We start from the raw sequence: 71420 nt of genomic DNA, 5'->3' as shown, positions 1-71420 counted from the left end.
AAACAGGTACCCTAGAGTCCATTCCTTAGGAGCAAGGTGTTCTCTGCTCTGCCATGATACTCAAGCTACTGCTGATACCAGGATCTGCAGTCAGTGTCCAACAAAGGAAATTTGAAAGTAAAGAAGAAAGGCATTCTCCAGACAGGTGTAAAGGAAGTGGTAGCATCTTAGGAAAAGTTTAAAGTCCCTTCATCAATCAATCAAATGTTTATTAAGCACCTGCTTATTAAGTATTCCATGTTCAACAGTCTCTACTCCCATAAGGCAATCAGTCTTTGGAAGACCAAAGACCAAGTGGTCTAAAGATGCCCCGGATATAAACAAGCACAGTGCTTTTTGGCCTCTCTTAGAAACATGTTCTTTGGACAGATACATTGAAATGCCCATGGCACTCCAATTGGAGAACATGAACTCAGAGAGCTCTCCTTCACTTATGACACAAACTACATCCACAGCACAGCTTGGACACAATGGTGCCCATTCTTTTTTTCTTTTTTTTTAATACTTTAAGTTCTAGGGTACATGTGCACAATGTGCAGGGTTGCTACATATGTATACATGTGCCATGTTGGTATGCTGCACCTGTTAACTCGTCATTTACATTAGGTATATCTCCTAATGCTATCCCCCCCCCCACCAACCCCACGACAGGCCCCGGTGTGTGAAGTTCCCCACCCTGTGTCCAAGTGTTCTCATTGTTCAATTCCTACCTGTGAGTGAGAACATGCGGTGTTTGGTTTTCTGTCCTTGCGATAGTTTGCTCAGAATGATGGTTTCCAGCTTCATCCATGTCCCTACAAAGAACATGAACTTATCCTTTTTTATGGCTGCATAGTATTCCATAGTGTATATGTGTCACATTTTCTTAATCCAGTCTATCATTGATGGACATTTGGGTTGGTTCCAAGTCTTTGCTCTTGTGAATAGTGCCGCAATAAACATATGTGTGTATGTGTCTTTACAGCAGCATGATTTATAATCCTTTGGGTATATACCCAGTAATGGGATGGCTGGGCCAAATGGTATTTCTAGTTCTAGATCCTTGAGGAATCACCACACTGTCTTCCACAATGGTTGAACTAGTTTATAGTCCCACCAACAATGTAAAAGTGTTCCTATTTCTCCACATCCTCTCCAGCAACAATGGTGCCCATTCTAATGACACCCTTGGCATCCATCAGGGGCTTCCTTTCTAGAATTCTTGCATTGACCTTTAAGAATCTCCAGAGTGAAAAAGAGAGCAATCTCAAGGAGCTGGCTTCAGGTTTCTTGCTAGGCGTGCTACACATGCTCTTAACAATAATGTGAGGCAGAATCTCCTGGGATAGAGAAGACAGCCCATGAAACCCAGACTTATTGAACTATGCCAAATTATATTTTAAAATCTAGTTTTAAAATCAGCACTATTCAAGGCAATGCAAAGACTACCAAAAAGAACTACATGGTACAATAATGTTTTCAAGAAGTACAAAGTCTATTCTAGAATAGAAAATAGTTCACATGCCCTTAATGTAAATGTCAATTTGGGTGTCCCTGAAGTTAAGTGTTCTGAGAGTTCAGAGGACAACGTGTGGTGTAGGTAGGGCCTGCCTGGGCCTCGAAGGATGGGTAGGATTTGGAAAGTGATACTGGGCTCCTCCTATACTATCCCTCTCATAAAGAGCAGATTTGTAGTGAATCGTCACTAACTGCATGCTAACGTGCAGAGGGGAAGCTCACAATCAGTACTGAGAAATGCTAGGGATTCCCCATTATCTCACTCAGGGAACCAGCCAAGAAACTGAAACTGGAGTCTCCCGAGACCAAGTATGCAATGTCCACGCAGCTAGAATTGGAGGGTCGGAGGACAGTCAAGGGAGGAATCAGGTCTGGGCTGGACAACACCACTTAGCATCAGACACAGGCTGCTGAGGAAATCAGAACCAAGGAGTGGCCCTTTTTCCCCCTGACAACCTGGCACATTTGCCACAAACTCTCCAGTTCTAGTCTGTTCATAAACTCTTCTTCCTCTGGGACCTTCTGTCGGGGGGTCTATGCTAGCTAAAGAACCAAGAAAATTCTCATGGATAACAAAGATTATCCTGAGAAAGAAGCCTGTAACTTGTAGGGTCAGATCCTATTGCTTTTCAGATAGGCATCCAAGAACCAGAGAGAAGTGACTTGCCCAAGGTCATCTACAAGTTAAAGGAGAGGCAGGACTAAAATACAGACAGGTCTGGCTTTACGCTCATTTTTATTTTTATTTTTATTCTTTTAGACAGGGTCTCACTCTGTCACCCAAGCTGGAGTGTACTGGCACCATCATAGCTCACTGCAGCCCCAAACTCCTGGGTTCAAACAATCCTCCCACCTCAGCCTCCCAAGTAGCTAGGACTGTAGGTGCTCACCACCACATTGAGCTATTTTTTTCTATTTTTTAGTAGAGACAGGGTCTCATTCTGTTGCCCAGGTTGGTCTCAAACTCCCAGCCTCAAATGATCTTCCCTTCTCGGCCTCCCAAAGTGCTAGGATTAGAGGTGTGAGTCCCCAGCTTAAACTCATTTTTGAAGGTGCATCTGGCACATGGAAAAGGACTCCAGCAGAAAGCTTCTGAAATAGTTCCAAACTGAAGTTGTCCCGACATTTCTTACCAATACACCTGCCAGTGAATAACTTCTTAGAGTCCTTCCACCTAGTTCCAGAGATTGCTGATATCCCTAAAAGTGAATCCGCTCCAAAAGCCGGTGATAAGGGCAACCAAAACCTTTGGGCTGAAGCAAAATTTTGGCAAGGATTTCTCATGCCTTCATTTCGGGAATTTGGAATAATGGAGAATGACTAAGCAAGGGGCAGGGTGCCAGGGGAAGGTCCCAGACTTCAGTCTCAGGAGGCAAAAGCTTAGGTCTTTCTAGGCTGTCTAATCACCTCACTTTACACTTGAGGACAATGAAGCCTAGAGAGAGCAAGCAACTTACCCAAAACTACACGGGCACCTGGTGAAGAGCTAGGCTCATGCGTTACACCCCAGTGGAATGTTTTTTATAAGTTTAGAAAGAACAAAAGCTATTCTACCTGCTTGTCCATCTTGCTGTCAGCCCCAAGCAATCTTGGGTTTCCTTCCCTTGTTTGAGGTAGAGTACCACATCAGACTTGCTCTTGACCATAATAACTGTAGACAACAGGGGTATGATCTAATCTTAACTTCTTTTATACCTTAAACTCCTTGAAGACAGTAATCACCTTGTATCAATCAGAGTCAAAGCAAACAAGAGCCACTCTAGGTATTCCAAACAGAAGAAATTTAATATAGAGAACCAGTTATACAGGTGAAGGAAGAGCTGAAGCCAAACAAGGAAGGGCAAGGTCACCTAGAGATTAATAGCAGCAAGAAGTTGCCCCACCCCTAGAGCTGGAGGGACACAGGGAGAAGGTTATGTTACCAAAACCCAGAAAGTGCGGCAGGAGCTGGAACCATGATGGGGGTTACTTAACAAGAGCTGCTACCACAGTGGTAGGAGTTGGCTGATGGACTCTGGAATCAAAGACTTGTAGCTGCTGCTGGGATGCCAATGAAAGCAGAGAGAAAAGAAACATTGCAAAAATGGAAAAAGGTATACCATCCAAAAAGTAGTAGTATGTATATTGGATACGTTGTTCAAAAATGCTAGACTAATATCAAACAAAATAGACTTTCAGACAAAATTTGTTTATAAAGACAAAGAAGGACATTTTATAATGATAAATGGGTCAATCCAAGCTGGATGTGGTGGCTCATTCCTGTAATCTCAGCATTTTTGGAAGCTGAAACAGGAAGATCACTTGAGGTGAGGCGTTTGAGACCAGCCTGGGCAACATAGCAAGACCTCATCTCTACACACATACACACACAAAAAACTGTTTAAATAAATTAGCCAACCATGGTGTCATGTACCTGTAGTCCCAGCTACTCATGAGGCTGAGGTTGGAGGGCTGCTTGAGGCCAGGTGTTTGGGGTTGCAGTGAACCATGATTGTGCCACTGCACTCCAGTCTGTGTGACAGAACAAGACCCTGTCTCTAAGACAAAGGATGAAAAATTTTTAAAAAGAGTCAACCCATCAGTAAGACATAACAACTATAAATATGCATGCACCTAAATAACAGAGCCTAAAAATATATGAAACAAACATTGACAGAATTGTCAAAGAAATAAGAGAAACACATAAAGCAAGAAATAAAAGAAACACATAATTCAACAATAATAGAAATTTCAATATCCTCCTTTCAATAATAGATACAACAACTAGGCAGTTGATCAACAAGAAAACAGAAGATTTGACCACCACTATGAACCAACTAGACCTAACACCTATCTATAAAACACCACCCAACAACAGCAGAATACATATTCTTCTCAGATATACATAGAACATTCTCCAGGATAGGCCATCTGTTAGGACATAAAACAAGTCTCAAGAAATTTAAAGGAATTGAGATCAGACAAAGTATGTTCTCTGACCACAACCAGTAACGGAAGAAAATTTGAAGAATTCATAAATATGTGGAAATGAATCAAAGAACTCAAGGGAAATTAGAAAATACTTTGAAATGAATGAAAATGAAAACACAGCATACCAAAACTTATGAGATGCAGCTAAAATAGTGTTTACAGAGAAATTAATAGCTGTTAATGCCTATATTTTTTAAAAGAAGAAAGATACCAAAAAAAAAAAACTTTTCACTTTAAGAAAAAGAATAGCAAACCAAGCCCAAATCAAGCAGAATGAAGGAAATAATAAAGATTAGAATGGAAAAAATTAAATATGGAATTGGAAAAACTAGAGAAAAAATAACAAACCCAAAAGTTGTTATATCAAAAAGATTGATAAGTTTGATAAACATTTCACTAGACTTACCCTAATATCAAAGCCACATATAGATATCACAAGAAAAGTACAGACCAATATCTCTTATATTTATAAGATGCATATAAGATAGATGTACAATGTCTTAACAAAATATTAACATGAAAAATCCACAAACATTACAAAAAAGATTGTATACCATGACCAAGTGATTTATCCCAGGAATTCAAGGTTGGTTTAATATACAAAAATCAATTCATATAATACACCGTATTTAATAGAATAAAGGGCAAAAACACTCAGTTGTCTCAGTGGACACAGGAAAGGCCTCCAGCTCCGTCCATGTCCCTCCAAAGGACATTATCTCATTCTTTTTTATGGCTGCATAATATTCCATGCTGTATATGTACCACATTTTCTTTAACCAATCTATCATTGATGGACATTTAGGTTGATTCCATGTCTTTGCTATTGTGAGTAGTGCTGCAGTAAACATACACGTGCATGTGTCTTTATAATAGAACAATTTATATTACTTTGGGTGTATACCCAAGAAAGGGATTGCTGGATCAAATGGTATTTCTGTCTCTAGGTCTTTGAGGAATCTCCACACTATCTTCCACAATGGTTGGACTAATTTACACTTCCACCAACAATGTAAAAGCATTCCTTTTTCTCCACAACCTCACCAGCATCTGTTATTTTTTGAATTTTTGATAATAGCAATTCTGACTGGTGTGAGATGGTCTCTCACTGTGGTTTTGATTTGCATTTCTCTAATGATCAGTGTGTTAAGCTTTTTAAAATACGATTCTGGGCCACATGTATGTCTTCTTTTGTGAAGTGTCTGTTCACTATCCTTTGCCCACTGTTTAATGTTTTTCTTCTTGTAAATTTGTTTAAGTTTTTATAGATGCCACGTATTAGACTTTTGTCAAATGCATGGTTTGCAAAACTTTTTTCCCACTCTATAGGTTGTCGGTTTACTCTGTTGATAGTTTCTTTTGCTGTACTTAAGCTCCTTAGTTTAAGTAGATCCCATTTGTCAATTTTTGTTTTTGTCACAACTGCTTTTGGCATCTTTGTCATGAAATCTTTGCCTGTGCCTTGGTCCTGAATGATATTGCCTAGGTTTTCTTCTAGGGCTTTTATAGTTTTTAGTTTTACATTTAAGTCTTTAACCCATCTTGAGTTGATTTTTGTATATGGTGTAAGGAAGGGGTCCAGTTTCAATTTTCTACATATGGCTAGCCAGTTATCCCAGCACCATTTATTAAATAAGGAATCCTTTCCCTATTGCTTGTTTTTGTCACATTTGTTGAAGATCACATAGTTGTAGGTGTGCAGTCTTATTTCTGGATTCTCTATTCTGTTCCATTGATCTGTCTGTTCTTGTACCAGTACCATGCTGTTTTAGTTCCTGTAGCCGTGTAGTATAGTTTGAAGTCAGGTAGCATGAGACCTCCAGCTTTGCTCTTTTTGCTTAGGATTGGTTTGGCTATGTGGGCTCTTTTTTGGTTCCATGTGAATTTTTAAATAGTTTTTTATAGTTCTGTGAGGAATGTCAATGGTAGTTTAATGGGAATAGCATTGAATCTATAAATTGCTTTGGGCAGTATTGTCCACAATACTGATTCTTCCTATCTATCAGTATAGAATGTTTTTCCATTTGTTTCCATCATTTCTAATTTCTTTGAGCAGTGGTTTGTAGTTCTCCTTGTAGATGTCCTTCACTTCCCTTGTTAGTTGTATTCCTAGGTATTTTATTCTTTTTGTGGCAATTGTGAACTGGAGTTCATTCGTGCTTTGGCTCTCGGCTTACCTGTTGTTGGTGTATAGGAATGCTAGCAATTTTTGCACATTGGTTTTGTATCCTGAGAATGTGTTGAATTTGCTTATCAGCTGAAGAAGTTTTTGGGCTGAGACAGTGGGGTTTTCTAGATATATGATCATGTCATCTACAAACAGGGATAGTTTGACTTTCTCTCTTCCTATTTGAGTATGCTTTATTTCTTTCTCTTCCCTGAATATGATTGCCCTGGCCAGAACTTCCAATATTTTGTTGAATAGGAGTGATGAGAGAAAGCATCCTTGTCTTGTCCTGATTTTCAAGGGGCTTACTTCCAGCTTTTGCCCATTCAGTATAATATTGGCTGTGAGTTTGTCATATATGACTCTTATTATTTTGAGGTATATTCTTTCAATACCTACTTTATTGAGAGATTTTAACATGAAGGGATATTGAATTTTATCAAAGGCCTTTTCTGCATCTATGGAGATAATCATGTGGTTTTTATCTTTAGTTCTGTTTATGTGATGAATCACACTAATTGATTTGCATATGTTGAACCAACCTTGCATCCCAGGGGATGATGAAGCCAAATTTGATCGTGGTGGATAAGTTTTTTGATGTGCTGCTGGATTCGGTTTGCCAGTATTTTGTTGAGGATTTTTGCATCAATGTTCATCAAGGATAATGGCCTGAAGTTTTCTTTTTTTATTATATTTCTGCCAGGTTTTGGTATCAGGATGATGCTGGCCTCACAGAATGAGTTAGGAAGGAGTCTCTCCTTTTCAATTTTTTTGAATAGTTTCAGTAGGAATAGTACTCTTTTCTGTACATCTGGTGGAATTCAGCTGTGAATCTGTCTGGCCCTGGGCTTTTTTTGGTTGGTAGGCTGTTTATTACTGCCTCAATTTCAGAACTCATTTATGGTCTGTTCAGGGATTCAATTCTTCTTGGTTTGGTCTTGGGAGGGTGTATGTGTCCAGAAACTTATCCATTTCTTCTAGATTTTCTATGCATATAGAGGTGTTTATGATATTCTCTGATGGTTGTTGTATTTCTGTGAGGAGAGTGGTAATATCTCCCTTATCATTTCTGATTGTATTTATTTGAGTCATCTCTCCTTCTTTATTAGTCTAACTAGCAGTCTATCTATTTTATTAACTGTTTTGAAAAACTAGCTCCTGGATTCATTGATCTTTTGAATGGTTTTTTATGTCTCTATCTCCTTTGGTTCAGCTCTGATTTTGGTTATTTCTTGTCTCCTGCTAGCTTTGGGACTTCTTTGCCCTTGGTTCTCTACTTCTTTTAGCTGTGATGCTGTTAACTTGAGATCGTTCTAGCTTTTTGATGTGGGCATTTAGTGCTATAAGTTTCCTCCTTAACACTGCCTTAGCTGTGTCCCAGAAATTCTGGTATGTTGTATCTTTGTTCTCATTAGTTTCAAAGAACTCCTTGATTTCTCCCTTAATTTCATTATTTACCCAAAAGTCATTCAGGAGCAGGTTGCAATTTCCATGTGGTTGTATTGCTTTGAGTGAATTTCTTAGTTTTGAGTTCTAATTTGATTGTGCTATTGCCCAAGAGACTGTTATTATTTCAGTTCTTCTGTATTTGCTGAGGAGTATTTTACTTCCAATCATGTGATCAATTTTAGAGTAAGTGCCATGTGGTGATTAGAAGAATGTATATTCTGCTGTTTGGGGGTGGAGAGTTCTGTGGAGATCTATCAGGTCCATTTATTCCAGAGCTGAGTTCAGGTCCTGAATATCTTTGTTAATTTTCTGTCTCAATGATCTGTCTAATGGGGTGTTAAAATCTCCCGCTATCACTGAGTGTGAGTCCAAGTCTATTTAAAGGTCTCTTTGAGCCTATGTCTGTCTTTGCATGTGAGATGGGTCTCTTGCAGATAGCATATCAATGGATCTTGGTTTTTTATCCAGCTTGCCTCTCTCTGTTTTTAATTGTGGCATTTAGCCCATTTACACTTAAGATTAGTATTGTTATGTGTGGACTTAATCCTTTCATCATGATGCTAGCTGGTTATTTTGCAGACTTGTTTATGTGGTTGCTTCATAGTGTCACTGGTCTGTGTACTTCAGTGTATTCTTGTAGTGGCTGATAACAGTTTTTCCTTTCCATATTTAGTGCTTCCTTCAGGACCTCTTGTAAGGCAGGTCTGGTGGTAATGAATTCCCCCAACATTTGCTTGTCCTGAAAGGATATTATTTCTCCTTCACTTATGAAGCTTAGTTTGGCTGGATATGAAATTCTGCATTGGAATTTCTTTTCTTTAAGAATGTTGAATACTGGCCCCCAATCTCTTCTGGTTTGTAGGGTTTCCACTGAGAGGTCTGCCATTAGTCTGATGGGCTTCCCTTTACAGGTGACCTAGCCTTTCTCTCTGGCTGTCCTTAATATTTTTTCTTTCATTTCTACCTTGGAGAATCTGATGATCATATGTCCCGGGAATGATCTTCTCATGGAGTATCTTACTGAGGTTCTCTGCAGTTCCTGAATTTGAATGTTGGCCTGTCTAGCTAGGTTGGGGAAGTTCTCCTGGAAAATATCCTGAAATAAGTTTTCCAAATTGGTTCCATTCTCCCCATCTCTTTCAGGTACCCCAATCAGTCATAGATTCAGTCTCTTTACATAATCCCATATTTCTTGGAGGTTTTGTTCATTCCTTTTCATTCTTTTTCTCTATTCTTGTCTGCCTGTATTATTTCAGAAAGACAGTCTTCAAGTTCTGAGATTCTTTCAGAGGAAGAATCTTTCAGAAGACCAAGCAGAGCTTGGCCTATTCTTCTATGAATACTTCTGATTGCATTGTGAAGTTCTTGTAGTGTGTTTTTCAGCTTGATCAGATCAGTTATGTCCTTCTCTATAATAGGTATTTTGGCTGTCAGCTCCTGCATTGTTTTATGATGATTTTTAGCTCCCTTACATTGGGTTACAACTTGCCTCTTCAGCTCAGTGAAGTTCATTTTTATCCACATTCTGAAGTCTAATTCTTTCATTGCAGTGATCCCAGCCTTACCCCAGTTCCAAACCCTTGCTGGAGAGATGCTGCAGTCATTTGGAAGGAAGGAGGCACTTTGGCTTTTCAGCCCCCTCAATTCAGCCTTCTTCCTAGATGTCCTGCCTTGCCTGAGTTGCAGTCACCTTTGCTGGGGTCCCGGAGCCTGAGTATATAAAGCTCCTGGGTCTCTGTGCATGCCTGAGTGGCTGCTCTGCTGATACCCCAGTGCAGCTCTGTGTGTAAGACCCAAAGCCCTGGTGGAGTGGGTTCACAGGGGATCTCCTGATCCAAAGGTTGCAAAGATTGGTGGGAGAAGCATCTTTTCCCAGGTTTGCATATTCACCCACTGCTTCCCTGGTTGGGGGAGGGGAGGGTTTCCTTTGAGTCTGTGTTTTCCTATGTGGGCCACTGCCCTGCCCTGCTTTTCTCTCTCCTCTGTGGGTCGAGCTGATTCCTTAATCAGTACCAGTGCAAGTATCTGCATGTTTCAGATAAAGGTGTTGTATGTACTCACCCCTTTTGTTCCTCTCTGAGAGAGCCATGCCCCATACCTGCTTCTAGTTGGCCATTTTTGAAAATAAAATTAAGAAAACGATTTCATTTACAAGCACATCAAAAAGAGTAAAATACTTAAGAATAAATTTAACAAAGAAGTTAAAGACTTGCAGTCTAAAAAATGCAAAGAAATTAAGGAAGACCTAAATAAATAAATAAATAATCCCACATTCATGGACCAAAAGACTTCGTTAGAATGGCAATACTCCCTAAATTGATCTACAGATTCAATGCAATCCCTATCAGAATCCTAGCTGGTTTCATTGCAGAAATTGATAAGCTGACCCTAAAACTCATATGGAAAAGAAAGAGACGCAGATTAGCCAAACAACCTTTAAAAAGACAGATGAAGTTGGAGCAATCACACCTCCCAATTTCAAAATTTACTATAAAGCTACAGTAATCAAGACAATGTGGTACTATCATAGGACAGACACAGAGATTGATAAAATAGAATTGATAGTCCAGAAATAAACCATTACATTTATGATCAATTGATTTCCAACAGAGGTGCTAAGACAGTTTTATGGCAGAAAGAATAGTCTTTTCAACAAATGATGCTGGGAAAACTAGATATCCACATAAAAAATAAAGTTGGATCCCAACCTCACACTATATACAACAATTAGCTCAAAATGGATCAGATCTAAATGTTGCAGCTAAAACTATAAGTCTTAAAAGAACATATAAGAATAAATCTTTGTATACTTGAATTAGGCAATGGTTTCTTAGATATGGCACCAAAGACACAATTGACAAAAGAAAAATCAATTGAACCTTCACGTTTAAAATTTTGTGCTTCTTTTGCCAGAGATTCAGGTTTTAAAAAACAAAACACCTTTGTGCTTCAAAGGACACTATCAAGAAAGTGAAAAGATGATCCGTAGAGTGGGAGAAAATATTCACAGATATGTATCAGATAAGTGATTGTATCCAGAATATATAAAGAAGTATTACAACTCAACAATAAAAAATAAATAACCCAATTTTTTTTTAAATTTATTTATAAATAACCCAATTTTTTAAATGGGCAAAAGATTTGAATAGATATTTCTCAAAAAAAAAAATACAAATGGTCAATAAGCACATGAAAAGATGCTCAACATCAGTAGTCATTACAAAAACGCATATCAAAACCACAACTAGGCTGGGCATGGTGGCTCACACATGTAATCCCAGGACTTTGGGAGGCTGAGGCTGGTGGATCACCTGAAGTCAGGAGTTTGAGACGAGACTGGCCAACATGGTGAAACCCCATCTCTTCTAAAAATACAAAAATTAGTTGGGCATGGTGGCACGTACTTGTAGTCCCAGATACTTAGGAGGCTGAGGCAGGAGAATCTCTTGAACCCAGGAGGTGGAGACTGTAGTAAGCCAAGATTATGCCACTGCACTTCAGCCTGGGCAACAGAATGAGACTCCATCTCCAAAAAAAAAAAAAACACAATGAGATACCACTTTATAGGCACTAAGATGGCTAGAATCAAAAAAAATGGACAATAGTAAGTTTTGTTGACAATGTGGAATCCTCACCCATTGTTGATGGGAACATAAAATGGTGTAGTCACTTTGGAAAACAGTTTCATAGATCGTCAAAATGTTAAATATGTAATTACCACATGACTCAACAATTTCACTTCTAGGTATATACCCAAGAGAAATAAAGCATATGTCCACAAAAACACTTGTACATAAATATTTATAGCAGCATCATTCATAACAGCTAAAAGGGGAAACAGCCCAAAGTCCAACTGATGACAGATAAACAAAATGTGGCATATCCATACAATGGAATGTTATTCAGTCATAAAAAGGAATGGCGAACGGATCCATATCACCACAGGGATAACCTTGAAAACAGGCTAACTGAAAGAAGCCAGATGTGAACGTCACATACTGAATACTTCTATTTATGTGAAATGTTCAGAATAGGAAAATCTATAGAGCCAGAAAGTAGATTGTGGTTGCCAGGGGCTTTTGACGACAGGAGGGGAGGGAAGCGGTCATTGCTAATAATTACAGGGTTCTTGAGTGGGAGTGAGAAAAAAATGTTCTAAAATGTATTGTAGTGATGGTTTCATAACTCTGTGAACTTACAACAACCATGGAATTCTATACTTTAAAAGGGTAAATTTTACGGGATGTGGATTATAGCTCAATAAAGCTGTCATTAAGAAAGGAAAAGGAAGGGGAGGGGAGAAGAGGGAAGGGGGGAAGGGAGGGAAGGAGAGGGGAAGAGGGGAGAAAAAAGATACATTGTGGTATATATCTTCCCTTTTGCCTGTCATTATGTGTCAGTGCCTCCCATTGGCCTAAACTACCCAGAAGCCAGAGGGAAAGCCATTTGGGACTATATTCTATTGTGACTCTGAGCAGAGCAAGGGAAGGATGGGGACACTTCTTTCACACATCTCTGACTCCCCAACATCTAACCCATGGCCTGGCATGTGATATTCACGCTATAAATATTTGTTGAATCAATATATGGCCCCTCATCTAGATTCTGCCAGGCAGCACAGGGGGCTTTTTGAATGTAAATGACCTGATGATTCAGGATCCTATGACCAGCGACTGTCACCCTCTGTCACCTTTCTTCTGCCCCTTTATCTCTGAAGGCACTGAAGGGACCCTGCGTGAGTCAGGGAGGGCTCGGGGGAGGAGCAAGAGTGGGAGGGGCAGGGAGGAGGGTGGCTTTCTGACAACTTAAAAGGGGCTCGAACCACTTCCTCCCCAGACAGGGGTAGCGCGAGGCCGGGCACAGCCTTCCTGTGTGGTTTTACCGCCCAGAGAGCGTCATGGACCTGGGTGAGTGAGCCTCTTCATGTGAGAAGGAACAGTACCAGGGTCTCGGACACCCAGACTGACCCTGTGGAATGGGGGTGGAGGATGCGGGTAGAGCGCATAGGGGTGCTTCCTGGAGAAATCAGTTCTGATTTGGTGGGCATTGGAAGCTACTTCCAGAGAATGCCCCCTGCTGCCCCAGGAGGGGTGCACCTGCCCTTTCAAACCTGGGGAAGGGGTCAGCCTTTTGTGCCAGTGGGGACAGGGGAGGGGCCGAGATCATGTCTTTCTAAAATAGCAGGGACATAAGAGAGTGGCGGAGCTGGGCTTGGTGGTCTGGCAGAACCTGTTCTCATCATGAGGGTGATAGGTTAGGCCCTCTGGGACCTCTGGGGACAGGTTTCAACAGAGAAATTCTCCCTAGAGAGCTTAGGACCTTCTACCCACTCTCTCATTCCCACCTTTCTCCGCTGCCGAATATTCGTATACCTGTCCACTTGGGGTCAGGAGGAGATGCAAATGAAAGGTGACTGGGTTGTGAGAATGGTGCAGTGCATTGCAAATGCAAGCTCTGGTTGCTTTCTCTCTGCTGCACATCCCACCAGCTTTGCTCTGGCTTTGCTGTTACCTCTTGCAAGTTAAGGAGTGGACAGGCAACATGGAATGGGATGGCAAGGGGCACTCAGCTTGGAGAAATCATAGCCAGGCCTTCAGCACAGCCCGTGCCCCTGAGCAAACCTCACACACTCTGCACCGGCAGACAACTCTACTCTTCAGAAAGCCCTTTCTTGGGTCTAACCTCCGTCTTGACTAGAAGGGGTCCAGGGGAAGTGCTGAGGGTGTTCTGAGTGGTTCATCCAGCTCCAGACACCTCCTTTATAAATCTCAGCTGTGGAGTCAGACCAGGCTGAGGCTAAGAAGACCAGGTTCCTAGATGGCTTGTCTCACCAGCAAGCAATGCACCACGGCGGCCTCAAAGCCGCAAGGGGTTGGCTTTAAAAAGTGAAGGTTCCCTGGTGCTGTCCTCACACCCCTCCTCGCCACACCACAGCCTCCTTGATTTCATCTCTTCCTTCCCCGCCTGCCCCAAACCCTGGGTCTGGACCCAGCAAACAGCTGTGAAAGGGTTAAAGTGGTCACCCCCACCCACTGACTGTGAACTCCCGAAAGGCAGGTTCAGATGCTTTGAAGATGTGAGGAGAAAATGTCTGTGGAATGAATGAATACATTGTATCAAGAACTCAGTAGAGTTTAGTTTTTCAAAATCTCTTCCAAATGCCTCATTTCCCAGCCCATCTACCCTTAAATCCCAGTCCCCAGCACTCCGGCCCCTCCATCACAATCCCAGAATACAGACGTCATCCACAGAAGACCCTGCTCCAGCCTTTCATATTGGCCTCCAGGAAGGAAACCAAGCAGTGCCCAGTGGTGTGCTGCTGGGCGTTTGAAAAGCAGCTCCCCGGGATGGAGCACTGGTAGCTGCCTCCAGGGTGGAGGGAAAGTCCTGAATTTGTAGTGCTTGCCGACTTCCATGGTGTAAATTCTCCCCCCCTGGCTGGTTGATTTCAAGCCGTCCACATGACTGAACAGGGGGTTGGGAAGATGTGCGCAGTGGCTTGCCCCAGACTAGGTTTGGGGGTGCTAGACTCCTAGGCTTTGATGCAGGGAGAGAGGGTAATCTCTGGTCCAGGAGGAAGGGATGTTCTTGCCACTTCACTCAACTTGAGACAGCCCCAACGGTCAAACCCGAAATACTGGTAGGAGGGGAAGCCACTGACAAGCTTTGCTCAAAACGGGCTCTGGGCCGTTGATGGGGTGGGTGGGCCTCGGAGGATCTGTTGTTCTTTCTGCTCTTCATCTGCCCAGCAAGGAGCAAGAGGTGGGTGAGGAGGCAGGGTTTCTGTTACACAAAATGAAAACTCCAAAGCGGGGCTGAGCTGGCCTTTTTCACGGTTTGAATGAGCAGCTCCGAGGCACCCTCCCCACCTTCGAGCAATGAGACCAAAGATCTTTCATAGTTCTCAAAAGCAAAGCAAGGGAAAAATGAACCCATGAGAGACATGTGCCTCACAGCTCAGACACAAATGCTGGCAAAGGGGGATGCTGAAGCTAATTCAAGGCCAGTTTCCCGCCTGCCAGAAACTTGGCTGGGGAGGAGAGGAACGTTGCAGCCTGGGGTCGCTGTTGGAAAAATCTCTCCGCTTTGCTTGGGACATTCCATCAACTCTTATTGTTTGAGGGATTCAGGGATGACCAGTCTGGTGGGGAGAGTGACACATATGTCACGAAGCCACTGCAACAGAGTGAGATACAGCATTGACCGGGGCAAGGGCAAGACAAGAAGGGAATAGTGAACCTGGGTCAGAGAGGTATTTAAGGTGGGTTTTGAAGGGTGTATAGGAGTTGTCAAACAAACGAGGAGCCACAAGGGGCCAAGGATGTGGCAGGAATGGCAAACTCCATTGCCATCAGAGGCTGACAGCGTAAAAGAGGGAAGGGGCATAAGGTGCAGGAAGTGGAGGGGAGTAGAGTAACCCAGAGGGTGAGTGCCCCACCTAAAGGCATTCAAATCCATTATTTCAAAAACTCCACGCTGCCAAGGAGAGTGTCCTGGGGACTAAGGCTGCAGCCATGTAGATGGTCAGCTGAGACAACAGTAACAGAGACAAGAAAGAAGCACGCGGAGGGGAGAGTGGAGTAGCTGGCCATGCCAAGGAGGAAGATGGGGAGGAAGGACACAGGCACAGGAGACCCAATCCTTAAAACGTGGTACAGCATGCCTAAGGAATTCGGACTTTATCCTGAAAACAATGGGGAACCATCAAAGATTTTTATTTTTCAAGTAGGTGAGTTAAAGGATGAGATTTGTGTTTTGGAAGGAGTTCTGTGGCAGCAAAGAAGCGGCAAAGCCCTGTGTCAGAACAGAGGTGGGGCCGGCTCTGTTGGGGGCTGGGATGTTGGGGGATGGAAGCAGGAAGCACTGGTGGCCAGTGGGGCATGGGGAGCAAAGATTCCCTTCATGCTCCGTGGAGCGTCCTAGACACAGCAGACTCATCAGAAACGCAGCCTGATGCAGTAGCAAGAGCCCAAACCTTGCTGTCCCGTTCAAATCTCAGGTCCCTCTCTTAGCAGCTGTGTGACCCCAGGCATTTGGCTTAATCTCTCTGGGCCTCTATTTTCTGGAATCTAGGATGAGGATCACCAGGGTAGCTCATGAGATGTTATGAGGGAGAGACATACAGACCCAGTGACAGCAGAGAAGGATGGTTAGGAGTGTGGTTTCTGGAGTTGGAGAGTTTCAAAGCCTGCTCGCCTGCTGGCCATTGTGTGACTCTGAGAAAGTTACTTGCTGTGTTTCAGTTTCCTCATTGGTAAACGGGGTTAATAGTAGCACCTACCTCATGGGGCTTTTGAGAGGATGAAATGAGACCATACGTGCAGGCAGTCTGGCGCGCAGTGAGACCTCAGTGAATATGAATTATCTCATTAGATACAGCAGTTGATAACATAGAAACTGCAAGATCTATCCGGCTCTCACCCATCCCTACCTACTGTCTGAAAGTGGATTCCCCAGATCTCTAGACCTCTAACTACCTCCCTGCTTCTCCTCTCTCTCCCCTATCCAAAAGAGAGAGAGAGAGAGAGAGAGAGAGAAGGTGTGTTGGCAGGTGAGGAAGTTCAGAGAGGAAAAAGCTTGGGGTGACTCTTAGGGAGAGCTGATTGGGCAACTGTGATTTCCTGGGCAGTCTGGAGGACCTGGAAAAATGTGGGGATGGAAGTTCATGGTTTAGAGGTGGGGGCAGCCAGCCAATAATTATCTTTCCTAGACGGGGAGTCTCTCATGTTGGGGGCTTAGGTTGGAGTTCTAGGGAATTTTCATGATGATCATTAGTGAAAACTCAAGAACTCAGAAAACACCCAACATCTAGGTCAACCACTCCTTAGCCCCAGAGATTCCCAACTTCACTGGTCTCCCCCAAGCTGCTGCCCCAGACCAGTTGCTTTATGACTTTGTAACAGGCAGGGATGATTTGACTCATGGCCACTGACCAGGCTCCCTTTTGCCACAGACGAGAGTTCCCCTAAGTTTCCCTGTGATGTTTCTTGAAAACCACCTGTTATGGACCTACAAGATCCTTGTTCATCCACCTCCTCCAAAGCACCTGGAACAAGAACTCACGGGCACACACGCCAGCACTCCCCCAATTCCCCTGCCCTGACAGGAACAGCAGAAGTGGGACAGTGCCCAGGAGAGGGGTTATCAACGGAGTAAAACAGAAACAAAGTTCTTGCTACTCAGATCTCACCCGTTGTGACTTACCAAACTTTGAGGTTTCTCGTTTCTCCCTGACAGTCAGAGCGGGCTTTCTCTAGAGTAACTGAAAGACATTTACGTGTTTAAAGAAACCTCGAGACTTGACCTCTGGATGAGTCAGTGGAGGATGGGCAGAGCGTTGAACCCTGAAGAGTGTGGTTGGGTATAAACATGTGGACTTAAACTCAGGAGCTCAGGGGTAATTCAGTGAGAAAGGAGAATGAGGGGTGCGGTGGGGAGCTCTGTTGTCACAGGGTCCAATCCCAGCGGGACTGCAAATGCCTGAGCCCAGGCTGGGAACGAGGGGACAGTGGCTGCTTGTCCCCAGAACAGAAAATGCAGCTAGGAAGCCCGCTTTGAGTGGACAGTGGAGGACTGGACTGCCAGGCCAAGCATTAAGGGCTTCATCCTCAGGCATGGTTAGAGCCCCTGAGGATTGAGGAGGAAGGTGAGGTGGGGACTGGCATCAGAGCTAAGCTTTAGGAAGATATGTCTAGCAGTAGTGTGCAGGATAATTTGCTCAAGGCGGGAGAAATACCTATTTATTTATGTAGCCCAATGCAGTCTCTCCTTCCCGGAGGAACTCCCAAGCCCAGAATCCTCGGCTTTACACACTTTCCGGGGAACACATTAACAACTGCAACCTGGATGCCATGCAGGGAGGCCTCCAGCAGGTGGTGCTGTGGCCAAGGACACAGAAGTGCCAGGCTCTCACTGCTTCCCCAGCCTCCATAGGGCCCCCAGCCTCCAGGAGAAGGTGCCTTAAACAGGTTCCCACGCATTTCCTGGCCCTGTTGAGGTTGGAGCTGTCATGGGCCTGCCTTCACTTGTGGCACTGCAGTTACTGACTCTCCAGTTGGCCAGGCCCTACCTAGCTGGGACCCGAGGGTCAGGATACGGGAAGAGGGCCACCGACACCCTGACTTGTAGGTAAGCTAAGACGTCTAGGCAAATTACTTTGTCAACTGTCCTCCGTGCTCAGCCTCAAGAAGAAGTAAGTTCCTGATGGCCCTGAGGCTCAGCCACAAAACCAAACTGAGCACATCCGGGCCTTGTGCTAAGCCGGGATCCCCTTCTGCTGCTCAGACCTCAGGAAGCCTCCTGACTTCCAGAACACTTCCCTTCCCAAAGCTGACCCTGTTCCCCCTTCCACCTGCCCCCCCAAGCCTAGGTTAGAAAACAAGTTAAAGGAGAGAAAGAGTATGCAGGCACTTCAATTAAGCAAAAAAAATTAAGAAAGAAGTCGTGACATCAGGAAAGAGCATCCTTCCCCGACACTGCCACAGGACAGCATCCCCTCTGTGTCCTCTCGGGCCATCTTGATGCCCTCTCCCTTGGAAAAAGGACAGGCATTCGTTTACTTGTCATTCGTGTATTTGTTCATCATTCATGTATGTATCATTTGTATATTCATCAGCACACAATTGTGGGACACCTCCTCAATTCTGGGCCTGCACAAGATGAAAGGGAAGGGATCTCTGCCCCAAAGGCAAGCCAAGGGTGTGGGCCCAGTGGACCAACAGTCAGTGCTGAATGAATGTCATTTCAGTGAGGGGGTGTTGTGGAGCTGGTGGGGCCCTGAGGCAGTCTCCATCGCTGTGGACCAGTAAGGTACCTCATCCCTCTACCCAGCCTGTGGGGTGGTCCTCCTTCCTCAGCTCGCCTCCCTCAGGAGACACTCAGGCCTGGCTTTATGCACATGTGGCTGCCCACTCACTTGGATGCCAGGAAAATGCTCCTGGGCCAGTGGCTACCAGCACCAAAGCAAGGCTGGAAATGTGTGCACCCACCCCACGACCTCATAGCTTTGCTGCCTCGTCCCACATCACGTGGAGTCGGGGGGGCACTCAGACCCACCAACCAAGCTCAGTCTTGAGGGGTGGTCTGGGCTAGAAAGACTTCCCAGCTCGAAGCAGCAGCCTAGATGGGCCAAGACAGGGGGTGGGAGGGGCTGCCCTGCATTCTGATGCTGCTGCTTTCCAGGACCTGGGAATGGAGGAGGACGAGAAGGAGGTGAGGACAGTGATGCCGGGCAGCGGGCCAGGTGTTCAAAGGCACAATCTGGTTCTGATGTTCTCTTTCAGCAAAGACAGTGCCTGGAGCTTGAGAGGAAAGTTCCCAACAGCGTCTCCCCCTCCACTGCTTTCTTTAATAATAAAGACTTGTCCCTGCCAAGCAATAACTTTCTCGCCTTGTCTCCTACAGGGAAACCAATGAAAAGCGTGCTGGTGGTGGCTCTCCTTGTCATTTTCCAGGTGAGGTTCCCTGCCAAGGAAAGCTCTGTTCCCTTCTCCACATGGCCTCCCAAGTCAGGGGTTTAGTGGAGGAACTGGGCATTTACTAGAAGATACAAGACCCAGACATAAGCCCGCCTGCCATTCATTAAGCTAATGGCTGTCCCCTCACCATCTGCTGAGTGACCCTGGAGAGCCACAGATGTTCTCTGGACTTCCTTTACTCCATTTAGATTAAAACATGGGGGAAAATAACTTGCCACCTTCCCTATCCCACCTCCAATCTCCCTGCCCAGGAGACAGAAACATGAGAATTCTCTTAGAGAGAAGAGCTGCAAAAATGGTTACTGGGTTTTGTGCGTGTGTGCTGAGAAAATCACCCTGGATCTGGAGATCTTGTTACTATCCTATCGCCCCAAGGTTGTCTCTTTCCAACCTTCACCCAAAGGCTCCCCTCGCAGCCCCCTTTTTCTTTGGTGAAATGGAGACCCATCTGGCCTCCCTGGCAGGGGAGCGAAGAGAGGATGGGGCCCTAGGGGTGGGGAGAGGGGCGGATGAGCACATACTTTATAGCAGGCCTGAACTCGGCAGGAACAAAGACCCTCACTTTACAAAGCTCTGTTTCTCAATCCAGAAACAGACAGAAAGTGTACCTCACCAAGTGCCAAAATTAGAGGAAACCATAACTCGCAGAGTCAACTTTCCCCCATTTGTTAGATGTGGGAGCTCAGAGTGGGGGCCGGGGAGTCCCGCTGAGGCCAGAGCGAGCGAGTCAGTGCTTCAGAATTCGGCTCGTCCCCAGGTCTGGAGGCCAGACGGGCAGCCTTCCAGAAGCTCAGGCCAGAGGCAGGCCCCAAACTGGGCACTCTTCCCAAAACCCCATCCCGGAGGCCCCCGGAGCCTGGGCTGCAGCCCACAGCCCACAGCCTGGCCCCTTCCCCATCACCACTCCCTCCTCTCTCTCCCCTGTCTCCAGGATCTGGGGGGCTGTGCTGCTGGCAGTGGAGGCTGGAAGGTTGGGGCGGGGAGGAGGACAGCTGAGGCTCATTCCTCCCTTTCACTTGAGGAGGGGGTGCTCAGACAGGGCAGGATGTGGTGGGGCTGTGGGCTGCAGAGGCAGTGAGGCTGGGGGAGGGGGAATTATAAAACAGGAACAAGGTTCAAGGGGAGACGGGAAGGCAGGACTGGATGATGAAGAGTGCACTTCATAGAGGCCGGCAATACCGCCCTCCAGGAAGGCTGAGACCCCCTCATGTCCAGGGACCCCGAGTCTAAGGCCTTGGGCCGTAACCATGGCTGGGCCAATGGCAGCAGCCTCCTTCAGGGCTCCCAGGCTGCAGCCATGCCCAGGAGAGGGAAGAGGGGTTGCCGCTGGCTTTTCGTCTCAGGCTAGCAATGGCCAAAGAAAAGGCTCCTGGACATCATTTTGTCCTCACCCTGTTCCCGAGCAGGACAGTGATGAATCCAGAACATGGATGTAAAAAAGAGATAGAGACACGATGCGGTGAATCCCTCCAGCACAAATGTGTAGAAACCCATCGTCGCTGAGCTGCTGAATCTGGTTCCTGGAGATAGAACCATGAGCCTCGCGAGGCAGGTCCTCCAGCCCAGCTCCCTGCCCTGCACGAGCCCGTCCATCGCTGTGCGCAGAGGCACGGGCAGGCCTGGGCCCCCTCCTTCATTGATAAAATCACAGCAGGCTGCTGAACCTTCACCCGGCCCTGCAGACAGGCTAAAAAAAGCTCCAGCAGCTGAGTCCTGCTGATTGGGATCTGCCGGAAGAGATGCGAGGAAGAGAGAGGCAGAGAGGTGGGAGGAGAGGGCGGGAGCACAGAGGGAGAGTGGGAGACGAGAGCCGCGCTTCCTTCCAGGGACACAGCTGCTGAGGAGGCCTCGCCTCCACCCCTGTGGCCCATCATCCATTCACAGTCTTTATGGCACTTGGGCTCACGTTGCCTGAGCTCCTGCTGGGTGCTAAGAGCAGCCCCAGGATCTAGAGTCTCTCCAGGTCACCCACCACCCGTGATCACAGCACTTGGCCCCAAACCCAAGGCTTCATGGCCTCAAAATGGGAGCACTTGCCCTCCTCTCTTCTCACTCCAGGCCCTCCTCAACCTTGACCCCCAGGTGGATTTTCCCCCTAAAGCTGAGGTCTTTTGTAAGCCCCCTGGAAAACTCCGCCAAGTTCTAAAGGAGGGTCAAGAAGAAAGACACACGTTCCCACTCTCACAGAGCTCCCCGAGGGCAAAATTAAAGCTCCATGGAGAGGAAATGCTGCTGGAACCTGGGCTAGGTACCTCACAGCAACCATGTGAAGCCAATAGGATTCATCTCCATTCCACAGAAGAGAAAACTGAGGCTCCGAGAGAGAGAGAGAGTTTAACCAGCTCAAGGCTCATCTGGGCTCCCAGAACCCCACCAATTTCCAGGCCCCTGTCAGCACATGTAGAGTCTCTCAGACTTGGCAAAATCAGCCACTTGCTACTTATTAGCAGAACTGTAGAATCTCAGGCCCCATCTCAGCCTACTGATTTAGGATAGACATGTTCACAGGATTAACCAGGTGATGTGTATTGGAGTTAAAATTTGAGAAGCACTGATTTCAAACCAAAGAATCACCTGGAGACTTTAGGCAAACACAGATTCCTAAGCCCATCACCTGAGATTCTGGTTCAAGTGGGGCCTGAGAATTTGCAGTCCTAACAAGTTCCCAGGTGACGCTGTGATACTGATGATGTGGACCTCACAATGAAACCACTATTCCTCCCACCTGGGCAACATGGCAAAATCCCACCTCCACTAAAAATACAAAAATTCACTGGGTTTGGTGGTGTAAGGCTGTGGTCCCAGCTACTCAGGAGGCTGAAGTGGGAGGATCACCTGAGCCTGGAGAGGCCGAGGCTGCAGGGAGCCATGACTGCACCACTGCACTCCAGCCTGGGCAACAGAGTAAGACCATGTCTCAAGAAAAAAAAAAAAGAGAGAAACCATTGCTCTAGGCTAAATCCCAGCCAGAGTTGGAGCCACTCAGCTAACCTGGCCTGTTTTCCCTCATTTCCTTCCCTGAAGGTATGCCTGTGTCAAGATGAGGTCACGGACGATTACATCGGAGACAACACCACAGTGGACTACACTTTGTTCGAGTCTTTATGCTCCAAGAAGGATGTGCGGAACTTTAAAGCCTGGTTCCTCCCTATCATGTACTCCATCATTTGTTTCGTGGGCCTACTGGGCAACGGACTGGTCGTGCTGACCTATATCTATTTCAAGAGGCTCAAGACCATGACCGATACCTACCTGCTCAACCTGGCGGTGGCAGACATCCTCTTCCTCCTGACCCTTCCCTTCTGGGCCTACAGCGCGGCCAAGTCCTGGGTCTTCGGTGTCCACTTTTGCAAGCTCATCTTTGCCATCTACAAGATGAGCTTCTTCAGCGGCATGCTCCTACTTCTTTGCATCAGCATTGACCGCTATGTGGCCATCGTCCAGGCAGTCTCAGCTCACCGCCACCGTGCCCGCGTCCTCCTCATCAGCAAGCTGTCCTGTGTGGGCATCTGGATACTAGCCACAGTGCTCTCCATCCCGGAGCTCCTGTACAGCGGCCTCCAGAGGAGCAGCAGTGAGCAAGCGATGCGATGCTCTCTCATCACAGAGCATGTGGAGGCCTTTATCACCATCCAGGTGGCCCAGATGGTGATCGGCTTTCTGGTCCCCCTGCTGGCCATGAGCTTCTGTTACCTTGTCATCATCCGCACCCTGCTCCAGGCGCGCAACTTTGAGCGCAACAAGGCCATCAAGGTGATCATTGCCGTGGTCGTGGTCTTCATCGTCTTCCAGCTGCCCTACAATGGGGTGGTCCTGGCCCAGACAGTGGCCAACTTCAACATCACCAGCAGCACCTGTGAGCTCAGTAAGCAGCTCAACATCGCCTACGACGTCACCTACAGCCTGGCCTGCGTCCGCTGCTGCGTCAACCCTTTCTTGTACGCCTTCATCGGCGTCAAGTTCCGCAACGACCTCTTCAAGCTCTTCAAGGACCTGGGCTGCCTCAGCCAGGAGCAGCTCCGGCAGTGGTCTTCCTGTCGGCACATCCGGCGCTCCTCCATGAGCGTGGAGGCCGAGACCACCACCACCTTCTCCCCATAGGCGACTCTTCTGCCTGGACTAGAGAGGGACCTCTCCCAGGGTCCCTGGGGTGGGGACAGGGAGCAGATGCAATGACTCAGGACATCCCCCTGCCAAAAGCTGCTCAGGGAAAAGCAGCTCTCCCCTCAGAGTACAAGCCCCTGCTCCAGAAGATAGCTTCACCCCAGTCCCAGCTACCTCAACCAACGCTGAAAAAAGACAGGGCTGATAAGCTAACACCAGACAGACAACACTGGGAAACAGAGGCTATTATTGTCCCCTAAACCAAATACTGAAAGTGAAAGTCCAGAACGGGTTCCCACCTGCTGGGGTGAAGGGGCCGAGGAGGGTGAGTGCGAGGAGTGTGGGAGTGGCCTGATGAGTCCTCCGAATGAACCTTCTTCCGGCCTCCCACAGACTCAAATGCTCAGACCAGCTCTTCCGAAAACCAGGCCTTGTCTCCAAGACCAGAGATAGTGGGGAGACTTCTTGGCTTGGTGAGGAAAAGCGGACATCAGCTGGTCAGACAAACTCTCTGAACCCCTCCGTCCATCACTTTCTCCACTGTCCTCCGAGCCAGCAGGAATGGCAGCTGCCACACCGCCCTAAAAGCACACTCATTCCCTCACTTGCCGCAGTGCCCTCCCAGGCTCTCAACAGGGGAGAGTGCGGTGTTTCCTGCAGGCCAGGCCGGCTGCCTCTGCTTAACCAAAGCCACACTCTGGGCTCCAGAGTGGGGATGACATGCACTCAGCTCTTGGCTCCACTGGGATGGGAGGAGAGGACAGGGAAATGTCAAAGGCGGGGAGGGTGACAGTGGCCACCCAAGGCCCACGTTCTTTGTTCTTTGTCACAGGGACTGAAAATCTCTCCTCATGTTCTGCTTTCGATTCGTTAAGAGAGCAACATTTTACCCACACACGAATAAAGTTTTCCCTCGAGGAAACAACAGCTTTAAAAGAAAAAGAAAACAAAAGTCTTCGGTAAATGGCAAATGAGTGTCTTTGTTTTGCAAACCCCCACACCCCACCTGACTGTCCCGTCTCCCCTCCTCCCTGCCCTCCCCCAGGCCTCATTTCTTAGAGATGCTCAGAACCACAGAGGTTCTTAGCTCAGGAATGCTCTGAGCCCATCCGGTGACAGAGGACCAAGACGCTAAAAGGTAGAAAGAGGTTGAGGACAGGAGGTCCATCTTAAAATACCCTTCCAGAGTTCATGGGATAGGCCTTAAGCCTGCACAGTCAGCACTGAACCGGACATGCCGATCCTACTGCAGCTTTGGGAAGACCACGTTGTCCAGGTAACCTCGATACCTGGGGACTCTGCATTTAGCAGCTCTTGCACACCTGTCCCAGCTCAGCCCAGAACTAGAGCCCTTGACCTTTTGCCAGCCCCTTAGACTCTGAAAGCTGGGGTTTGGAGGGAGGGCCTTTCCGTGGGCTCAGAGACCACAGCATGCCGGACTAGGGGTCAGGGATGGGACCCTTTGCTGGCTGCATGAGAGCTGGAACCACCCATGACGCTCTCTGCTGGCCACTGTAGCAGCAGTGGCCTCCACAGTGTATGTCATAGTCCCTTCCTGCTGCTACAACAAAATGCCACCAATGGAGTAATTTATAAACCATAGAAATGTATTTCTCACAGTTTTAGAGGATGGGAAGTCCAAGATCAAGACGCCAACAGATTCAGTGTCTTGTGCAGGCTCTCTCTGCTTCCGAGATGGGGCCTTGCCGTGCCCTCTGGAGGGGACAAACGCTGTGTCCTCACATGGTAGAAGAGTGGAAGATCACAATGAGCCGAACTAGTTTCCTCCTGCTCTTTTATTGCTATAAGAGCATTAATCCCATTCACAAGGGTGGAGCCTTCATGACCTAATCACCTCCCAAAGGCCCCCCCGACTTCTCATACCATTGCCTTGGGGTTTATGTTCCAACATATGAATGTTGGACAGATACATACGTTCAAACCATAGTGTGGCTACCAACTATGGAGGAGTAGGGAGAGAGGGACAGACACAGGCCCCCACACAGGCCAGGTGTTCATGTCATTTCGTGCCTTGGTGCCCACCCAGAGCCGTGACTTCTGCAAGCCAGAAAGCAGGTCAGTCCAACCTGCAATGCATCGAGAGGGGTCTGAAGGACCCAGAGCTGCAATAGCTCTGGCCTGGGGGGAACTAGAGGGAGGGCTGAGACACTCACGCAATAGGTGATTCCATCAATTTCCCCAAGTGGAAAGAGCCTCATTGAAAATGGAGCTGCCTGGTAATGACGCCCATTCTCTCATCTCGCAAGAACGTGACATTACCCTCCTCCGAGAGATGCACTGGGCTGGAAGGTTTTTAACAAGATTTGTCAGCTGGTCTCCAAGCCGGGAATCGGTGCCCTGAGAGGAATGAGCCTGGCACGGATGCAGTCAGCGTGGAGCAGCATTCGCAGCAACGGCATTAAATATTAAAAGGCACAGCTGCCACTGTGTGCGTGAGCGTGCGGCCAGGGGGCGATGCCAGTGTGCGTGTGTCCCCGAGGGGAACCTGCCGGAGCACATGTGCGTGTGGCGCCCGCTGGTGTGGACATCCTAATGAGGTTACAGATGGGAAAACAGTCGGTTCCTGAAGGGGAGGAATGTAACAGCAGTCATGGAAAAGGCAGCCAGGCCAACCGCGCCAACGCGCCACCTCAGCTGCTGATACATTTTTCTAGAATAACTGGACATCTCCAAATATTTACAGAGAAAACAAAACCCCCAGCAATGTTCATTCCCTCAAACTGCTGTGTCTCAGAAGTTCTGACCTCGGCTCAGTGCTGGCCTGATCCCTGCTCCCCTGCCCAAGGCGCTCACGTGCCCATCTTGAGCTTGGGGTGACCCCCTGGTAAGAAGGAAAAGGCCCCCTGAGAGGCTCACCCAGGGCTTCCCTCTTCTTTTCTTACCGGCTTCATACATCTGCCCCCTCTTCCCGGATTCACAGCCATGAGCCTGCTCCAGTCACCTGAAATTTCCTTTTCATGTCATCCCCAGGCCCTCGTCTTCCTCATCCTTGCTGGCTGCAACCCCAGGTCAAGCCCAAGGCATTCCCAGGCCACAGATCTGCCCTTTCAGCTAGAAGCACCACACCTTTCTCATCACAGACTCACAGAGCTCCAAGGGACCTCAAAGATCAGCTGGGCCAATCCCCCAGTCATTTTCTAGATGGTGAAACTGAGGCCCAGGGGGGAGAAGCTGACTTGCCTGAAGAGGCGTTGCAACGTAGGGATATTGGTTAAACTTGCTTTGGGAGCCTAAGCGTCTGGCAGGGTTGCAGGAGGGTGTGGGGGACAGCAGAGACTCTGGAGCTCTGCCGACTTGGAATCTCATCTCTACTGCTTCCCAGCTGTGTGACCTTCAGCTGTTGCTCAACTGCTCTGAGTCTTGGATTTCTCAACTGCAAAATGGAAAGGATTTGTATAAACACTTAGCACAATGCTTGGAATATTGAGTGTGGTGGTAAGGAATGGGGACTTTGCAGCCAGACTGCCTGGTTTGAACCCCGGCTCCACTACCTGGGCTGGTTACTTAGCCTCTCTGTACCTCAGTTTCTTAATCTGTATAATAGGGATATTAATGGTACCTATGTCCTCGGATTGTTGTGGAAGGCAACAAATCCATATATGTAAAACGCTTAGAAAAACTTACATATGCGTTGTTGGTAATCTTTAGGAGATGTTTAAGAAATGGTAACTTTAAAAAAAAAAAGTTGCTAACCATGAGGAAACCAAGTTCAATTCCTTAGCCCATTTCCATCCCCACAGAATTTATAATTCAAGCTGGAAGGCAATTTAGAGATGAGTGATTCTGGCCTTTCCATCCATTGTATGGTGAGTCAACTCATGCTCAGAGAGGGAAGCAACTCACCTGAGGTCTCTCGGGAGCTCTGCAAAGATGGGGGAACTTTAACCTCGTTCCCCGGGCTCCTAACCAGAGCTCTTCCCACCAGACCCTGCTGGGCTCATGGGAACATCCCTGCACATCCACCGTGGCACCTGCTCTCATCCCACGCTGTCTCGTTCTCTCCAGCAGGCACCGTCCATCTTGTCCTTTGATTAGGTCCTTAAGGAGAACCTCCCTTCTCCCCTTTAAATAGCTCCCATGCTTATCACTGAGTCTGGAGAATGAATGAAATACAAAAGAAATATGGCAGCGGGCCCAAAGGAAATCAGGCAGCTGATCTTTTTAAGAAAGGAAGATGGGCCGTCTTCTCTGGGAATGGTTCTCAGTTACATGTCTTTGCTGAGGGTGAACAGTTGGAGGAAAGGAAACAGACCTAAAGGGATTGGCAGGGGAATTAAGGCAAAGGAGAGGGGGAAAGGCAGGGGGAAGATGGGGCAGGAATGGGTTTTAGGGAATACACACTGGGGGTGGGACTTGAAGCGTATCTTCAGTGTGTAGTCAGATGCCCCTTCCTGCATGCACACACGTGCATGTGCGTGCGCGTGCGCGCGCGCGCACACACACACACACACACACACACACACACAGCCTCCGCAGGTTTCCCAGTCTCAGGTGAGGAGAATGGGGCTCTGTTAGTCTTAGAGACAGGTGGGTCCATGGCCTTCTTTGCAGAGAAGATGGTTAGAAATGGCCATGTTCCTCTGGTCTGAGACCCTAGGGAAACCCCAGGGAGAGTAAAAAAGGTGGGGGGGCCTCTCCCTCAACTCAAAAGAGCAACCGTGTCAGGCTTCAGAAAAGCAAGCCCTCCTGGCACTCCAGCCCACGGAGCAGCTGTCTGAGAAGCCCCAACTCCTCCAGCAGCCACCCGCTCTGTCCCTGCACTTCTCTTGGGCCCAGGCAGAGCCACTGACAGGAGTCTGTGTACAGAAAAAGCTCCCCAGGCCCTTTTCTGAGGAGAGCTGCTCCAGACTAAGTCAATCTCAGCTGATCTCGTGCGAAATCAGAAATGCCGGGATGTGAATTCCCCACGGGCTCCTCTCTTTGAGTCTGTGCGTGACCCAATTCAGATTCCTCTGCCGCCGTCAGATTCTCTCCTGCCCATGTTCACTTTGAGGATGGATATAACCTTATTTCTGTGTGTTGTTCACTAACCCCAGGGAATTCTGTGGCTGGGCTGTCCTACGTGTCACGGTAACCACCACACAGTGTGGCCTCCAGGTTCTCATCTCTGGGTAAATAAACATCTCCTCACAGGCTTGGCCAGGTCTGGACTGGCTCGGTCCCTGCATGATGCAATAGGTCTTGAGGTCAGATATCCGTGCCCACTAGCAAGAGGGCAGGTAAGGAGACAGTTCTTGCCCTGAAGTCCTCTTGTGCCTGTGTCAGAGTTTATTTAGGACAGAATAGTTTATATTTGCTCCAAGTAAATAATATCTGACATTGGGAAGCACAACAGATGCAGCGGATGAGATGCCCCCAAACCATTTCCCAATGTTTAAAGAGGCCTGGAAAGGCAAGCTCATTGATCTCATTTGGTTTATGCAACTGCACTCCAGTGACTGAAGCAGAAACCTGATCACGTGTAAAGACTGAATGGTTCAGTCTGCTTCTCAGGCCCAGGGGGTGTTTTCTGTGGCCTGGCCCAGGCCTATGGTGAAGCCAGTGCTAGGGGGTCACCTATGCGGAAACCAGCACTGCCTCCTGCCCCGAAGCTCCACAGACTTCTACAACTGACTCTCTGGACACGCTGTCTTGCTTGCGCTAGCATCTCTTACCTGCCACCTGCCCTCCTCCGCACACTCCCATTTCGGGAAGCTCAGCTGCTGAGGGTGCAATTGGCAACCTCTGGACTTGGAAATCAGGAGGAAGGGAATGGGAAGAATGGTGGCAGCTTTGTGACTGGGCTGTTCAGGAAGACAGCCCTCTGCCTTAGTTCTCCAGGGCAAGACACAGGCCTAGACCCACTGGAATCCTTCAATCCTTTGTCAAAAGCAGAACTGGGATTTTCGTCCAAGGACTACACCTATTGTGTCCCCAGCATCCTTCTTAGTTGCCCCCTCCCACCCATGCTCATCAGAGCCGAACCCTGAGGAAACCATGGACCACAAGACCTTGTGAGCTTTTGTTGCTGGGAGTGTCAGAGGCTGGGAGACAGAAGATATGAGAGATGAGATGTCCTGGAAGGGATGGCAGGGATCACAGAGGCTGGGGGCAGAGGAAAGAGACGTTGAAGAGGTGGAGGGGTGATGAACCTAGGCGGGAGACAGGCTAACATTTACTAAGTGCCTGTGATGCACCAAGGACTAGGATAGCTATACTATCTTCCATTGAATTCTGACGACAACAGAGAAGGAAACAGGTTTAGTGAGCTCATGTAACTTACCTGTGGTGACACAGCTAGCAATTTTATGAAGATGTTATTACATACTATACACTGTATTAAGCATCGGTATCTTATCTCATTTAATCCCCACAACAACTGTATTAAGCATCGGTATCTTATCTCATGTAATCCCCACAACAACTCTACTAGAGTCTCATTTAATAAATGAGGAAACTGAGGCTCAGAGACGTTAAGTAACTTTATCAGCGTCACACAGCTACTAAGTGATTTCAACCAGTTCTAGCTGCCTCCAAAGTTTGCTTTTGCCACCCTACTACACCATTCAACTAAACAGCTGTTTAATACCAAATATTTCCAGAGCCCCTACTGAGTGCCAGGCGCTGTACTGTGTCCAACCAACATCTTTCAAACCGTGTCAGACACAGAACTCTGACCTGGGAGAAGGGAGAATCAAATAACAAAGACACAGCCCCCATCTGCCGGTGGCTGTGACCCCCACAGCTGGGCGATAACCAGGTCTTTGCTGCTCCACAGAATCTGGTCCCCGCTTCTCCCCTCTGGGCCCTGCTTCTCACCTAGGCTTCCTCCATGGGCTAGCCCTGCAGGGCTGCACACCACCTGAGAGGCACATGGCTCTCAGGCCTGAGATGGCTTTGCCATAGACTCACTGGGCGATATGGGCAGGTCACCTCCCTTTTCTGGGCCTCCAACTCCCCAGCTGTACAATGAGGTTGCTGGACCAAATCATCTCTACTCATTGCCTCCAGCTCTAACTTGCTATGGGTGCCTTGTCTGCGCAGAGTCCAGGAGGCCAGTGCTCAGCGGGGCAGGGCTCTGGGCATGTGGATGCTTGCAAGAGGTGCAGGGCAAGTGCGTGAGGGGCTGAGGAAGCTGCTCCACCCCCAGCTGTGGTTTCTCATGGGGCCACCATGGCAGCAGGTGGAGGGAAGTGTTTGTCATCCTTCCAACAAAGGCAGTCAAATAAAAGCCTCCCGGGGCACCATGGGAATAGGCAGCAAGGGCGCCAAAAATAAAACACACTTTTCCTTTGATAGGCATCGGCAGAAGGCATAGGCAGCTGCTAAGGGAGTCTGTCCTCCGGGTGGTGAGGAAAGGGTTCAGATTTCAAGCCCAAGAACACTCACACTCACACACACACTCACAAGAGCAGTCTCACCTCACAAACAGCCCGCACATACAGATGCCCAATATTCACACAAGAGACACCATCGCACATATCACACACACGCACATACACACACACACCAGTCACACAACCAGCACACGCATATACACATACAAATAGAACACTTAACACACCAGTCACACAACCAGCACACGCATATACACATACAAATAGAAAACTTAGCCGGGCGCGGTGGCTCAAGCCTGTAATCCCAGCACTTTGGGAGGCCGAGGCGGGCGGATCACGAGGTCAGGAGATTGAGACCATCCTGGCTAACACGGTGAAACCTCGTCTCTACTAAAAATACAAAAAACAAGCCGGGCGAGGTGGTGGGCGCCTGTAGTCCCAGCTACTCGGAGGCTGAGGCAGGAGAATGGCATAAACCCGGGAGGCGGAGCTTGCAGTGAGCTGAGATCCGGCCACTGCGCTCCAGCCTGGGCGACAGAGCGAGACTCCGTCTCAAAAAAAAAAAGAAAACTTAACACACCAGTCACACAACCAGCACACGCATATACACATACAAATAGAAAACTTACCCCCATACAAGACCAGCTTCATAGGCCGCGACCTGTGCAGTCACGCTGGGCCCTGCACTAAGGCCCATGCTGGGTGTAATGCTTTGCTGCCTGCACTTTGAAATTCTTAATGATTTTTAAACAAGGGGCCCAGCATTTACATTTTGCACTGGGCCCTACAGGTTCTGCAGTTGCTCCTGCAGGTGTGCACTTATGAGAGCGTTCACTACATGCTTAAGCATATATCTTTTAACACTTTTACACTGTTGGTGGGAGTGTAAATTAGTTCAACAATTGTGGAAGACAGTGTGGTGGTTCCTCAAGGATCTGGAACCAGAAATACCATGTAACCCAGCAATCCCATTACTGGGTATATACCTAAAGGATTATAAATCATTCTACTATAAAGACATATCCACACATATATTTATTGCAGCACTATTTATAATAGCAAAGACTTGGAACCAACCCAAATGCCCATCAATGATAGACTGGATAAAGAAAATGTGGCATATATACACCATGGAATACTACGCAGCCATAAAAAAGGATGAGTCCATGTCCTTTGCAAGGACATGGATGAAGCTGGAAACCATCATTCTCAGCACACGAACACAGGAAAAGAAAACCAAACACCACATGTTCTCACTTACAAGCGGGAGTTGAAAAATGAGAAGACATGGACACAGGGAGGGGAACATCACACACTGGGGCCTGTCAGGGGTTAGTGGGGGGCAGCATTGGGACAAATACCTAATGCATGAGGGGCTTAAAACCTAGATGATGGGTTGATAGGTGCAGCAAACCACCATGACACATGTATACCTGTTACAAACCTGCACATTCTGCACATGTATCCTGGAACTTAAAGTAAAATTAAAAAAAAAAAATCCTACCTTTATAGACAAGAGTGCATCCACTATACACATACACACAGATGCACAAACACATGCATCCTACAAACGCAACACCCACACAAACAGCAATAGCCCCCCATGTGCATGCGCCAAAGCACACGCATTGATACCCAGAAGGAGCTTAGACACTCACAAGCAGCACCACAACATGCAGCCTACGCCCTGCAGCCTCCTGACACAATTCGATTGACTTAACATTGGGGACAGCAGAACAATGTGCCGGGAAGGGGTTTAGAGAGAAAACAAGTTCATGTCCTCCACCCGCAAGTTCATGTCTCCCACCTCTCTCTTCGGCCCTGGGCGCACCCACCCCACTCAGCGGCTGGGATCAGAAGAAAGGGAGAGCTGGGGAGGTGGACGCATGGATGGAAAGGGGACAGGGACGGAGGTGGAGAGGGAGAGAGAGGGTAAGAAAGAACGGGTGGGGAGTGGGGGCAGGAACTGAGTCCCCAGGCGAGCTGGCCCCAGCAGTGGTCTCATAAGAGCTCAGAAGGTCTTGAACCCAACGAAGTAAGAACAGTGCCCCTGTGCTCCCCACAAAGCACACGCGGTCCTGCCCTCAGAGTCAGTCAGAAGATGCCCACCTCCCTTCTTACTAGCTACACGGCCTTGGGCGTGCCATGTAACTCTGGGCCTCAGCTTCTTCCTTTGTGAAATGGGATAGCAAATTCTACATTACAGGGTGGCAAGGCACACACAGACACAGCACCTCCTGGATTCCTGCAGCGTTCAACAGCTCGTCTCCTGATCAGGCCTGCAATCTGATTCTCCGGGCAGAAACTCCAGACCCCCTCATTACAGCAGACATTTGGAACACATTTATATCCCATCTTCTCCTCCTCTCACTTCACACCTCCCAGCCAGGTGCAAGCACAGAGGTGGATGTAATTCATGGCCACCATCCCTTCAGGGACCTTCAGGATCCCACAGCCCTATCCTGCCCCACCCCCTACCCAAACCAAACCAAGCAGGACGCCAAGGCCTGCAAATTTTTCTTCCTCCTCTATTCCTTTTTTTTTTTTTTTTTTGACGGAGTTTCACTCTTGTTGCCCAGGCTGGAGTGCAATGGCATGATCTCGGCTCACCGCAACCTCCACCTCCCGGGTTCACGCCATTCTCCTGCCTCAGCCTCCTGAGTAGCTGGGACTACAGGCGCCCGCCACCATGCCCAGGTAATTTTTTGTATTTTTAGTAGAGGCAAGGTTTCACCGTGTTAGCCAGGGTGGTCTCGATCTCCTGACCTCGTGATCCACCCGCCCCGGCCTCCCAAAGTACTGGGATTACAGGCGTGAGCCACCGCGCCCGGCCTCCTCCTCTATTCTTTACCCACAACCTCTATTCTCCACCCCCAACCCTAACCTTCCTTATTTATTTACTTATTTATTTAGAGACAGAGTCTCGCTCTCTCACTAAGGCTGGAGTGCACTGGCTCACTGCAACCTCTGCCTCCCAAGTTCAAGTGACTCTCCTGCCTCAGCCTCCTGAGTAGCTGGGATTACAGGCATGCACCATCACGCCCAGCTAATCTTTGTATTTTTAGTAGAGATGGGGGTTTCACCATGTTGGTCAGGCTGGTCTCAAACTCCTGACCTCTAGTGATCCGCCCACTTCGGCCTCCCAAAGTGCTGGGATTACAGGCGTGAACCACCATGCCCCACCTAACCTTCCCTATTTAAAATTGTCCCAGGCTCTGTCCCTTCCCTGAAAATCCCATCAATCTGTTAGGTGATACCAGGTGCTTAAGGAGGGATTCAGAAAAATGAATGGGCCCTAAGGGGCGTGCTAATGTGCCCCATTCCAATTAGAGTCATCCACAGGAGAGAGGAAAGGTCATCCAAGTGGCCACCAACAAGAAACTATTTCATCAGATTTCTTTTTTTTTTTTTTTTTTTGAGATGGAGTCTCACTCTGTCAACCAGGCTGGAGTGCAGTGACACGATCTCAGCTCACTGCAACCTCCACCTCCCAGGTTCAAGCGATTCTCCTGCCTCAGCCTCCCAAGTAGCTGAGACTACAGGCGCCCGCCACCATGCCCAGCTAATTTTTGTATTTTTAGTAGAGACAGGGTTTCACCTCATTGCCCAGGCTTGTCTTGAAATCCTGACCTCGTGATCCGCCCACTTGGGCCTCCCGAAGTGCTGGGATTACAGGCATGAGCCACCGCGTCCGGCCTAGTTCATCCGATTTCTTATAGGGCATAAGTCACTCAGATCCCCGCACAGGCTTTCTGTCAACTTACTGAGAGGGAAACTGAGGCAAAGAAGAGTGAAGTGACTTGGGTGAGCAGCAGAGTTGGGGGCTGTGGTCTTTCTGATGTGCAGCCTCCATGAGACCAGATCCAGAATAATCCACGCCCCACCGCACTAGCACACAGCTGCTTCCCATTCCCCAGGCGTGGGAAACAGCCGGGCTGGTTGGAGGCCTGCCAGGGTGGGAGGTCTGGTCACCAGGTGCCCCAGGACAGGGAGGAGGGGGCAAAGCAGGGGGTCTGGCGTTCAGATTCCCATACAGGTTTCACCGTTTATCATTTGTGTGACCTTGACAAGTGCCTTCTCCTCCCTCCATGCAGTTTTCCCGTTTGAAAACGGGTGTGATGTTGTGAAAACTTCCCTAGAGAGTTACGTTAAATGAGGTAGTGGATGTAGACCTCTTTGTAAAGTGTACAGTGGTGGAGAGGGTAACAGGAGACACTCTCCCATAGCAGTAGCTGGAATAATCGCCTCTGCTGTGGGGACCTCAGTGGCGAGTTTAGGGGTCATCTTTCCCCGTGAGACGAGGAATTACTCCTCTGTGACACACGGGGACAGAAGGCATTTGCTTTGGTTGCAAAGTGAGGGGACTGGCATTGCTGAGCCTGTGTGCTCCCACGTCACGTGGTCCCTGGCAGGTCCCCACTTCACCCCTGTCTGACCAAAGTTCCTCCCAGGAAGGGAGGCTTTAGGCCCCAAACTTAGCAGGTCCAGACCAGCTCCTGATTGGCTGACCTAGCCCAGTGCCTGGCACATCATAGGTCAAAACATGCTCGTGGAATAAATGCTCATGAATGGTGAATGCGGGGTCTTTCCACACCCTTGACTCACAAGTTTAAAATCTACCCAAAAACCCCCGCGTTGCAGAGACATGCCCAGGCAGACAGGCCCCTCTGTGGGAAGAGCTGTTTGTTGTGGTTAAAGGTAAGGGCCCCCTTTCAGACACTGTCCTGGAAAAGTCCCAGACAGTCAACAGATGACCCGGCCTTTTAATGTCCACCCCATCCCTGCCAAGCACAGGGTCCTGGGCTCTGACGCAAGCACCTCTGCAAATAGATGTCGTTTCCATGGGAACTGAAACCCCAGTTTGTTTTTCCCTCCAAGGCACTCTGTAATTTCCAGCACAGTCTGTGCAACGTCAGCCTGGTAACCTCGTGCTGAGCTGTTCTCTGGGTCTGCGTCCAGCACAGGGCGCTGAGCTGACCTAGAGAGGTCATGGCAAGGCTGTGCTCCCAGAGGGCCTCCAGAGGCCATGGGCCCCAGCCCCTGCCTGCCCCCTACAGAGGGGTGCCCGGTAGATAGGTGGAGTCAGAGGCGAGTCCTTGAACCTCCCTAGGGGAGGTCTGGGGGGGAGGGAGGCGTGGAAGGATGGGGCTCATTTCCAGTAAGAAGTGGGAGGGAAGGAAAAGGTCTCGGTCTGGAAGCCTGGGCCCCAGGGAGGGCGGGCGTTGGGTAACAGATGATTTCTGGCTGCTAGGGGAGGGTGTGCTCTCAGCAGTTGGATCATTAGCCTCTATTGTCTGAGCCTCCGTGAGGAAACAGCCGTGGAAGCAAAAGCAGAGCCAGAAGGACTTGGGGAGATGGAGGTGGAAAGAGGGGGAGGAGACTAGCAGACGAGGCAATGATGAACTTTAAGGACAGGATGCCAAGAGGATGGAGGAGGGGCTGCCCGTGCCAGAAGAGTGCTGCCCCCTGTCCCCAGCGCCATTCAAGCTTAGGGCCTGGGGAGGCAGGTCCTTCCCTGCTCCAGCCTTGAGATGACCAAGGCCCCAGCCAACACCTTGACAGCCACCTGTGAGAGACCCAGAGCCAAGGACCCAACAGAGGCCCAGGTTGCGGCTGTCATGCTCCAGCCTCCTTCCACCCGCCAGGGGGAATGGACAAAGTGTTCCTCCAACCCCTTGGGGTGGCCTAGGGGCCCTCAGGGACTCCAGAAGGGGAGTCTGAGGCCAGGGTGAGAACCAGGACGCCTTTGAATGAGCTCTTTGGCCCCTCTCTCTCTTTCTCACTGCCCTCAACAATAACACCTGCTCTCATGCTTCCAGGGCACCGTGGGCGAGGTGAGGACTCCAGTGTGAAAGTGCTACCGCCAAAGCCTGACTGTTGTTACTACTACCCATGGGGGGCCCCGCCCGCACCTCTCACCCTCCACCATGTCCGGAGCCACAGGGCAGAGTGACTGCCTCTCTTCAGCCATAGTCCCTGGGTTATTCAACAGCGTCTACCAGGACAGGCAACCAAGGCCCCAAAGAAAGGGAGAGTAATGCTGGGAGGGAAACAGGACATGGCAGGCAGCAGCCTCTCCCCAGATTGGCAGGCATTGCCACTGCTTCCTGGGGGCCCCGTAGCCTGGTGGCCCCAGACCCCAGCGCTCATACTCTAGCCCAGCCTCAGCAGCTCAGGCCACCTCCCCACTCCACCTTGCGGTTAACAACAGTCAAACCACTGACCTGATTTTCTGCAGGGAGGAAAAGATAATAGAGCACCTCGGCACATGCGCACACGCGCACGCGCACACACAGAAACGCACACAGACACACACACACATGCACACACATACACACATGCACACACACATGCATTCACAGACTCATGCACTCACACGCATACACTTGCACACATGCACTCACACACACACGCACGCATGCACACACACCCGCTCAATGGAAACTTTCTCTGTCTCCTTGACAGGAACCCAGCCCTGCCCGGGAGCTTCCTCAGGTAGAAAGTTCAGTGTTTATCTGCGGTTGATCAGAGGCCTGAGTTCCCGGAGCCTCCCTGGGTGAGCACCGCTGGTTTGACCTGCCTCCCCTGCCCAGGGACAGTGCCTCTGGAAGGTCTAGGTCTCTGTGGGGCGTCTGCTTTCCCCCCTGAACTCTTGGCATTGTGCTGGGCACCGAGAAAGGGATTGATAAGACCCTTGACCCTTAAAAGAGCCAGAAAGATCTGGGATGGGAATAATTCCCGAATAAACCAGTGCTTCCTCTCCCTAAACTTTCTCCTAACTCAGGGTCCCCTGAGCGTCAGAAACATCTCAGGGCCATGTTCTGCCACATACAAGTGATGAGGTGTCCTCAAAGTAAGTTCTCAATGGTTGGCAACTCTTCTTATTTTTCATCACCATCAAAGGGCAGCCACCTTCCTCCGCCAGTGGGGCAACTGAGTGAAGGAGCTCCGCGCCCCAGCCACCCCCTCAACTTGCGGTCTTGGAGATGCACAAAGTGTCAGAGCCGGAAGGGACACCGAGGTCACAGCCAGGAAAGTGTTTTGCTGAGCCTGTCACTAAGGCAGGCATCCACACTCACTGTTCAGAGTGTGACCTGAACCCGCAGCCTCAGCACCACCCAGGAGCTTGTGAAAAACCAAAGCCTCAGGCCCCAGACCCAAGGAATCTGAACCTGCATCTTAACAATGCCCTCAGCTGATTTTTAGCCCAATAAGTTTGAGACTCCCTACTCCCCCACGCTGGGTTCAGCCCGGGCCTAGGCCTCCTAAGAGCTACATTACGCCCAAAGAGCTGGTCTGCTGTGCCCACGAGAGGCTGCGGCCAACCCGCCACGGCCACCACTGCCTTGTTCCTCCAGCCACGTGTCAGATGAGGTTGATGTGGTGCTAAGTTTAGGTTCTAGCTGCCCACGTTGAAGAAGAGCAGGGGGCAACAGCTTTGCTCCTCTGTGCACAGAGGACCTCCATGCCCTACTCTGCCCCAGATGCCACCTCTCCTCCACCTTCCAGACCTTGCCTTTCTCAAAGCAAGGGGCGGTGGTAGGCAGCGGGCCACATGCTTGGTCTCGTCTTATCTGACCTAAGCTTATAAGGCTAACTGGCTCACTCGTGCTCTCGGAGCTGATGGTGGTCACCAAGGTGACCCTGTACTCCAGTTCGGCCTGCCTCCTGTACCGTGGCTCGTGTCCTCTGGGTGGGATTCCCAGCCACAGACTAAAGCCAGAACGTGGGCCTCGGCATTCTGCAGCAGTCAGCTCTGCAGCCGAGCTTCAGGCACTTCAGAGAGGACAGTTGTGCTGCTAGAAAGGCCACGTGTAGAACCTGACCGCCATTAACAGCTCTCAACACCCCTAGGGTGTGAATATCATTGATTCCTTTATTGCTGTTAACATTTTAGTGTGAATTAGCTGCTGACTGTCAATTGGCTGGCAGAGAGTGGCTGGGACATCCATACTGTCAAGTTTTGATAGGAGATACTGGTCCTCCAGAGGGGAAAAGCCCAGTCCAGCTATTTCCACCCCCTCCCATGCTGCTGTACCTAGCCACACTTGCTTGTCTCAGCGTCACTTGGGCCCTAAGGCAAGGGGTGCCAGAGCAGATTCTCCCCAGAGATGGTGAGTGCTGGAATCGCTCCCATCTGTATGCTAGGGTTCTGCACCTGGGGCTCAGATCCCTAAATTCCTTTTAACCATAGTAGTGCCTCAGATAACTCTCATCGTCTATTGGGTACTGCCAGCGTGCAAAGCTTGGAGATCGCCTATTTCCTGTTGTTCTCCAGTCTTCTGGCCTGTGATTCTGAGGGGTTCTATGAGGAAGGAGGCCACCTCTATCTACCTGCAGCTCTCTCAACTCAGATCTCTGCCCTCAAGGCAGATATTCCCCAGATGGAAGGAAGGAAGGAAGGAGGGAGGGAGGGAAGGAGGGAGGGAAGGAGGGAGGGAGGGAGGGAGGGAAGGAAGGAAGCAAGGAGGGAAGGAAGGAAGGAAGAAAGGAAGGAAGAAAACTAATATTTGAGGGTTTCCAAAATGTGTTGGTCACTATGCTAACTCTAACCATTAGCTCATCCAGTTCTCACAACACCATGAGTTGGTGCTATTATTCCCATTTTACAGTCAAGGAAACTGAGGCTGGAAGAGGTTAATAACGTGCACAAGGTTACCCAGTTAATAAGTGGCAGAGCCAGGATTAGAACCAAGATCTGTCTGATTCTCCCACTACCTTCCAGGTCTAGAGAAGTGAGGCTATGAGTCATGTGCTCTCACTCCAAGGCTGGCCGAAGGAAGTGGGCAGCTCAGACACGTCCCTCCCAGTGGACTTTGGGGGGAAAAACTGGCAAAATGAGCTCTATCCTGTAGACTCTTCCTTTCTCTCTCCTCATAGGGAAGATTAACCAAAGGAAAGGGAGATGGCAAGCCAGCCTGTGTTGCACCGGCTGGTGACCTGGATTCCTGCCCCTCTTCTGGACCGAGTGGCTGTGCCAGTGTGGGCATGGGGCCCAAGGCCGCCAGGCTCCCAGGCATTCACATTCCACTCCCAGAAGCCCACAGCCTCTGGTGCTGCAGAGCTCCTGCCAGCCTGATCGGAGCAGCTTATGACATGACAGTGACCAGAATGACACAGACCTCAGTCCCACAACCGCCCCTCCAGGTGAGCAGGAGGGCAGGTGACGAAGCCAGCTAGGCCTGAGAAGGGGGTAATCCTTCCAACCACCACTGACCTTCTTCCCCCAAACATTTCAGGCACAAGACGAAAAGGGACAGGCAGCCACTGCCCCCCTCCAGGCTAAACCATCAGTGGCACCGATTCACTGATCCTCTCCCCTGCCCCCACCCACTCCAAGTGAAAAACTATTTGTTAAACACAACTGTAAATAAGCCAGGGCAGCTATTCCACTTGCCATGAGCAGTGGGTGCTGCTATTCCACGCCACACTGAGGAAACCAAGGCCCAGAGAGGTTTACCAATGTGCCCAGGACCCACAGTCAGAAGCTGAGAGGCAAGCCCAGGCTTCTGGCTCTCCCTCCACTCTGGCCTGATACTTCCTCCAGGACCATGGCCCTTTAAAGGTGAACCTGACTTGATTTTTTTTTTTGTTTTTTGAGATGGAGTTTCATTCTTATTGCCCAGGCTAGACTGCAGTGGTGCAATCTCGGCTCACTACCACCTCCGCCTCCCAATTCTTCTGCCTCAGCCTCCCAAGTAGCTGGAATTACAGGCATGTGCCACCATGCCTAGCTAATTTTTTGTATTTAGTAGAGACAGGGTTTTATCATGTTGGTCAGGCTGGTCTCGAACTCCTGACCTCAGGTGATCCGCCTGCCTGAGCCTCCAAAGGTGCTGGGATTACAGGCATAGCCCCCACACCCGGCTTCCTTCTACCACCTTTGCATGGGCTCTCCCTTCTCCCTGAAATAACTTCCCAGCCATCTTCACCTGTCAGAATCTTATGCCTTCTTCATGAACCATCACAAAATGTCACTTCCTCCCAGTAATTTTGTTTTTTTTTTTTTTTTTTTTGAGATGGAGTGTCACTCTTGTCGCCCAGGCTGGAGTGCAGTGACACAGTCTCAGCTCACAGCAACCTCCACGGCTCACTGCAACCTCTGCCTCCCGTTCAAGCAATTCTCCTGCCTCAGCTTCCTGAGTAGCTGGGATTACAGGTGCCTACCACCATGCCCGGCTAATTTTTGTACTTTTAGTAGAAATGGGGTTTCGCCATGTTAGCCAGGCTGGTCTCGAACTCCTGGCCTTAGGTGATCCACCCGCCTCAGCCTCCCAAAATGCTGGGATTACAGGTGTGAGCCACCAGTCCCGGCCCCCAGTAATATTTTAACATGAATCCTCCCTTCTTTGGTTCCCCATAGGTCTGTGCCTCTTTGGTGGTACTTCCCAGGGTTTATAGTTCTCTGAGTAATATCTCATTCCCCCAGTCTATGGTAAGCTCCTGAGTGTAGAAGCCATCTTGTCTCCTGGTGCCCGTCACAGTGCGGGATACACAGTAGGAGCCCAGCAGGCCTGGGAGGGAATCACCTTGCCAGAGCATCTCTCTGGAGGTGGGTCTTGCACTCAGAGGGCTGAGACAGCTCAAAAGAGCCTCTGGCTTCCTGAGTGCAGGGTGTTCTTGAGCAAGCCTCTGCCCCTCTCTGAGGCTGATTAGAGATGCCAGCTCTGTCACCGGGAATCATGAGAAATCTGGGAACAGCAAGCAGAGCCAAGGAATGTCCCACCCACGGCATCTGGAGCCACTTCCTTCCTGGAAGGAGAACAAAGCAGAAAGAGGAGATCAAGCCTCTCCCTGTGGAGGGTGATGGAGCAATGGGGCCCAAGCGGGTGGACTTCCAGGAAGGAGACTGCCAGGTGACAACTGGGGCCCCAGAGGAGCTGCAGAGCCTCAGGGAGAAGGATGAGCATGGGGTCAGGCAAGCCCCCTCTCCTCGTGAACATTCCAGCCTCTCCTCTGTGAACCCCAAACTTTCCTCCCCTACCCGCTTTCTCTTTCTCCCTCCTCACATCCTCCTCCCCACCTGGCACTCCTATCCCATGACCACCCACTGCCCTGGACTACGCTGCAGAGAGACCACGCGTGACTCCGCGTCTCCACACCCTTATCTTGACGTTCCAGGCCTTCCGGGTGGGCTGCCAGCACACCTCTCCACCCCTTCCCGCTTTGGACTCTCCCCCGGCCTGGATTTTCCTGCCTCTTGACCGTTCATGTGACTCCCTCAGCTCCCAGTGACCTTCACTCCCTGCTCTCTCCATCTCACCCTATGAACTCCTGCCTCTCTCCAAGCCCCCTGGACGCTGTCTTCCCTGGGCAGCACTGCTAGATCCCCAGTCAGCTCAGGCCCTCATTGCCCGACTTTTTAGACCCCTACTATGCTTTCACCCCCCCATCCGGTGCTTATCACTCTGTCTTGGATGGAAATAGCAACAACAATCATGGGAATAGACATCTCTGTCACCAAAGACTCCTGCTTCCCCTTGCCTAGCGCGTGGGGTTGACACTGAAAAGTATATGGAGTTGACACTGAGATCTGACACTGCCCAGCCAGGGACTGTATTTCCCAGCCCCCGTGGCATTAACATGGGGCCATGTGACTAGTTCTCACCCGTGGAACGTGAGCTGAAGTGGCACTTCTGGGCCAAGGCAGTTAAGAAACTGATGTGCCTTCTCCACTCTCTCTTCCCCACCCCCTAGCTAGAGGCCGATGGCCAAAGTGATACTGGAAGATACCTGTTAAAGACGGCAGAGCTAATTAGCCAGGCATGGTGGCACACACCTGTAGTCCCAGCTACTTGGGAGGCTGAGGCAGGAGAACCACCTGAACCCAGGAAATGGAGGTTGCAGTGAGCCGAGATAGGACCACGGCACTCCAGCCTGGGAGACAGAGCAAGATTCCGTCTCAGAAAAAAAAAAAAAATGGCAGAGCTGTCAGAAACCTGGTCTCTGGATGAGCCTCACTGCTAACCTGGTATTTTCTTAGACCATTGAGGGGCAAGAAACAAGCTTCCATTGTCTCTAAGCCATCACACATTCTTGGGTCTATTTGTTACACCAGTTAGCATACCTGACCAATGCAGGTAGCTATCAATTCGTGGAGCACTTACTGTATACCAGGAATTACATGAAGTGTTTTTACATTCATTGTCTCAGTTAATCCTCACAGTACCTCCATAAGGGAGCTATTTTAAAGTGCCTGTTTTATAGATGAGGAAACTGGGTCTTAGAAAGGTTAAGTAACTTGGCCAAAGTGGCCCAAGTAATAAATTGCATTCTAAACTGGAACCAGAGTGCCTCACCACCTACAGTGAGCTTGGTACATGTCTGCTATCCTCCCCAGACCATTGTCACTGAGAAGATCAGAGTGGAAGAAAGATCACACCTTGCCCTCCTGCAGAGACAAGAGTCTGACCCACACTAGATTTTTTTTTTTCCAAGACAAAATCTCATTCCGTCGCCCAGGCTGGAGTGTAGTGTCACGATCTCAACTCATTGCAACCTCAGCCTCCTGGATTCAAGCGATTCTCCTGCCTCAGCTTCCCAAGTAGCTGGGATTACAGGCCCCCACCACCACGCTGGCTAAGTTTTTCGTATTTTTAGTAGAGATGGGGTTTCACCATGTTGACCAGGCTGGTCTTAAACTCCTGACCTGAAGTGATCCGCTCGCCTCACCCTCCCAAAGTACTGGGATTACAGGTGTGAGCCACCGCACTAGATATTTTGTAATATCATTACTTTTCAGCTCCCATTTTCCGAGAGCCTTCTAGGTCCTACACAGAGTCGGCGGGCGGGTGGGGGGAGGCATTTCACATATAGCAGTTTAATAATCACGGAAGCCCTGCCAGGTGGGTATGTACTTTGCTAAGCTGGAAGCAGGCTCTGGGAAAAGCTCAGTAACCTCCCCAAGGTGACCTGCCTGAGTGGCCAAGCATAAAAGAAACTGGGTCTGCTGAGCTCTCACCTCCACTCTGCCTCCGCACTCTACCCCTCCCTTGTCAGACCCCTCTGACCTGGGAGGCAGCTGGAAGTTTCCAGCAGAGCAGGGGAAAGGGGAATGGAGTACTGCACGTGTGGGAGTGTGTGTGGAGTGTGTGTGTGTGTGTCCTATACGTGTATACCAACGTCTCACTGCTTTCTATCACTCAGTCTGGTTTTCATCTCTTTAGGGAAGAGGATGGGGCATGAAAGACGAGTGGAAGAAAAGAGAATTCCTCAGGCTGAAGGAATAAAAGGTCAGAAAACATCAAAGTTGATGGAAACTGTGGGTTTCATGGCCAAATCTCCTGGCTTAGTCCAGGAGGAAACTCCAGTCCCCAAAAAAAGGGACTTGCTCAGGAAGTTGGGATTACAGCCTGCACTTCTAAAACCCCACAAATGCTTTTTGTACCAAGCCCTCTGCCCCAAAGCCAGGGAGAGGATAGATCACTCACAGTTCATAGCTCAGCTCAGATGTCACCTCCTCCAGGCAGCCTTCCTTCCTCCTCCACAGCAGCTCTGCCACTCCTCTGGGAATATGGTAATAACACTCACTCTTCATATTTACTGAATATTTACCAAGTGCTAGTCCTTGAGGACTAGCACTCCACAGGTTTACTCACCTGTCTGTCTCACCCACTGGATTGTGCGAGGATGGAAACAGATTCTGTCTTGGTCACTGTAGCCTCCCCAGACCTCAAGAGACCCGGTACATAGTAAGTACTCAATAAACAACTGTGGGACTGAATGTCCAAATCAGTGAAAGGATCAACCAAATGGTTATACACACTCTTCTACATAACAATGGACTCGTGTGCGCACAGGGCTTTCATTTTTCAAATCACATTAATCACATTGTCTCAGTAGAACCCAGTGAGAGGCCCCAGTAACAAGGAGAGTGGTATGAAGTGTATGCCCACATACACACATGCACACCAGCACATGCAGCCCCCCTCCATGTTTATGTAAGTATACAGAGGCCCATACACCCATGCCTTCCTAGCCGGCAAGAAAGATGCCATGACGTGCTATTTCCTGTTTTGTCTGCAAACACGGAGGCCTCCTCCACTTTCTTCCCCACCCCAAGACACACGCGCGCACACACACACACGCACACACACACACATGCGCGCGCACACACACACGCACACACACACGGTCGGTTTTCCTCTTTAGCTGAGCGTGAAAGAGAGCCAGCCGTCCACGAGGGGGCATTCAAGGACCATCAAACTCAGTATCTCAAAGCCAAGGCTGCTACTTAAACTTGGTCTCAGAGAGAGAAGATCCCAGGAAAAACTGAAGAACCAGGGTGGGGTCTCGCGTGGAAACCCAGAAGAGGAGGTGGTCAGCCACTGGAGAAGCAGGGCTGATGGAGATGGAGTCTCCGTCTAAATAACAGAAATGGTAATAACACTCACTCTTCATATTTACCAAGTGCTAGTCCCTGGTCTAAGCACTTCACATGTCATGACTTGTTTAATCTTCTTCTCACCTCTGCAAGTCTCAGTGTTGCTGTAATTCCTGCTTTATAGATGAAAAAACTAATGACTCAGAAAAATTAAGTAACTTGCCCAGGGTCACTCAGTGGTGAAGGCAGAATTCGAACTCAGGACCTGTTGTCCATAGGTCCTACTGTTAACTGCTCACTCTGCTGCCTCGAGGCTGGACTTTCAGACATCCTACTTCTCAGCCCAGGATCCTCTGTGCTGGACTACACTTCTCACATCTCCAGGCCCTTTTGGGTGGTTGATGAAGGACCTGGAAGCCGATTTCCTAAGAGTGAATAACTTGGTGCCCTGAAACTGACCCCTCATCCGCTATAAACTGTTGATGCTGGTTTGGTTTAGTGCCTTTGGAAAGCAGTAAAGCAATTACTAGCAAAAGGCACGAAGCTCTTCCTCCCCCTTTGACCCAATAATCTCTTTTCCTGAGAAATTATTCCAAGGAAATTATCCAAACGAAGCCAAGTGTTATCTGAATACATGCGTGCACTGAAATCTTTCTTTAAAGGTCAAAAACTGGGAACCACAATAAGGAAGTGGTTTAATAAACTGGGACATCAACACAATGGACAATCAGGCCTGGAAATCCACAGCTGTGTGACTGTGACAGGGAATGGGAACATGGAGGATGCTTCCACTACACAGTGTATCACCACTACACTCCCACCTAACTAGCTAGTTCAACAAATCACGCTTGTCAAGGAGAGAGGTCTCCCTGTTCGTATTCAAAATAAACTCAGCCTCTGACACCCCAAAGGAACAGAAGAGAAGCTTCAATGCAACAAAAACAATAAGCTCAGTAATTCTTGGCTTTTGAGTTTCCAAGGCCCCAGGTCCTGATGATGTATGACATTTTCTGAGAGTGATTTTGATGATTGGCTATCGATGATTTTCACCTTTCACACCATACTCGTTATTAAGCCATCTAATTCATCATATTCAATTTCGTTAAGATACCTGGTGTGGTTTCTGTTTTCTGACCAGACCCTGATACATGCATAGACCGTGGACCCTGATGAATGCTATCTCCCCCATAATGATAAAGTGATGTTTAAAAAAGATTTCAAAATCAGTGCACCCACCATGGTTTCAACTCATACAAATGTATGCTTAAGGAGGGTACAGGTACGGCTGGTCTTCTCCAAATGATACTTTGTACTAGTTGCCTCTTGACGCATCCTAAAGTACCCCAAAGCTCAGTGTCTTCAAACAACAACTTTTATCATCTCAGTCTCTGTGGGTCACAGATCCAGGTGCAGCTTAGCTGAGCCCTCCGCTTCAGCACCTCTGCAGGCTGCAGTCAAACTGTCAGCTGAGCTGGAGTCGTCAGCTGGGGACCCGATACCGAGCTCACTCTAGTGGTTGCTGGCAGGATTCAGTTCCTCGTGGACTGTTGGATCCAAGGCCCCGATGCCCTTCACTGCCTGTGCCCTCTCTTCCTCAGCACGTTGGCCACTCCATGGGGCAGCCCCCAATGTGGCAGCTGCTTCTTCAGAACACATAAGAAAGAAGTCTTGAAGAGTGTGAGCAGGAGGGGAGTCCCAGTTTTGTATCGTCTAATCTCAAAAGTGACATTCCGCCACTTCTACCATATTTTACTCATTAGGAGCAAGTCGCCAGGTCCAGCCTACACTCAGGGGAGGGGATTACACAAGGACGCGTGGTATGCCTACCACATACTTGAACATTTATAGCATCTTCTCAATAACAAAAACAGTATTTTCTCAAGTTACTTGTCTAATATGGAAACTTTCTAAATCCATTGGTGAATGCCCACACCCATTTCTCGCAAGCAACAGCCCCCGGTCCCCCTGGTCCCCCGCCCCCACCAGACTTACTGGAAAGTCCCTGCCGGGTGAGTGAGCAGCTATTTGCCAGATTGGGGGTGGGGTGGGGGTGGGATGGGGGCAACATGGGCACCTTCAGAAGTCAAACGTCAGAGGAGGGAGGCAACTCAGGACTCGCCTTTGAAAAAGGTTCAGTTGGTGCCTGCCCCAGGCCATTACCATTGCTTTAGGCTGAATTCTTAACCAGCCCAACAAGGTGTGTCCGGATGTGGCTTCGCCCGCTTTCTCCAAGCTCAACCCGCCTTTCTGTTCACTCTCTCCACACGCTAACCACAATGGCCTCTTCTCTGGCCTCAGAGAGGCCAGGCTCTTCTTCTCCAATGAGGCATTTGCTATGCTCTTTCCTCTCCTGGATCCCCGCCCTGCCCCTCAAAGCCTCACCTGCCTGACTCCTACTGAGCCTTCAGACCTCCGCTTGGACAGCACTTCCTTGCAGGGACCACCCCCAAGCCTCCAGTCTCGGCCAGCTCCCTGAGCTACCAGTGATTTCCCCCCCGCAGGAGATCTCCGATTCCAACCAGAAATAGCATTTCCAACCAGCCCTTAGGCAATTTTTAAAATAGGGCAAGTTTGGGAGGCACTACCCACTGTCTTCACAAGTTCACCTGGCACCCTTCCCTCTCCGGTGCCACTCAGCACACCTAGAGCTGATGAGTTGGTTCTGCCCTGCGGACCCCTGCGGGCCAGGCCCACATCTGTCTCGCCTAAGCCCAGTAGGGGTAAGTAGGCAGGGGGAGAGCAGGCTGGAGGGAGATGGACAGGCACTGCCAAAGCAAAAGTGGGGTGGAGCAAATGAGCACATTGCTGCTGAGATGGGCTGAAGGGAGGCTTGGCTGGGCACTGTTGGGGGAGGCAGGTGCCGCAGGACATCCAGGTCCCACTGAGAACACTCAGGATGCTAAGAGACAGAGATCCAGGAAGAGGAGAGATCTTCCAGTGCTCCAGCAGTCACCAGGCAGAAAACCACGAACTTCAGGCTCTCTCTGGGATAGTGTCGTCTACTCACAGCCCAGCTGCTCAGGATTACAATGGCGGAGACTGAGGTTTAGGGTTGTCAGGTTTACCAAAGAAAAATGCAGAAGCCCTGTTACACTGGAATTTCAAATAAACAACAAACAATTTTGTAACATAGGTATGTCCCAAATATGACTCAAGTGTCACATATTTTAACTGGCAATGCTGCCAAGGTTATGAGCTGATGCTAAGGCCCCAAGGCTAGAGTCCATGATTATTCCACGGGTTTCCTGGAGACAAGAATAAACTCAGGGCCAGGCACAGTGGCTCACACCTATAATCCCAGCACTTTGGGAGGCCAAGGTGGGAGGATGACTTGAGGCTAGGAGTTCGAAACCAGCAACATGGCAAAACTCTGTCTTTAAAAAAATATATATATATATATATATAATTAGCCAGCCATGGTGGTACGCACCTGTAGTCCCAGTTACTCAGGAGGCTGAGGTAGGAGGAACCCTTGAGCGTGGGAGGCTGAGGGTGCAGTGAATCATGATCACACCACTGCACCCCAGCCTGGGCAACAGAGTGAGACCCAGTCTCAAAAAAAAGTGGGGGGCTGGATACAGTGGCTCATGCCTGTAATCCCAGCACTTTGGGAGGCCGAGGCAGGCAGATCACTTTAGGTCAGGGGTTCAAGACAAGCTTGGCCAACATGGCAAAACCCTGTCTCTACTAAACATACAAAAATTAGCCGAGCATGGTGGCACACGCCTGTTAGTCCCAGCTACTTAGGTGGCTAAGGCACAAGAATTGCTTGAACCCAGGAGGCAGAGGTTGCAGTGAGCCAAGATTATGCCACTGCATTCCAGCCTGGGCAACAGAGTGAGACCCTTTCTCAAAAGAGAAAAAAAAAAAAACTCCTAGGGCTCCCCTCTCCAAACAGTCCACGGAAGCGGTTTTCATTGTTGTGATAGTTCAACACTGGAAGCAACCTGAATACATCTGAGGAGGCGGGGATTCCTTTCTAGTGGCTTAAAACAACAGAAATGGATTGTCTTGCAACCTGGAGACCAGAAGTCCCAAATCAAGGTGTCAGCAGGGTTCTGTTCCCTCCGAGGCTCTGGGAAAACTCCTTCCTTGCCTCTTCTAGATTCTGACAGGCAGCTATCCGCCCTCAGCACTTCTTGGCTTGCAGCTGCATCACACCAATCTTTCCTCTGTCATTGTGTGACATCCTCCCTGTGTCTCTGTTTCTCTCTCTCTCTCTCTTTTTAAATTTTAAGTTCCGGGATACATGTGCAGAACGTGCAAGTTTGTTACATAGGTATATATGTGCCACGGTGGTTTGCTGCACCCATCAACCTGTCACGTAGGTTTTAAGCCCCACATGCATTAGGTATTTGCCCTAATGCTGTCACTCCCCTTGCCCTTCAGCCCTCATCAGGCCCCAGTGTGTGATGTTCCCCTCCCTGTGTCCATGTGTTCTTGTTGTTCAATTCCCACTTACAAGCGAGAACATGCAGTGTTTGGTTTTCTGTTCCTGTGTTATTTTGCTGAAAATGATGGCTTCCAGCTTCATCCATGTTTATGTCCCTGTTTATGTCCCTGCAAAAGACATAAACTCATTCTTTTTTATGGCTGCATGCTCTGTCTCTTTTTATAAGGGCACCAGCTATATTGGATTAGGACCCACCCTAATCAAGCATGACCTCATCTTGATTTGATCACATCTGCAAATACCCTATTTCCAAATAAGGTCATGTTCATAGGTACTAGGGATTAGGACTTCTTCCTCTTTTTTTTTTTTTTTGGAACAGGATCTCACTCTGTCGCCCAGGCTAGAATGCAGTGGCATGATTTCGGCTGACTGGTTCAAGCGAGTCTCCTGCCTCAGCCTCCTGAGTAGATGGTATTATAGGCGCACCATGCCCAGCTAATTTTTGTCTGTTTAGTAGAGATGGGATTTCACCATGTCATCCAGGCTGGTCTCGAACTCCTGACCTCAAATCATCCACCCACCTCAACTTCCCAGGGTGCTGGGGATGACAGGCGTGAGCCATGGCGCCTGACTCGGGATTAGGACTTCAATGTAGCTCTTGAGGATAATACAATTCAGCCCATCACAAGGAGAATGGATAAATTGGGAACCAATACATGGAAGGATTCCATGACAGATTTTTGAGTGAAAAAAAAAAACAGTCAAAACAAGGAAGGTGCAAGAAAAAAACATATGTAGCATGATTCCCTTTTTAATCTTTAAAAAAACAACTATCTATGAGCCTCTATGTGTGATTACTACTTATGCATTAGTTCAGTCAGCAAGTATTTCCTGGGCACCCACCAGGGACACAGCCGTGGGTAAGGCAGGTGCCATCCCTGCCCTCCTGGAGCCTGCAGTTAAGTATGCAGCTCGATGGAAGGACACACATCTACCCATTATTTCTTTTTCCAAGTGGGCTTGGAGGGGACAAAGGAAAGATTTTTTCCTTTCTTTTTTTTTCTTTATTGCTTAAATTTTTATAACAAGCATGTTACTCATTTGTGACTTTTTAAAAAATGCTTAACTTTTTTTTTTTAATCCGAAAGGCCAGCCCTTTGGAAGCCTCTTTGTTGTCTTCCTGAGTGCAATGGCTGGGACACGTCTGGGACGCGGCTGCAGTAGTGGCACGCTGTGTGTGACTGCTGGACCCTGCAAGGTTTGCCCTGAGTGTGGATAACTGAGAAGAAGTAGGAATCTTAGCAATCCAAATGACACTTAGGAACGTTTAATGGCTAAACAAGTGAAATATTTGTAATTGTCCTCTTATTTGTGGTGTGTTTGATGTCTGTCTCTTCTATGAGACAAGACAGCAGGGGCCAGGTTTGTTTTGTACCTCACAGAGTCAGCCGCCAGCACGCACTCAACACATACTCAATAAAAATGGGGTCGAATGAATGAAAGAACACCGAAGCTTGGGATGGCCCTGAGGGATCATCTAGTCTAACCTTGTCATTTTATATAATTGGTAAAATTGAAGCCCAGAGAAGTCAAGGAACAGAGAAACGGAGTGTAGCCAAGACTCAGAAGAGACTTATCGCTCTCAATCCAGGCTCTTACCTTCAAAAGAAGATGTAAAAATTTAAAAACCCACGTGACACACATTTTATAGTAAGATCAAAAGACATACGAACAAGGATAGAGAAATATTGTCTAATAATTACCAGAATGTTAAACCAGTGTTTTCATCTAACTTTGGCTTTTCCCACTGGGGCTAGATATTCAACAGATGTTGGGGGTTTGCGGGTGCTAGTTAATCACACCCCTCACTTCTCCGAGGTCTGATCCAATTGAGAAATAGTCACAGGAGACAAGTAGGGATTAAAATGTCAGCTTTATTGCTAGTCCAGATGGACTGGAGGATGTGGCTAAGACCCAAGGCCCAAATGAGCTTTCTGTGTCTTCTCCCCTGACTTGAACTCACTCACCCACTCGCGGCCGAGCAGCTGGACTATTGAAGTCCTCCCAAGCAGGGGCTGGACCCGCCCTGGTGCTCGTTGCGTGGAGGAGGCAGGAGCAGAGAGAGAACATGCTGCTTGCAGTCAGGTCAGTCCCAGAGAGAGAGCCAGGAACAGGCTGAGCCATACACACTTCATACCCTTTTCCCAACTGCACCAACCCAAGATTTCCCTCCTCCTCTCACAGAGAGGAACCAGTGAAGATTGTACCAAGAAAGTCGAAAAGTTTCTTCCCAGTTCTTCCAAGAGGTTGTCAGTTCCTGTTTTACGGGCTGATAGGAGAATGGGGAGGGGAGATAGCTGCCCCCTTAACAGAGCCTTCAATTCACTCAATACCTTTTCATAGAATCTGAAAACTTCTGTGTTACAGGAAGCAGATCTGAGGCGAAAGGCCGTATCAATTGGAAGTGAACTTGCTGCAAATAACACAGAATTGAGATCAGTAACTTAAACTAAAAAGGGACATTTTTTCTAATGCAACAGGAAATTCAGAGGGGGGCAGATCTGGGCTGGGTCATGCTCCATGATGGTGCCAGGGAGCAGGACTCCATCTGCCTTTCTGCTCCACCATCCTTAGAAAGTGGCTTTTGTCTTCACACTTTTAAGATTGCTCCTCCATGTCTAGGCATCCTGTCTACATTCCAGACAAGGCGGGGAGGACAAAGAGACAGCTAAATCTGTCCCTTTTTATCAGGAAATGGATAACTTTTCCAGAAACTCTATTCAGTAAATGTGTGTTTTCATCTCATGGGCCAAAACTGTGTCACTTGCCCCTCTCTCTGAAAGGGAGTCCATGAAATTTAACTTTGAACTTGACAAAACTGGATTCTTTTCAATAAAGGAAGAAGAATGAATATTGGATAGCAGAATGGCCTGCCACAAAGAGCACAAAATGATGAAAGAAAATAGAAAAAAATCTTGTCCAAAAAGTGGTTTTTTAAAAGGATGTGGACAATTGTTTTTGCAAACATTCAAGAAGGAGATTATTCCCTGTGCAAACACTTTCAGAGAATAAAAAACGTAGAAAACTTAGTTCATCTTACAAAGCTAGCACAACCCTGATACCTAAACCTAATAACAGAAAACACACACTAAATTAACAAATTAATTAAAACTACATACCAAGCCAACTTATAAGCTGACAAAAATTCCATGTTTTTCTCATTCTTGGTTTCTCCTTTGTTTTACTGCTGCACATCCTCCATTGCTGTTTTTTTTCCGGCAGCATTAGCACAAGGAGTCTACAGGAAGTAAACTTCCTTAGTCCTCGTGTGTCTTAAAGTGTCTTTGATCTGCCCTCTTAGCCAGTAGACAGTTTAGCTGGGTATTGAATTCTAAATTGAAAATCACTCTCTCTCAGAACTTGGAAGAGATTGCGTCATTGTCTTTTGGCATCCAATGCTGCTAGTGAGAAGTCTGGTGCCTTTCTGATTTTCAGTCCTTTATAGGTGATTTTTTTCTCTCTGGAAACTTTTAGCACCTTCTCGTTTTCCTAAGTATTCTGAAATTTCTAAATCTTGTATGTTCTTCATGCTGGGGGCTTGATGAGTCCTGTTATTCTGAAGACTGGAGTGTTTTGTGTTTAAAAAATTCTGTTCAGTCATTTACTTGAAAATTCTCTCCCTTGATTTCTCTCTTCTCTCTGAAATCTTTATAGATCAAACATGGACCTCCTGTATTGATTTTTTATGTCTCATATATTCTCTAATAAAATTCTGTGTCTTTACCCTTTTGCTTTATTTTCTGAGAGATTACCTTGACCTTAACTTTCAACATTTCCAATGAATTTTAATTATATTTTTCTATGTCTGGGGCTTTTGTGTTCTCTAATTGTTTCTTTTTTCATATCACTACTCATGTTTTATAGATTCAGTGTCTTCTTGAATTCTTTTTTTAAGTTCTGTTCTACGTATGAATTGTCTTTGTTTCCTCAGAGGTCTTATTTTCACTTTGTTTATCTTAGTCTCTCTATTTCGTATTTCAGGCTTCCTCAAATAGCTTCTGGCTTATGGTTGTCCATTCATATTTAAGAATGAAGCAGTAGAAAAGTTTCCTGGAAGCTCTGTGTACATGGATAAGAGGAGATGAATGGCAGGCTTTGTTTCCAAGTAAACTGATCTTTATGCCTTGAGATTTCTAAATGTCAGCCTGCAGTGTGCTTTGCTCTCAGATGCCACCTTAAAACCCAGCTATCCTAGTCTTCCTCAGGCAGTTTAATTTCTTTAAAGAAGAAATTAAGGGAAGGAGCAAAATGGGGGACAGAGCAAACATCTACTGGCTGAACAGTTTGCATATAAGGGTCAGGGAAGATAACTGTTCCATTTTTTGACTTCCAATTAAGTTCCCCCTTTTCAGCCACACATCCCTTTCCCACCCTCCATTGCACCTAGCACATCCAAGTCCTGAGCTTCTCCGGGCCTCTGTGGGCAGGTCAGCTCCCTCTTTGGCTGCAAACCCAGCCATATGCATTCCACACTGCAGCTTCCTCTGTCCTGCTTACTCGGTCATCATTCCCCATCAAACCACTTCTCCAGAAATTTGTTGAGATTTCTCTTATACACAAGTGCCCCCTCCCAGTTCAAATTTTCCTTTGGAAGCATTGATATATTTATTATTTATTATGAAGACATTTCTGGAAGAGGTAAAGATAAGCCCATGTGCATTTAGTCAACCTTCTTGGATTGGAAGTCCCACTGACCTTGTAATGAAGGCTGGTGGGCATGGGTGTGTGCTTTTACATGGATAGACCTGAGTAGACTGTGTGGTCCTTCTAATCAATGACACATTTACAAGAAACTCAAAAATATGCACAGAAAGATGGAAGGAAAGTTTTTTTTGTTACATAACACATTTCAGTGTCTGTTGATTATAATATATTTTAAATATGAAACTAAAATTATACGTGTCCCTAAAGCACCTCCTCAGAACCCTAAAAATTTTGTAGAATATACTGGGAAAACCACTGGCATGATTTAAAAAAAAAAAAGAGCATGAAGTTTAGAGTCAAACAAACCTGATTCAAATCCTGGTTCAACCATCTGTTCTCTCCAAATGTTAGTTCCCTCATCAGTACCTACCTTCTCAGATTGCTGTGAGGATTAAGTGAGATCATATATACACAGAGCACCTAGCACAGAATCAGTGATTAGTAGGTGCTCAATAAATGCTCATTGCTGTTCCTCCTTCCCACTCCATACTGGACTATTCACCATGTCCCACCTCGTTCATGCTATTTCCACCTCCCCTCTTCCGTACCTCTTGGATTTATGCTTGTTCTTCAAGGTTCAGATTAAACATCTCCACATTCACAAAGTCTTCTCCAACCTTCCAGAAGATTAACTGCTGTTTCTTCTGGGTCCCCCTGACACCTGTTCACACCTCTGCTTTGTTCCAATCTCTCTGCAACCAAGAGAGCTTGGCACACACCTGTCCCTCTGGTACAGAGGGAGTCCTTAAAGAGAGTATCCTGATCTGATTCCTCATATTTCCCCTATACCCAGTCCTATAGCTAGCACATAGTGGGCAATCAATAAGTATTAGAGTCTAATTGAGTTGCAGCAAACTGAACCGGATTATGAAGAGCCCAAACCCACTGCCAGGCAGAGATATGAAAGCCAAGCTATTATGGCCAGGCATGGTGGCTCACATCTGTGATCCCAGCACTCTGGGAGGCCGAGGCAGGTGGGTCACTTGAGGTCAGGAGTTTGAGACCAGCCTGGCCAACATGGTGGAGCCCTGTCTCTACCAAAAATACAAAAATTAGCCAGGCATGGTGGCATGCACCTGTAATCCCAGCTACTTGGGAGGCTGAGTCAGGAGAATCACTTGAGCCAGGGAGGTGGAGTTTGCAGTGAGCTGAGATTGCACCACTGCAATTCAGCCTGGGTGACAGAGTAAGACCCTCTCTCAAAAAAAAAAAAAAGAGAGAGAGAAAGAGAACAGAAGGAGGGAGGGAAGGAAGGAAGGAAGGAAGGAAGGAAGGAAGGAAGGAAGGAAGGAAGGAAGGAAGGAAGGGAGGGAGGGAGGGAGGGAGGGAGGGAGGGAGGGAGGGAGGGAGGGAGGGAAGGAGGGAGGGAGGAAGGAAGAAAGAAGCCAAGTTATGACCTAGACAGACAGATTCTAACTTGTCCACAACACAAACACTTTGTTCCTTTCTTGCAGGAGCTTCTGAGCTGCTGTCATGACCTCCGTAGCCAACCCTGCCACTTTGCCAAACACAAGTAAACACGTTCCACTCCACGAGACACATCCTTGGTTTGGCTTGGCCCTTGCCCCACCCCATGAGACAGAGTCAGAGGAAGAAAGACAGTTAGACTAGACAGAGCTCACCTGGAATTCTGAGAACCCACTGGGTGGGGATGGAATTTTTCATTCTCTAGAATGACACATTTAGCTCTGGGGCAGGGCTGGGGCAGGATGCTTTCTCTGTTCTTCTCTTTACCGCCTTGGGCAGCACAAGTCAGAATAAAACACCTTAGGCCTTGAGCTCTCCCTTCTTCCTCCCTCTACCTTTCGCCTCCCATCCAGGCAGAGTTAGGCCCATTAGTCAGACAAATATGGAGCTAAGACACAATCTGTGAGCAGGATCCTGTTCTCGGGCCTTGGGCAGAGCCAAGAGGAGGAAGAGCATCGTCCACACTGGGAGTCGCAGGTCTAATGAAGAATGCAAAGTCCTTGTCCTCAAGGAGCTTCTCATCTAATATAGCGGGGGGTGGGAGGGCAGGGAAACAAAATAGAGTCCCAGGCTGATGTGATCCCACCCACACTCAGGAAATGCCCAGTCCAATATGGGAGACAGTACATGTGCACACAAGTGTCATCCAAACTCAGAGGATGCAGCACCAGTCACTGCGCCTACTCTGTCCCTACTGTGTGCTAAGCATGTTACATAGGTATCACTTATAAGGCCGTCATGAAAATAGTCCAGACTCAAAGCTGTGTTATCATCAAGGATGGCAACCAAGCTGGGCGCAGTAGCTCATGCCTGTAATCCCAGCACTTTGGGAGGCTAAGGCAGGAGGATCACTTGAGGCCAGGAGTTTGAGACCACCCTGGGCAATATAACAAGACCCTGTCGCTACCAAAAAAAAAAAAAATTGGCTGCAGTGAACTATGATCTCACCACTGCATCACTCCAGCCTAGGCGACAGAGCAAGACCCCATCTCACAAAAAAAAAAAAAAAAAAGACAGAGAGAGGGGGACGGGAGAGAGAGAATAGCAACCAAAAAATAATAATTTCACAATAACTCCATTTACTTGAATTTCTTAAACTTGACTACAAAGAATCATGGATCATAGTGATGCTTCTCAAATCTCCTTTTTCCCACCCACTCTCTTCCCTCACCCATTACAGCTGCTCAAACCTCCCTCCTCCCTCAGTCTTGCTGCAGATCCTTCTTCCCTCTCTCTCTCCTCCCATCACCTATGCCTAAGGACTATTCCAATAAATCAGCACCTTTCTTAGAGGGCAAGGGAGACACACACACACACACACACACACACACACACACACACACACACACAATTCAAATAGGCCAAGCCAGGATTTTCTCTGATGAGCAGAGCGAAGGGAGAGACTGGGATGGAACACTCACCCCGCCCCCATAGCTTTCCTCCTGCCACATACACAGTATCTCATTTGATCCTCACAACCACCGTATAAGGTTGATGCTATTATCCCTATTCTACCGATGAAAAAACTGAGATTAGCAAGTAATGCTTGACCAAGGCCATGCCATTAGTTAGCAGTGGAGCAGGGACTTGAACCCACGTCTGCCAAAAGAACAAATATCCTTGTCCCTAGCAGGGTGTCCAGAGTGAAGGAGTTGGGTGACTCAGGGCTTGGAGGGGGTGCTTTGTGGAAAGCAATCTTTAGGGTGTGGTGAATTCTTCTTCAATACCTCAGGATATGTATGTGTTTGTGTCTGTGTGCGTCTGGGGACGGGAGTGACTTGACCACAGGAAGTTCCTCTCAGCCATGCTCCACTTCCTACAGAGTGGGAGGACACTCCCTGTGGAGCCACTCATCCTAGAGCGGCTCAGGGACAACTGTGAGGGCACCCTCCACATCCCCCTGGGGACTCTCCCTGGGGGTCAGAGTGGAGCGGGGGACTCCGGAAGCCCAGAGGCAGGAGACTCCCGGAGCCCAGGCTGAGGGTATGATTCGCTCATGGCATCTTGTTACAGCCACAGGATGCTTGCGTCTCCTCAGAGCCTCCCTTCAGCAACACGAAGCTGGAAGGGCAGAGTGTGGCCCCATTTCACAAGTGAGAACACTGAGGCCCAAAGCAGTTCCTTTATTGTAGAGAAGACAGGGCTAGGCCTCAACACAGACCCTCTGACATCCTGCCACGCCCCACAGACAGCCCAGGCTGCCAGGAGGACTCCACAGCCCTGCATCCCACCTCCACTTCCCCCAGCCCATCTGAAACAGTGCCTCCTTCTCTCCTTCCTGAGGCCACCAAGAGACTCTTGTCCTTGGACTTTGGGTCCTTCAGGCAGACCCAGAGGAACCTGTCCTGCCCACTGTGTCCTGCTGGGGTCTGGCAGGAGAAGACACTGTGTGAATGGAGGGATGCAAGCGGCAACAGACAGGCTGGGGTAAGAGAGGCGGTGCTGGGCAGGAGGCCTCGTGACCTCTTCCCGCTCCACCACAAACCTGGGTGGTCTTGGGGAAGCCACTCTCCCTCTCTGTGTCTCCCTCCTTCATTGCATAGGAGGGGGCGGGGACACATCAGGCTGCATAGAACCCAGGTGGGGGGTGCAGGAGTTTGGAGGGGGCTGAACGGCTAGAGCGCTGACCCTTCCCTCAGTGCCCACCTCCACCAGCACCCCCTCCAACTGGATTAGCCTTGACCTACCTGTTGTATTCGTCTGCACTTACTGGTAAGCTTCTGTTTGAAGAAAGGATTCTGCATCCATCTTCTTTCTTACAAATACCTCTGTATGGCGTCTGTTCATAATCCTGTTCTGTTGATCGTTATTAAATAAGGATTTTCCTGTACATTTAGGAGGACGTTCCAGGCTATGGGCTGGGAATGGGCCAGGGGATTCACTGCTTCACTCCTCCTGGGTCCCCCCACCCCGCTATTGGTACTGGAAGTATTCAACACATGGCTTCCCTTTGAGACCGTCTCCATGGGACACCTCCCCTGACCCTCACCCCTCAAATATGTAAACCTTCTGAGCTTGCTGTCTGTTTTACCCCGGTGGTTCTGACCAATTTGTTTTTGGTTTTGTTTTTGTTTTTGTTGTTTTTTTGTTTTTCTTCGAAACCGAGTCTCACTCTGTTGCCCAGGCTGGAGTGCAGTGGTGCCCTCTCGGCTCACTGCAACCTCTGCCTCCTGGGTTCAAATGATTCTCCTGCCTCAGCCTCCCAAGTAGCTTGGATTAGAGGCGTGTGGCATCACTCTTGGCTAATTTTTGCATTTTTAGTAGAGATGGGTTTTCGCCATGTCAGCCAGGCTGGTCTCGAACTCCTGACCTCAGGTGATCTGCCCACCTTGGCCTCCCACAGTACTGGGATTGCAGGCATGAGCCTACTGCACCCAGCCGGTTCTGCCCAATTTGGATGCGACTCCCAAGAGCTTGTTCCTCAGTCCTTTCGGAAGGGAGTGTGTGGGGGATATTTCTGAGGCCCTCAAAGGCACAGGCTGCCCCAGTGCCCTCTGACCTTCCCACAGCCCCTCCTGCTTCCCTGGGTCTCACTTGGTCTTTTTGCTTCACCCACACCTCGAAGCCTGTGGAGCTGCTCCCAGCTGTCGAGGACTCCACTTAGAATGCCTGTTGGAGATCAACTGTTTTTCTCTTCCCCTAAACTCTGCTGCCTTCTTTAAAGCTCTACAGTTCCGTGCTACACCATTCAAAGTCTGAGAGTGCTGGGATTCAGGGGGCAGGTTGGGGGAGCAGGCGTCCTATTCTCCCAAGCACCCCTTGATGTGATCTTAGGAGGTTGGGTGGACACCAAAGCGTAGTGAGACCAGAGCAAGGAAAGGCGCCTGCTTCAGGTCCCAGCTCACACTGGAGAGAGTCCGCCCCTTGGCAGGAAGGCAGGGACTGGAGCAGGTGATTGTGAGCTCCCAGCCCTGGGGAGCTCCCATGGGGCTGCCCCAGATGCCCTGGTGCTGGTCAGCAGAGTCTCTTTCCATCTGAGCTTCTGCTGACTAGAAGGCAGTTCTTACCCTCTCTGTGCAGTTCTGCTGCTGGTCTATGAAGCGGACCCAGGAGCCCAGGCGGAGCGGGGACAGGGGGTGCGGCAGAGGAGGGAGCCAGATGCCAGGGAGAGAGCACTGCTGTCAGCGCCCCCGGGAGTCAGGAAAGCCAGGCTGGAGAGCACAACCTGACCTCCATGAGCCCCCAGCAGCCCCTTAAAGCCCGGCCCCATTTCCAGTCACAGCAGAGTTTGCCCTGGAGCTCTTTGGATGAAATGGACAGAGTGGGCTCTGATGGGGAAGCACCCTCAAGGGCTGTCTGTACTCCCCACAGCCAGGGCCTGAAGCCCTCTAGACAGTCCTCAGCAGCAGGAAGTAGTTGGGGAGGCAGCTGGAGCCCCACAAACCCACCCCACAACCTGCCATTCCATATAACAGGAGGATCCCTCAGAGCCCTTTGAGGGGCAGAGGGCTGGCGCGAGGGTGGCTGGCAACAAGCTGTGGGTGAGAAACCCTCCTCAAGGCCTTGGAGGAGCCCTAATCACCAAGCAAAGAAACATCCCTGCCCTGCCCTCAGGGAGCTCCCACTCCAAGGGGAAGACCCAGGCCTTACTTGGAGATGGGTATGAGGGGATAGGGGTGGGTGCTCGAGCCTGCTCACTGAGACACCCCAGGGAAGGGTGCGAGCCTGCAGCTGGAGGGCGGAGACTCCATGAGTAAGCAGGTTTACAGAGAAATGCACTTCCAAGGAAAATGAGTCAGAGGCAGGAAGAGGAGAGTGAGAGCAGTCTGGATGTCCCTTCTCTCACCTGACCTATGAGGCTCGGCTGCCCCAAGCACTTGAGGAGACCCCTGTTCCCTCTCACACTCTCAGCCCTACTACGGGCCCCGGTGGAATGCAGGGAAGATCCCTGTAGCCAAAAGTCCTATAAATGATGGTGAGGAATCAGGGAGGAGACCCTAATGAATCCTCTCCCAGGGCCTCGTTTTCTCTTCTGCCTGGAACTCAAACAGTATTTGCAGGAAAACATCCACTGAAGGTGCTCCTTCTTCCTCTGGGCATGCGTTCCAGGACGCAGGCTTGCTATTTGAACCTCCCTGAGCACTTTGCACTTTCAGCCTGGCCAGTCTGCCTCCAACCTGCACTCCAATTTCTGGGAGTGAGAGCTGCCTAAAGGCAGAGCCCAGCCTGGCTCTCTGGTCCTTAGAGTCATGGTGTTTAATAGTGTTGAATGGACAAATTCAACTCTACTGTATTGGACTGTTTTGGACAGTACCTACTAAGTACTGTGTTTCTCAAAGCCAGTCATGTGCCTGTGTCTCCACCACCACCACCCTAGGCTCTGCCTCTACACTTGATCAGCTCCCCCACCCGTTAGCCAAACACACTCAAAGGATCTTTCAAAACACAATGTCTTGGGAGGATTGCTGGAGCCCAGGAGGTCAAGGCTGCAGTGAGCTATGATCATGCCACTGCACTCCAGCCTGGGTGGCAGAGCAAGACCTTGTCTCGAAAATAAACCAAAACAGGGCCGGGCGCTGTGGCTCACAGCTGTAATCCCAGCACTTTAGGAGGCCGAGATGGGCGGATCACGAGGTCAGGAGATTGAGACCATCCTGGCAAACAGGGTGAAGCCCCATCTCTACTAAAAATACAAAAAATTAGCTGGGCATGGTGGCATGTGCCTGTAGTCCCAGCTACTAGGGAGGCTGAGGCAGGAGAATCCTTGAACCCGGGAGGTGGAGATTACAGTGAGCCAAGATAGCATCGCTGCACTCCAGCCTGGGCAACAGAACGAAACTCTGTCTCAAAAATAAATAAATAAAAATAAATAAACGAAAACAAACAAAAAACAACAACAAACACGATGTCGTCACACTTCTACAAATGTTCTGTGTTCCACGGTTCTCAAGGTAAATCCAAATCCTCTAAGCTGGTGCACTGGGGCTGGTCCCCAGCTGCCTCTCTGGCCTTGTTGTTGTAAATCCTTGTGTCTTTGTCCACCAGCTGCACTGAGTTTTCTTCAGCTCCTCAGGAGGACCACTATCACTCACTCCTACCCCAGGACCTTTGCACCTGCAGTCTCTTCCATCTGCAAGTTCTTTCTCTCTCCTTTACCCTCTTTGCCTGGCTAACTTCCACTGTATCCAGATCTTGGATTAATTGAGGAAGCTCTCCCTGATCCCCTATAGGCATGTACCTTGTTACATTCTCAAGGCAACCTTGACTTTTCCTTCATAGCCTCTTTCACAGTCCATAATTAGACATTTGCATGGTTCTTTCATCAACGTCTACCCTCCATCCTCACCCCCCATCCTGTCCCAAAGACTATCAACAGGATGTGGACCAATGCCCAGGCCCAGTCCTAGCACCTGCCCCCCAGGAGGCTGGAGTCAGAAGGACACACCTGACCCAGAAAGGCCCCGCACCCCAGGAGCCTGAGATCTGGGAAGTACTTGGCCTGAAAGGGCAGCCCCACCCCGTGCTGCCAAAGTTGCAAGAGGAAGAACTGGGGCTCTGGGTATACTCACCTGGAAAGAGAAAGCTGAGAAATGTTTGGAGAGAGAGATAAGATGGCCAGAAAGCAGGAAATGAGCTGCAGATAGCTGTTGACTGAGGCAGGGCAGTTTAGAATTAAGGCTGCAGATCAAAGCCACAGGAAGTGGGCTGGTATTTTTTGGTAACAGAAAAATCTGATAGAAGCCACACTTTCCTGTCTGGGTGGGGCAGGCAATTCATTCATTCATTCATTCATCCGTGTTTGTTCCTATCATACAGTCATTCAACAAATACTGATGGAGCACCTTTCTGGGTGCCAGGCACTGTGCACTGCCCTGGGGGACAGCAGTGAGCACAAGTGAATTAAGTCCCTACTCTCCTGAATTTGCAGGCATCTACCTTGTCGTCTAGACCTTTTTTCCCAACTGCCAGCCTATAGTCCATTTAGTGAGTCACAGCCAGCATTTTTTTTAATGCAATAGAGCATGGGATAGAAAATATAAGTGTGGCCCACGCAGTAAGGATAAGCATTCAATTATACATGTATTATGTGAACTGGGTCCTGGCATAAAGTCCTTTTCTTCCTGTAGTTCATAATCAGAAAAGTTTGAGAAACATCAGTCTAAGCATTATTTAAATAATTCCAAGGCCGGGCATGGTGGCTCACACCTGTGATCCCAGCACTTTGGGAGGCCGAGGTGGATGGATCACCTGAGGCCAGGAGTACGAGGCAAGCCTGACCAACATGGTGAAACCCCATCTCTACTAAAAATACAAAAAAAAAATTAGCCGGGCATGGTGGCGCATGTCGGTAATCCCAGCTACTCAGGAGGCTGAGGTAGGAGAATCGCTTGAACCCAGGAGGTTGAAGTTACAGTGAGCCGAGATTGCGCCACCGCACTCCAGCCTGGGCAACAAGAGCGAAACTCTGTCTCAAAAAAAAAAAAAATTCATAACCGAAATCAACGATAGGGAGCATGAAGAAATACACAGAGTGCTACAGGAGGTTAGAACAGTAGGACCCCAACTGGTCTGGGCCGGAGACAGCGGTCAGGGACATCTTTGCTGCGGAGAGGATGCCTGAGCGAGAAGGGAGTGGGGAGGGGGAAATGGAGGAGTGCTAAGGGAAGGATGGGGGAGGAGGTGTGAACTAGTACTGTGTCAAGAGGATGGCTCCGCGAAGGAGAGTCAGGCAGAGACCCACATGTGCCACACGTGCCATCGGGGAGGAAAGCACATGGAAAATTGAAGAGGAATAGGAGGAGAGGCCTGAGTGACTGCAGTTCAGAGGGTAGAGGGGAGGGTGGCAGGACGTGGAGGTGGAGAGGTGGGAAGGAGCCTGGTGAAGCTGATTGAACAGTTGGGTCTCGATCCTAAAAGCAATGAGAAGCCACTGGTGGGTTTATTCGTATATTCAACAACCGCTTGCTGAGGAATCCCTTTCCCTGGCATCCTGGTGCTGGAGACACAGAGATGAAAACACCCTGAAGTTACTTCCAGGCCAGCTGAGAGTCAAGACATGCTGGAAACATGAAGGAGCAATCAGGACAGGAAGCAGTCAATGCAGATGCTCATCCTACTGAAGGAAACCAGTGTTTTAGAACGGGTTCCCCAGAAGCAGACTCTGAGACAAGGATGAGCATGAGATTCATTGACTTGGCAGGTGATCCCAGGAAGCACTGTAGTGAAATGGAAGAGTGACACAGAAAAGGGGAGAAAGCCAATGGAGGAGGACGGATAAGCACCTCTGGGCAACTGGGAACTCAAACGCAATCCCACTGGAAGCCCCTGGGAGATGGCGGAACACACCTACGGGAGGCGAAGACGGAGTTTTCATCATCCAGTTCTCATCTGTCACTGGCTGAAGGCTGCTCCTGGGGTCATCACCTCCACGGCACTCCTGGCATCTCCCATGCACAGGACAGACAGCCTGCTCCTGTCTGCAGAGAAGGCCTCTGGCAGAGCTGCAGGGATGCAGGCAGAAGCCTCAGCATGCAGGGGAACGGCAAATGCCAACGGTGGATGTACAGGGCACCAAAGTCATCCTGTGCAGCTTCCAGAGCATGCTGTGGCCCCTTAACTCGTCTGTATTTGATGTAGGGTGATGAGCCCCAAATATCAAACTACAGCCCTAACTTGTCTTTTGGCCTCCAAAACTTTATATCAACTGTCACCCAGACATCTCACTTTGGATGTCCCATGAGCACCTCAAATCATCAGGTCCCCAAACTTAATGCACATGCATCTCCATCCTCACCATTAAACCTACACACCTTCCATTTCCCTACTGGGATGGATGGTACCCCAGTTACCCAGTCACTCAAGCCAAAAACCAAATCCCTTCTCCCCAGGCCCCCAGATCAGCTAAGCACAATCCCTCAATCCTGTTACTTCTCTCACTGCCCAGCCTTAGGGTTCCTCCCCTACCCCACCCCATCTCACCCAGATCACAGTATCAGCTTTCTGGGTGTCCTCCCTACCCTCATCACGCCCTTCCTGGGGCAGCCCAGGCAGACTTTCCACAACACAGATCTGGTTGTGTCCATCCCCTGCTTGAAATGCTTCATGCCTCCCAACGCCTCTGAGGATGAAGTAGAAACACCTGTGCATGGTATATAAAGACTTTTACATCTGGCATCGCTCCCTCGCCATCACTGCCACCATGCCACTTTGTATTATCCGAGTCTTCCAAGTTATTCCACATTTCCGTGCCACATGTTCATTCCTTTGCACTTGCTGAGTCTGCTGTTTTTTGTTTGTTTGTTGAGACAGGGTCTCACTCTGTCACCCAGGCTTGAGTGCAGTGGCACCATCATAGCTCATTGTAGCCTCAAACCCCTGGGCTCAAGGGATCCTCCTGCCTCAGCCTCCCAAGTAGCTAGGACTACAGAAGTGCACCAGTGCACCCAATTTGAACCCACTTTCTAAACTCAATGACCTCTGCTTTTGTCCACCTGGCAAATAACCCTTCTCCTTGTATCTCAGCCCTGCCTCCTCTAGCAAGCCGGTCCTGATTCCCTCCGTGCTCCCACTGTGCTGCTCACCTCCTCCTCTGCAGAGCAAGGACATCATGAAATAGTCATTGTTAAACTGCATATCTGCCTTCACTAGACTGAGAGTTCCTCCTTGAGAAGGGGGACATTATTTTATTTTTGTTTCCCCAGCACCTTAGCACAGAGCCTGCTGCCAGGAATCCCTCCATATATGAAGTGACTAGGCTAAGGTGACCCCACTGGACAGTGTCTGAACCACGATGGCACTCATTCCCACCTTCTCTCCTTCTGCTGGATAGAGCCACCCAATAAGGTGACGTGTGCCTGTTAAAGTGAGGGACAAAATAGAGCAGTGCTTCGTCTACCAACGTGGCACTCCTGAACCCACCCAGCAGGGTTCTAATAGTGGGGACAGGGTGCGCCAAACCATCACTGGCCTCTCAGGTTGGACGCAGGATCACGCCGACAGACAGGCGTGGAACCTGGGCAGAGCAAGGAGATTCTGCCCCACTGGGCACTAAAGACAGCCTTGGCCTCGGGGACCCTGGATTCTACCCCTATGGGCCAAATGGCCAGAGAGCATCTGGAGCTGGATCTGCTGTCTTCCTGGGGGATAAAATTCAGGAAGATCTTCCAGATCTTCACTTGTGGAGCCTATTTTCCAGGGCAATTTAATTCCACATGGTTTGTTCTCTGCTCTGCAGACGCCTCGGAGTTCTGTGCCAGGAACCGAGCTGGGAAACTCAGCTGAGGAAACCACGGGAATCTCATTTGAAGATTCAAATGGAAAAGCAGCTTCTCCTCTCCAAGCCTCAATTTCCCCATTTATAAAATGGTAACTCGTACCCAAGTCCATTCCCGCTCAAAAATACTATGATTCTTTTCTTAACTAGGAGGAGTTTTAAGAGGAAGAAACTATCATTCCAACTGTGATCTCACCAAGGAACAAGTCTGAGGACTGAGTCGGGGGCCAGTAGCATGGTGTGGAGCACTCAGCATTTGGGGATGACCACTCCCTGCCCAGCCTCTGCCCTGGTACCAGTTACTCTAGGGGAGTCCCCTTCTCCTTTCTTGGTTTCCTTGTCTGTGAAAGAGAATGATGCCAGCCACACCAGAGGGCCATCATAAGGAGAAATGCAATGTATTATATAAAGTGCCTGGAGCCGGCCGGGTGCGGTGGCTCACGCCTGTAATCCCAGCACTTTGGGAGGCCGAGGCAGGTGGATTATGAGGTCAGGAGATCGAGGCCATCCTGGCTAGCACAGTGAAACCCTGTCTCTACTAACAATACAAAAAAATTAGCCAGGCGTGGTGGCGGGCGCCTGTAGTCCCAGCTACTCGGGAGGCTGAGGCAGGAGAATGGCGCGAACCCAGGAGGCGGAGCTTGCAGTGAGCCCAGATGGCGCCACTGCACTCCAGCCAGGGTGACAGAGCAAGACTCTGTCTCAAAAAAAAAAAATAAATAAATAAAAGGGCGTGGAGCAGTCCTTGACCCATAGCTGATGTCATTATTGTAGTTTCCTTTTCCTGGGTAACAAGTGCTGGGTGCCTCCCCACTCAGGCTGCAGAGCCTGGAGACCAGAACATTCTACTCTCACTCACCGCCTCCATCCACCCCCATCCGTGGCTTCCCTCCCTGTCAAGCTCAGCTCCTTGCCTGAGTTGGTCCAAAGGCCAGAGTGGCCAGGTGAGCATGGTTAGTCACAGGCGTGACCACCCAAGATCCCATGACCAGAGTGGCAAGCCTGAATCCACACCCAGGCCTGGAGACCAAGTCCAGTGCTTTTGTCACAAAACAGCAGACCCCCATGCAATGCAGGCCCAAGGGCTCACTGCCTACTCGCTGTCCAGCCATCTCCCTCTGTCCCCAGGTGACCCCATTGCATTCCTGTGGTTTGGGGTTTGCTGGTGCGGCGGCGGCAACTGAAGTCTTGGCACCCTCTCACCAGTGAGTGGGGAGGGGGCTCCAGGGGCCAAATTCCTCTTCAAATGAGATTCCCGTGGTTTCCTCAGCTGAGTTCCTCAGCTGGGTTCCTGGCACAGAACCCCGAGGCGTCTGCAGAGCAGAGAACAAACAATGTGGAATTAAATTTCCCTGGAAAATAGGCTCCGCAAGTGAAGAACTAAGCATCTCTTTGGGCGTGGGTCTGATTGCTCTGCCCTGTGCCAGGATGGACTCCCTCCGCCCTCCAGGCACGGCGGTTGAGCAAGTCCAACTCCTTCCCCCACCCACCGCCTCTCCCCACTGTGGGACCTCAGAGCTGTCACCAGAGACTGGCTTTGGCTTTTCCCAGACTCTGCTGGGGCACCCTGACCAGAGACAGACAGCTGGGAGCCCCGAAATAGGAGCGTCCTCCTGGGATGGGGTCACACCAGCTCCAGCTCTGTCTGATGTTGCCACCACCGCCAGGCAGGATTCAGGATCAGGTTTCAAAGACTAGGGGACATGGTGAGACAGGCTGTCTTCCTGGGTCCCCAAGCCTCAGCAGCATATTCTAAAGTGACAAACCCCAAGAGGCATGGAGGAGAAAAGGACAAAGAGATAAAGTCGCCAGCTGACCTCCCCCAAGCCCCAGCCCAATACAATCTTAGATCCTGGCAGGAAAGCCCCCCGGACATATGGTTTATCCGTGCAAAGGAATGTTATTCCGCCATGAAAAGGAATGAGCTACCGAAATGTGTTCCAGCATGGAGGAACCTGAAATCATTATGCTAAGTGAAAAAAGCCAGACACAAAAGGCTGCGTAGTGTGTGATTCCATTTATATCAAATATCCAGAATAGGTAAAGCCATAAAGACAGAAGGCAGATTAGTGGTTGCCAGAGCCTGGAGGAGAGGGAGATGGGAGTGACTGCTTAAAGGGTATAGAGTTTCCTTTTGGGGCTATAAAAATGTTCTGGACCGAAATAGAGGTGGTGGTTGCACAACATTGTGAATGTATTAAATTCACAATGGTAAATTTGATGTCATACGTATTTTACTACAATAAAAGGATAAAATGAAAGGTCCCTGGCTTGGGTCCCCGGCTGTAGAGGAATTCTGCTTTGGCCACCCCCACGGAATGAAGAGTCTGTGGGTCCGCGCGGATGTACCCACCAGAACCACAGCCCTCCCTTCTAGACCATGCATTCCCCATGGAGGACGATGGTATTCCTGCCCATACAGCCCTGAAACTCTTCTCCAGGTTAATTTCCCAAAGCCAAGTCACACTCAGGGCCCAAGGGACAGCTGTTTGAAGGAGAGTGGTTAGAATTTGGCTTCTCCTGGCTCTTCTGTCCCCCCTGCTTCTGGTGCAGGATGAAGCCAGGAATGAGAAGATGAGAAGTCCCAGTGAGGGACTAGGATCCAGGGGCCAGCCCTCCCCAGGCAGCTACCTCCTGGCACAGAACTCCTAGTTGTCAGAGAATTATGAATTTGACCCTGGCCTTCACAGTCATAAAAAAGATCAAGGTAGATGGATAGAACATATTTTATTAACAGTTTGTAAGCTTGACTTATGGCTTTTGAATATTCAGACTTATGGTATGTATTCCTCTTCTACTTCAATGTAAAAAATGACCACAGATTTAGTGGCTAAAAACAACACCCATTTATTAACTCACAGTTAACACGTGGCTCCAGGGATGCAGTGTGCAAAGGGCTGCCCCATGCCGTCAGTGACAACACGCCAAGCAGCAGAAGGGAAGACAAGGGTGGGCATGCCGCGGTGGGGCCAGGGAGGTGTGAGAGCACAGCGTGTCCTCTTACTCAGCCGCCAGGCTCAGCAGAAGGCTTTACTCATCCCATGAGCTCACCTTGGGCCTAGGGCCATGCAGGATCGCACACGAGCTGGCCGGGGATGCCCTTCTCCTGACCAGTGCCTGGACAGACGGTCCAGCAACTTGGGTCATTGCTGCACAGGTACTGATGCCACCAAAAGCAGCCCACACTTCCCCTCCTCCGAGGACAGTGAGAGGCCCAGGAGGACAAGCCCAAGGATGGCAGTGCCCAACCCCCAGCCTATCTGTTTTTGGGCACAGATGGCTGATTTTCCTTTCAGATCTGAGGTGTAAAAATCAACAAATTATGTCCCAAAGCCAAGTACAAATTCGTCGGTTCTGAGAGGCCCACAAAACTTACCCCTGGTCACAGTACTCTAGACTTGGTCTGAGAGGCCTGGCTCTGACGTGAGGAAGGAAGGGAGTGGGAAAAGAAAGGGGCATTCTAATCAGAAGCATGTCCACACCTGCTCTGGGGCTTACCCGATGCTGCTCCCCAGAGAGCACAGAGCAGAGCAGATGTTCAGGTTCCGGCCCTGAGTCCAGGGAGACAGGTATTCCTAGGGCCACAGGACCCTATGCAGGGGTGGCGCTTGCACAGGCTACCCTGCATCACCTCCACATCCACACTGTCAGGGTCCAGGGAGGATTGTGGAAGGCAAGGACCTGAGTTTCAGTCTGGCATTATCACTCCATTGGCAATAGGTCCCGTAGGCAACCCCCACACTAAGCCTCAGCTCACCAGTCAGCCCAATGAGGTTACACATACATACCCCAAAGGTACCACGGAATGTAGAAAGAAAATTTTAGAATTCATATACGTGTATTTGTATCTAAAAGTAAGAAAGATGGAGAGTGCAGAGGCTCATGCCTGTGATCCCAACACTTTGGGAGGCCAAGGCAAGAGGATTGCTTGAGTCCAGGAGTTCAAGACCAGCCTGGGCACCATAGTGAGACCCCCATCTCTACAAAAATTTATAAAAGGAATAATTTTTTTTTTTTTTAAGAAAGAAAGAGGCTGGGCACGGTGGCTCAAGCCTGTAATCCCAGCACTTTGGGAGGCTGAGGAGGGCAGATCACCTGAGGTCAAGAGTTCGAGACCAGATTGACCAACATGGTGAAACCACATCTCTACTAAAAAATACAAAAACTAGCCAGGCATGGTGGCAGGTGCCTGTAATCCCAGCTACTCAGGAAGCTGAGGCAGGGAGAATTCCTTGAACCTGGGAGCTGGAGGTTGCAGTGAGCCAAGATCACACCAATACACTCCAGCCTGGGCAACAGAGTGAGACTCGAAAGGAAGGAAGGAAGGAAGGAAGGAAGGAAGGAAGGAAGGAAGGAAGGAAGGAAGGAAGGAAGGAAGGAAGGAAGGAAGGAAGGAAGGAAGGAAAAAAAAATTCAAGTCAACTAATATTTAACATACAGATTGACCCAGGCACCCTCACTCGGTCTGTTTGTCGGCCAATTGTGTCTCCTGAATTAGTCACTCCATCAGGCAGAGAACTTGAGGGCCATACTCTCACTCTGTTGCTCACTTTCAATGTATTATGACATATTGATGTCTGCATATGCCCAGTTTATACTGCCTGATTCAAACTAAATTAGCCTTCCTTCAAAAAAAAAAAAAAAAAAAGGATAAATGACCTAAAAAGATTTCTGCAAAGAAACAGCAAGAAAATAGCAGAAGATCGCCTCATCTGCCATCTCACAAAGGAAGAACAAGTATTGCCTATTGAGTGCTACAGTGGAGATTTCCAAAAATGAAATCTCTTTTCATCAGGATTTCAGGTGAAGTTCAGCCAAGTTATCAAGGAAGCAACTGTGGGGGAAGGAAAAGATATGACAGAGCATTTGAAAAGAAGGTCGGAAAGCGTTCCCATTGTTACATGATTTTGTTGCTGAAAACCTCACGTGTTCCCAAGATCTTTCATATCTGCCCTTCAAACAACGAACTAAAAAAGAAATGTTTAATTTGCTTAAAAATCTTCTAAATGAAGAGTTTGAGTGGGTTTAAAATCCATTTGCTGAAAGTATTAAAATGCAACATATTCCAATTTCTTTGCAAGAACAACTGATTGACATGAGAGAAGACGGAAATTTGCAAGCCAATTTTGAACAAAACCTTTGCATAATTGGTGGATGAAATTGAAAATTGAAAATTAATGTCATGATTTAATGAGCTGAGCCCACAAGGCACCCCGTCCGTCTGGATCTAGGTATCTTCGCGAGGCCTTCTTTTCAGCT

General features: G+C 49.0%; 1 protein-coding gene across 6 annotated transcripts; it reads left to right on the top strand.

The window, feature by feature from the left end:
• Positions 1-12905: 12905 nt before the first annotated feature.
• CCR7 (C-C motif chemokine receptor 7) lies at positions 12906-24635 on the top strand. Of its 6 annotated transcripts, XM_025362014.1 has the most exons (4): positions 12930-12990; positions 13816-13817; positions 19487-19536; positions 22585-24635. In XM_025362014.1, the coding sequence occupies exons 3-4, from the start codon at positions 19495-19497 to the stop codon at positions 23659-23661; spliced, it is 1119 nt and encodes a 372-aa protein (XP_025217799.1). In that variant the 5' UTR covers positions 12930-12990; positions 13816-13817; positions 19487-19494; the 3' UTR covers positions 23662-24635. The 6 variants fall into 6 exon arrangements, with proteins under 6 accessions (XP_025217795.1, XP_025217800.1, XP_025217799.1 ...); XM_025362010.1 differs by lacking the exon at positions 13816-13817 and having other exon boundaries at positions 12906-12990; XM_025362013.1 differs by lacking the exons at positions 12930-12990; positions 13816-13817 and adding an exon at positions 17388-17480.
• Positions 24636-71420: the final 46785 nt, after the last annotated feature.

The sequence above is a fragment of the Theropithecus gelada genome, chromosome 16 (genome assembly GCF_003255815.1).
Source record: "Theropithecus gelada isolate Dixy chromosome 16, Tgel_1.0, whole genome shotgun sequence".
Lineage (NCBI taxonomy): Eukaryota > Metazoa > Chordata > Mammalia > Primates > Cercopithecidae > Theropithecus > Theropithecus gelada.
The sequence above is the reverse complement of the archived record's forward strand: the minus strand, read 5'-3'. Positions and strand labels throughout refer to the sequence as shown.

Excerpts from the sequence above, each read along its gene's own strand:
- CCR7 (XM_025362010.1), top strand. Across the intron at positions 19,537-22,584 it reads CTCTCCTTGTCATTTTCCAG|GTATGCCTGTGTCAAGATGA; the intron begins GTGAGGTTCCCT and ends CCTTCCCTGAAG.